Source organism: Odocoileus virginianus, chromosome 8 (genome assembly GCF_023699985.2).
Source record: "Odocoileus virginianus isolate 20LAN1187 ecotype Illinois chromosome 8, Ovbor_1.2, whole genome shotgun sequence".
NCBI lineage: Eukaryota > Metazoa > Chordata > Mammalia > Artiodactyla > Cervidae > Odocoileus > Odocoileus virginianus.
Window position 1 is genome coordinate 43052319 of NC_069681.1, and position 72089 is coordinate 43124407.

General features: G+C 37.0%; 1 long non-coding RNA gene across 1 annotated transcript; it reads left to right on the forward strand.

The window, feature by feature from the left end:
• Nucleotides 1–22281: 22281 nt before the first annotated feature.
• Nucleotides 22282–30834, forward strand: LOC139036243 (uncharacterized). Its single transcript, XR_011488949.1, has 3 exons — nt 22282–22528; nt 22826–23055; nt 28384–30834. It is a non-coding gene; the product is annotated as an uncharacterized lncRNA (long non-coding RNA).
• Nucleotides 30835–72089: the final 41255 nt, after the last annotated feature.

A 72089-nucleotide genomic window follows, 5' to 3' on the forward strand; every position in this document is an offset into this window, starting at 1 on the left:
TGTCATTTACATTCTAGTTCATGCCTAGAACTTTATGCAAAAACTTGAATCTTGATGTTTAACATATGTCTACAACTCCATATCTGCAATTCTAAGATTCGTTAGCTTGAAAAACTAGAAGATTTGCATAACACGTTTGGTGACAAAACTCATCTGATGTGATCTCATCTGGTGGCAGATTCAAGCTTGAATTTAAGTGAGGCCGTTTTATAACTTTCAGCCCTCTTGGTATCACAATTTTTATATTTTAGTGCAGAAATACTGGGGCTTCCGTGGTGGCTCAGATGGTAGAGAATCCACCTGCAATGCAGGAGACCCAGGTTTGATCCCTGGGTAGGGAAGATCCCCTAGAGAAGGGAAAGGCTGCCCTCTCCAGTATTCTTGCCTGGAGAGTTCCATGAGCAGGGGAGCCTGGCAGGCTACAGTCCATGGGGTCACAAAGAGTCAAGTAAGACCGAGTAGCTGAGCACAGAAGCTAAAAATAAATCATCTCTATAAGGGTGCTTAGGGCTTCCCTGGTAGCTCATATGGTAATCTGCCTGCAATGCAGGAGACCCAGGTTCGATCCCTGGGTTGGAAAGAGTCCCTGGAGAAGGTAATGGCAACCCACTCAATTTTTTCTTGCTTGGAGAATTCCATGGACAGAGGAGCCTGGTAGGCTACAGTCCGTGGGGTCACAAAAAGTTGGACATGGCTGAGCAGAAGTGCTAACACATCTGATTACAGGGTGCTGCTCTAGATCTTATTGGATTACATAGGATATGATACATATACGGTATTATCTTTATGCAATTAAAAGAAATTGAGAATTCTGAAACACATCTGTCCCAAGGTGTTAGAGAAGGGATTGTAGGGCTGGTATTCCTAAACTTCAAATTGACAGTAACTTCATTATGTGTTTTATTATTTGATAAAAAAAAAATGTTGGATCCTCTTCTGAGAGAAGAAGGTATTTACAAGGTACACTCTGCCCACGGAAGAAGTTGGGAGAACAAATCTTGCTGTCATAATCTGTTTAGATCCAAGAATGAAGGACAAGGTAGGGGACTCCAAAATAATGGATTTTCAGGGCAGGAAGGTCGATATTCTTACGAAAGAAAAAGTCACATAGACGTGTTAAACAGGTTACATTAATCAGCAGCTGTTTCACTGTAATAAATAAAGACATGTCAGAACTCAAATTGTTTTGCTCACGTTAACAAGAAACAGCTTGAACACTTAATGCCATTAATTCTAAATTACACATTTTCCACATTCTAGCTTTTATGAAATGGGCATGTATCTTACAATGAATGTCATCTCAGAATGGACCCTGATCAGGTAGAAGGGATGATGTATTATTGCTTGAGTGTACTCAACCTTGATTGTTGTTTCTGGCAGCATGATGGGAAAAAAGAAACCCTCAATGTCTCAATCATAACCTATCTCAGGGCTTTACTATGACAGTATCTTAGTCCACTCAGTCTGCTGTAACAAAAATACCATAGACTGTGTGGCTTATAAGCAACAGAAACTTATTTCTCAGAGTTCTGGAGGCTGCCAAGTCCATGATCAAGGCATGAGCAGATTTGGTGTCTGGTGAAGAATGCATTCCTGGCTCATAGATGGTCTCCCTTGCTGTGTCTAAACATGGTGGAAGAGGCAAGAGAGCTGAGGTCTGTTTTCTAACGGCACCAGTTTTATTCATGAGGGTGCCACCTTCATGACCTACTCACCTCCCAAAGTCCCCACTTTCAAATACCACTACATTTAAGGATTCAGTTCAGTTCAGTTCAGTCGCTCATTGTGTCCAACTCTTTGTGACCCCGTGAACTGCAGCACGCCAGGCCTCCCTGTCCATCACCAACTCCCAGAGTCCACCCAAACCATGTCCATTGAGTCGGTGATGCCATCCTACCATCTCATCCTCTGTTGTCCCCTTCTCCTCCTGCCCCCAATCCCTCCCAGCATCAGGGTCTTTTCAAATGAGTCAGCTCTTCGCATCAGGTGGCCAAAGTATTGGAGTTTCAGCTTCAGCTCAGTCCTTCCAATGAATATTCAGGACTGATTTCCTTTCTGGTTGGATCTTGTTGCAATCCAAGGGACTCTCAAGAGTCTTCTCCAACACCACAGTTCAAAAGCATCAATTCTTCGGGGCTCAATTCTTTTTTCATAATCCAACTCTCACATCCATACATAACTACTGGAAAAACCATAGCCTGACTACATGGACCTTTGTTGGCCAGATAATGCCTCTGCTTTTTAATACGCTATCTAGGTTGACCATTACTTTTCTTCCAAGGAACAAGCCTCTTTTAATTTCATGGCTGCAGTCACCATCTGCTGTGATTTTGGAGCCCAAGAAAATAAAGTCTATCACTGTTTCCACTGTTTCCCCATCGATTTGCTGTGAAATGATGGGGCCAGATGCCATGATGTTAGTTTTTTGAATGCTGAGTTTTAAGCCAGCTTTTTCACTCTCCTCCTTCACTTTCATCAAGAGGCTCTTTAGTTCCTCTTCACTTTCTGCTGTAAAGGCAGTATCATCTGCGAATCTGAGGTTATTGATATTTCTCCTTGCAATCTTGATTCCAGCTTGTGCTTCATCCAGCCTGGCATTGTGCATAATGTATTCTGCATATAAGTTAAATAAGCAGGGTGACAATATACAACCTTGACATAATCCTTTCTCAATTTGGTACCAGTCCGTTGTTCCATGTCCATTTCTAATGGTTGCTTCTTTACCTGCATACAGATTTCTCAGGAGGCAGGTAAGGTGGTCTGGTATTCCCATCTCTTTCAGAATTTTCCAGTTTGTTGTGATCTACACAGTCAAAGGCTTTGGCGTAATCAATAAAGCAGAAATAGATGTTTTTCTGGTTTTCTCTTGCTTTTTCGATGATCTAATGGATGTTGGTAATTTGATCTCTGGTTTGGTTCCTCTGCCTTTTCTAAATCCAGGTTTAACATCTGGAAGCTCATGGTTCATGTACTGTTGAAGCCTGGCTTGGAGAATTTTGAGCATTATGTTACTTGCTTGTGAGATGAGTGCAATTATTTGGCAGTTTGAGCCTTCTTTGGCATTACCTTTCTTTGGGATTGGAATGAAAACTGACCTTTTTCAGTCCTTTGGCCACTGCCAAGTATTCCAAATTTGCTGTCATATTGAGTGCAGCATTTTCACAGCATCATCTTTTAGGATTTGAAATAGCCCAACTGGAATTCCATCACCTGCACTAGCTTTGTGTGTAGTGATGCTTCTTAAGGTCCACTTGACTCCACATTCCAGGATGTCTGGCTCTAGGTGAGTGATCACACCATCGTGATTATCTTGGTCCTGAAGTTCTTGTTTGTATAGTTCTGTGTGTTTGTGCCACCTCTTCTTAATATCTTCTGCTTCCTTTAGGTCCATACCATTTCTGCCCTTTATTGTGCTCATCTCTGCATGAAATTTTCCCTTGGTATCTCTAATTTTCTTGAAGAGATCTCTAGACTTGCCCATTCTGTTGTTTTCCTCTATTTCTTTGCATTGATCGCTGAGGAATGCTTTCTTATCTGTCCTTGTTATTCTTTGGAACTCTGCATTCAAATGGGTATATCTTTCCTTTTCTCCTTTGCCTTTTGCTTCTCTTCTTTTCACAGCTATTTCTAAGGCCTCCTTAGACAACCGTTTTGCCTTTTTGCATTTCTTTTCCTTGGGGATAATCTTGATCCCTGCCTCCTGTACAATGTCACAAACCTCTGTCCATAGTTCTTCAGGCACTCTGTCTATCAGATCCAATCCCTTGAATCTATTTGTCACCTCCATTGTATAATCATAAGGGATTTGATGTAGGTCATATGTGAATAGTCTAGTGGTTTTCCCTACTTTCTTCAATTTCAGTCTGAATTTGGCAATAAGGAGTTCATGGTCTGAGGCACAGTCAGCTCCTGGTCTTGTTTTTGCTGACTGTATAGATCTTCTCTATCTTTGGCTGCAAAGAATATAATCAATCTGATTTCGGTGTTGACCATCTGGTGATGTCCATGTGTAGAGTCTTCTCTTGTGTTGTTGGAAGAGGGTGTTTGCTGTGACCAGTGTGTTCTCTTGGCAAAACTCTATTAGCCTTTACCCTGCTTCATCCTGTACTCCAAGGCCAAATTTGCCTGTTACTCCAGGTATTTCTTTAATAATTAGCAAAATAACTATACTGGTGTATTTATTCTTTTTACCATGTTATATAAATTACCACAAATTTCTCGAGGTAAAAGCATATAAACATTCAGTATTAGATGTAATAATGAAGTAATACTTTGATTAATTATTTTTAAATACAGTAACAAAGATCCATATATTGGTTATATTGAAATGCCCTGAAACAGTAAGTACTCAGACAGGTAGCATGCAATATACAACTTAAATCTCTGAAAATAATTTGAATCTATGTGAACTATGTGTTCTTTTGTTTGAATATATTGTATGAAGTGTTAAATAATGCATATTAGGAAAATGATCAGATCTTTGACAGATGCTGTTAAGAAGCACAGAAATATGGTAACAGAGAGTATAGTATAAGGTGAAAGTGAAACAGTTTTCATTGAGATCTACTCTTTCCCACTCTATTGTTTCCTCTATTTTATGGCAAAACAGAGGCCATCTATGACTCTTTGTGGGAAGTGATCCAAAAGAGTAAGTTCTGGTGAAGAAGTTATGGTTCCTTTACCAATTCTTCTTTATTCTATTTTTCTTTGTTATGAGTTCAAAAGAGACCGATATGAAAAAAATTATATGCATGTATAATAATTTGCATTTTTTTATGTGAACCATTTCTAAAGTCTCATTTGAATTTGTTACAATACTGCTTCTGCTTTATATTTTGTTGTTGTTTTTTTGCCCCAGGGCATGTGTGATCTTAGTGCCCTGATCAGGGATGGAACCCACGTGCCTGCATTGGAAGTCAAGGTGGACTGCCAGGGAAGTCCCAGCATATTATTTCAACAAATATAAAATAAAAATTCTAGTTATAAGAAAGCATTCAGGTTGATTCACATGGCTGTACAGCAGAAACTAACACAACATTTTGAAGAAATTACAATTAAAAAAACTCAGTTTACTTGGCTGATTTAAAAAAAAAAAAAAAAAAAGCTCTGTGAACCAGGGGCACATTTCAAAATTGACAATGTCTTTTATTTGATGAAATACTAACCTCCTTTGTAGAAAAAAGCTAAAAGGACTTGGAGATAGACAGATGACTGTACAAAAGGCAAAGATTCCAGTCTCAGATTATACTTCTACTCTGCTTTTTTTCTGAACTCAGGTTCATGTCTTACTTTCCCTCTAGCCTTTTCCTGGCACTCTACTGCTAATGCTAAAAAGGAGTATCCACTTCATTAATTTCCAGCATTTCCAGCTCATAAACCTTTGAGTACAGGTCAAAGACTGGACTTATGGCCACAAGCAACCTAAGTGCATGTTTTTCTCAATGATGGCATATGCCTCAAAAGGTTAGGCTTCATTTTTATGAATCTTAACCTAATGCAAAATAAACTTTGAATTTGTATTCCTTGAGTCTATGCAGCCTACTGGCGTTTTCTCTTAAATTCTCATTACTAAAGAAGAGTATGAGCCCATTTGTAAAGGTTTTTTAAAAAATTTATTTATTCTTTAATTGAAGGATAATTGCTTCACAGAATTTTGTTGTTTTCTGCCAAATATCAACATGAATCAGCCATAGGTATACACATGTCCTGTTTAAAGGTTTTTGATATGCAAAATTGTATACCTATGCAAACAAAAAGTACACATTGTAAGAAATGTTGTCAAATTTTCAGCTTTTAGCCAAAACACATTAAGTGACAAAATTCATTTTATATTTACTCTTGCTAGAATGTCACAGTGACTACTAGGACATTGGTTTTCAGATCCTTCTCATTTGCCTTTCATGGTCCAAATGAAATTGTATCCATTGAGGCCAGTTCACATGTGCTAATATGATTAAAAGAAACACAAATATTAATTCCAAAAGTGTTGGAAAGTAAAGTCTTTGTTGATATTTTCTGTGAGTATTTTTGATGTTGCTATAAAGCATATTATGTTAGTAAACCATGTGCAGTCTAGTGGCTGAGTGAATGAGCTAAGAACCAGACTCTCTGGGTATGAATGCCAACTCTACTACTGCTTAACTCATTTTAGCAAGGTGCTTTTCAAAGTTCCAGAGTATTCTTATATTCAAATTGGAGGATGATAAGATGATGTTACTATTTTATAGTGTTGTTGTAAGGATCAAGTTGAATTTGTACATGTAAGCCCCTTAGAGTGGTACCTGTTACATAATTAATAATCAGTGAATGTTTATTACTGCTACTAATTTTAAAAAATCTCTTTTATATCTTGCTCTCTCTCCTAGTGACAATTATTTCTCAAACTTCTTTCCCTTGGGTCTTTTAAGTCTTTAGCTTACTTCATTATGACACTTTCTTTCAGGTCACTTGTTTTCTTATTTTCTAAGTGTAGCTCTTTTCTTCCTTACATAAACCAGCTTAGCTTTTGTAGGGACAATTCTCTACCCATTATTGCAGATAGCCCAATAAAAGTCTAGAGCCCAGTAAAATTTGGAGCAGGTAAATAAAGTATCTTTCTAAGAAAGAGAAGTGACTGGTACAGGAGTATCTGGTGGGGAGGAAGGAGACTTGTATAGAAGACATAAAAAATATAGAAGACTATATTTTTTATTTTATAATGTGTGCATTTTGTGTGCATATTGTGTGTATATTCTTGTGGGCAATTTTAAAATTCTATTTGTAAAAGTTGTATAAATATATAAAATGGAACATGAAGTATTTTAGTCTCTCAGCCAGCAATGGAAAATATATGCTGACATTTATTTTTAACAATTAATGGAATAAATTTAATGGGTCAAGTCTGGACTGGAAAGCAGTCTTTGATTTCTCATTGAGCCTGCCAAAGCACTCTTTTTTCTTCTTGAGTGAAGTGGGGTAACACACTTGGAAATGACCTACAGGAACATTTTGAAGGTTCATTGTCCTAAAATTAATTTCTGTACTTTAAGAACATGACAACAATATTCATGTCTTTTGGTAATATATCATACCCAATATACAATGGTATGCTGGTAAATGCTTAACTCCTGCACCCCAACAGTCACCCTCCCCTCACCCAAAAAAGGAAGATTTTGGGAGAGATGTTAGTAGGATATCATTACAGGATATTTCCACCATAAACATTGTAAATAACCTCAAGAGCATAGATAATAGGAAAATCCATTAAAGTGATGAGTTTAAGTATTTACTGCCTTTGATTTTGATGTAATTTATTTAATTTTAAATTTATAATTTATTTATAATTTATTATTTAAATTTGAAAATGGCTATGTTTAGTGACTGACTTTCAAACTTCTTGAAAATTAAAGAATTGATGCTTATAAGCTTATAGGAGCAGGCTTTTAAGAATAGCTCTTCCATATGTATACATGCTAGTTGATGTTGCCCTTTATAACATAATAACATAGGTTAAAAATATTGGAACTTAACCTCCTGTCATATCCCTTCCTTCCTTCTTGCATTCTTTGCTTGTTTCTTTAGGTTTTTGCCAATTTGCTGCAGATGTCAAGGACTTAAATGGGCAGATATCAGTTTGGACAAATTATCAAGTTACTCATTTATGGTGTTGACATAGGGGCTGGAATAAGAAGGCTATTATTTCATTAGGATTTTATACTATATATTTTCATTATATGTCATGACATAGCATATCTGCCAGTGTATCTAGATCAAGTAGAAGACCTGTCTTTGTTTCTATAACAACCATGTTGAATGATATGGAAAGGATTAAGAAAGGTGAGTCACTGGAAAAGGGTCTCTAGGACTTTGCTGGTGGTCCAGTGGTTCAGAATGTACTTCCAATGAAGGGGTATGGGTTCAAATCCTGGTTGGAGAACTAAGATTCCACGTGTCTCAAAGCTTGGCCAAAAACTAAAACAACAAAAAGTTTCTAAAAGGTTTCTAGGTATGAGCAAGAACTGCAAAGGATAGATATAAGGAGGACAAGCTGACAGTTTCTGTATCTGATTGTGCTGCTAGCTGCTTCTTTAACTTCTTGGACCACTTTACAGAAATAAAACTGGAAATTTTAGATAATGAACTTCTGATTGTGGAGAATACTAACCTGTTTATAATCAAAGCAAATAGCCATATGTAAACAAAGGCAAACCAATGTGCTTTTACGTTAAAATAAAACTAATTTTAATTACTTCTAATGATTATTTGCTTGAACCGTTTTTTTTTCTCTCTCTCTTTTTTTTTTTTTTGGCGCTAACTGACAAACTACTGCTCTAAACCCAGTGGGTAACATGGCTTCAATTATATTTATACTTATCATTTCCATAATTTATAAACAGGGAGTAAGAATGTTGTAAGTCAACCAGTTAATTAATAGCTTTAGTTGTTTCTCTCCATACAGTTAAATTTGACAAAAATTCAATAGGAAAAAAAAAATCAGCATAGCTAGTTCATCTGTTTTGTTGAAATTATTACACAATTTATTTATTTTAGAATCAATTTGCTAATTCCTAACAGTTCTTGTTTACTTTTTGTTATGTAGTCCAGGCATAATAGGTACTTCTAAAGGGAAAAGAAAAATCCAAACTCTGTTTATCGCAAAAGCCTTTGTATAGAAACAGACACACAGACTTAGAGAACAATCTTTGGCTTCCGGAGAGGAATAACAGGGGAAGAGATTGTCAGGGAGTTTGGAATTGACATGTACATACCGCTGTATTTAAAATGGATAACCAATAGGGACCTACTGTATAGTACCGGGAGCTCTGCTCAATGCTATGTGGCTCTCTGGGTGGCAGGGGGTTTGGGGGACAAAGGCTACATTTATATGTATGGCAGAGACCCTTTGCTGTCCACCTGAATCTATCACAACATTGTTAATTGGCTATAATACAATATAAAATAAAAAATTAAAGAAAGGAATAAAAAATTAAATATCTGTAGACCTGAAATGATATTTTAAAATAATTGACATTTCCTGGGCTACTATGTAACCTATAGCATTATTAAAAATAACTTCTTTCAAAAAAAACCAACTAAAGTCTTTGTCATGAATGTGACTTTATAGATGCTTCTAAGATATGTGTGTGTGTTTGCACAAAATAATTATTCATGGATTCTTGTGAAAATTAATATTAACTTTGTTAAAGTCAGAAATTCTAAATTTAGTTCTTTGTTTAGTTGTAACTCAATCTATAGAGTTCAAATTAGAGGAGCTTAATGATGCTTTAAAGACATCTTTAATGATTGGTGCTATGTATAACTTAAAGACTAGTGTTTTAAATCAAATTTTCATTTGACATGGTCCAACATACTTTTAAAGTAATTTGATTTTTTGACTGACCAACATTCAAATGCTCAAGTAATACATTTACCTATTAAAAGTATTAAAATAGTTATTTGTAAGTTCCATTAAAGGTCTAGTACTTTTCAGTATTATTCCATTTATACTTCCAACTTAAATCATGAGTTGAAATCAATTATTCAGCAAGGCATATTAAATTGAACTCATAAAGCTGTTCCTCTGGCAGGGCAGATTCTCTGGAACATTACAAATTATTGAAACTAAAAGCCCAGATTTCTTGGTGTGTGCCTGCTAAGTCACTTCAGTCATGTACAACTATTTGTGACTCCATGGACTGCAGCCCGACAGTCTCCTCAGTCCATAGGACTCTCCAGGCAAGAATACTGGAGTGGGCTGCTATGCCCTCCTCCAGGGGATCTTTCTGACCCAGGGATCTAACCTGCTTCTCTTATGTCCCCTGCATTGGCAGGTGGGTTCTTTACCACTGAGCCAGTTGGGAAGGCCAGATGTATTAGTACAAAGATATTGTCTCCTGAGAAATCTATATGCGGGTCAAGAAGCGATAGTTAGACCCCTGTATGGAGCAACTGATTGGTTCAAGATTGAGAAAGGAGTATGTCGGGACTGTCTGCCGTCCCCCTGTTTGTTTAATCTGCATGTTGAGCACATCATCAGGAACGCCGGGCTGGATGAGTTACAAGCTTGAATCAAGACAGGCAGGAGAAACATCAACAACCTCAGATATGCAGATGATATTACTCTAATGGGCAGAAGGCAAAGAGGAACTAAAGAGCCTCTTGAGGGTGAAGGAGCTGGCTTGAAACTAAATATTAAAAAAACTAAGATCATGGCATCTGGCCCCGTTACTTCATGGCATATAGAAGGGGGGAAGGTGGAAGTAGTGACAGATTTCCTCTTCTTGGCTCTAAAATCACTGCAGACGGTAACTGCAGCCATGAAATCAGATGATTGCTTCTTGGCAGGAAAGGGATGATAAACCTAGACAGTGTGTTGAAAAGCAGAGATATTACTTTGCCAACAAAGGTCTGTATAGTCAAGGCTATGGTTTTCTCAGTGGTCAGATACAGTTGTGAGAGCTAGACTGTAAAGAAGGCAGAACACCAAAGAATTGATGCCTTCAAATTGTGGTGCTGGAAAAGACGCCTGAAAGTCCCTTGGACAGCAAGATCAAACCAGTCAATCTTAAGGGAAATCAACCCTGAATACTCGTTGGAAGGACTAATGCTGAAGCTCCAGTATTTTGGTCATCTGATGTGAACAGCTGACTCATTGGAAAAGTCCCTGGTGCTGGGAAAGAGAGAGGGCAGAAAGAGAAGAGGGTGTCAGGATGAGATGGCTGGATGGCATCACTGATGCAATGGACATGAACTTGGGCAAATGTCGGGAGATGATGAGGGACAGGGAGGCCTAACATGCTGCAGTCCATGGGGTCGCAAAGAGTTGGACAAAACTGGGTGACTGAACAGCAACAACATTAACATCACATGCTTGCTTCTGTTAGGCCTTTTTATACTGAATTTTAAAACCTCCCTGGGTTTAAAGAATCTTGTTTGTTAAATAAACAAGTTTGTCATGCCAAGCAGTTTGGGGTATATCTGCTTAGCTGGTTATGATTGCACAATGACCAGAAGAATTTGACAGAATATTCACTGGCCTCTTTTTTGTGACACTGCTGGGACAACATACATATGTTCTATTTATAATCTCTCATATTTTAAGCTCTAAACCTATTGCCCCAAAAGTTTATTTTCCAGGGCTACTCATGAAAACCTGAAATTCTCACCCATAATGCTATATTATTTGATTTGTCTTTGCATTTCTTTGGCTCTTAATATTTAAATGGGGTAGTCCAGTGGTTAAGAATCTGCCTGCCAATGCAGGGGACACGGGTTCCATCCTTGGTCTGGGAAGATCTCACATGGTTTGGGGCAACTAAGCCAGTGCACCACAACTACTCAGCCTCACGACTACTGAGCCCACATGCCCTAGAGCCTGGACTCCACAAATGACGTTCCCACAATGAGAAGCCCATGAACCACAACTAGAGATCAGTCCCTGTTGCTTCAACCAGAGAAAGCCCGTGCATACAACGAAGACCCGGCACAACCATAAATAAATAATATTTAAATGATCTCCTTTGCAAATTAAAAAGACCTTAAAAATTGGGGGGACCATGCACTCATTTCATATTCATTTAATCTCTTTGGGGCCATACAATTTTTCAAATATGGTAATGGTGTATGATTAAATTTTGAACATATCTCATGGCTTTAACTTGGAGAGGGAAATGGCAAGCCACTCCAGTAATCTTGCCTGGAGAATCCCATGGACAGAGGAGCCTGTCAGGCTACAGTCCATGGCGTTGCAAAGAGTCAGGCATGACTGAGCAACTATCACTCACTCATGGCTTTAACTAATTGGTCTGCCAAGATCTTTCGACTGTCAGAAAAGCATTCAAGGCTTCTTAGTTCAAACAAGATCAGAGTGGTGGTTCTATGACTTTACCACTAAAAGAATGGAACAGAGATATGGTGAAGAGAATGAACCAGGGCCGTCTGTTCAGTCCTCACCTTTTGGTTAACGTCTTCTTTATGAAGAAATTGGGCTTTTTGGGTGGCACTAGTGGTAAAGAACCCACCTACCAATGCAGGAGATGTAAGTGACACGGGTTCGATCCCTGGGTTGGAAAGATCCTTGGAGGAGGGTATGGCAATCCACTCCAGTATTATTGCTGGGAGAACCCCATGGACAGAGGAACCTGGCAGGCTACAGTCCATAGGGTTGCACAGAGTCAGACACGACTGAAGCAGCTTAGCACATGAAGAAATTATGCCTATGACATGAGAATATAAACGGCCCTTGTAAAAATTTAAAGTTCTCTAATTATAAACACTGTCAAGTTGAACTATAACCCCCCCTTAAACACTTGGCCTCCTGGAACCCTTTAGAAAAAAGAGAAATCAGCACCATTGATTTCTCACGAAAATATATGGAACATAAACACAGTGGGTATATAGATCAAAGATATTGTGGCAGTAGCTTTAGTAACAGTATAATATGCCTTTAGGACAGGCTCCAACACACCACCATGTACAGAGGGGAATGTGGGGTGTGAAAAAGAGGAGAGGCAAGTCAGGGAACAGTATAAATGTAGTATTATTTCAATCTCACCATCATATCTTTCTGTATTTTGATGGAAATGATTGGAAAATAGTATGTGTTTTGCTTTTGAGTGCCTGTACCCTGCCTGTTACTGGAAAATTCACTACATACATCATAAATCAAATGACCATCATAAAATCTCAAAATACACTCATAAATCTTAAAAATGTTCTTCTTGAGATGAGATGTGGTATGGATTAGTCAACTATTCACAATATGAGGCAAGGAGGCATTGGGTGCAGTAGTAAATCTGTTCAAAAAAGTCATGTCAGAAGCTACCAGTCCACTAGCTTTTTTTTCTTTTTTGCTTTATCTGGATGTCAAGCAGTTACACTTTGCTTTGTGGCTGTCCTTGCCTGCTACATGGGTTTCCTATTTATTGCTCAATGTCTTGAAAGTATTTTCCAACTATAAAGTGTGATTTTTCTCATGGGGACAGCTTGTATATTCTGAGACCGTGTTTATATGCATAAATTGAAGTAGAAAATGGAGAATTTTTAAGTCAAATGCTTTTGACCTTTGCTTGCAGCAAATCAGTCTTTGGATTTGAATGATCATGGTTCCAATTATGGGTCTTCCCTGTAGTTCAGCTGGTAAAGAATTTGCCTGCAATGCAGGAGATGCTGGTTCAATTCCCGGGTTGGGAAGATCCCCTGGAGAAGGGATAGGCTACCCACTCCAGTATTCTTGGGCTTCCCTGGTGGCTCAGATGGTAAAGAATCTGCCTGCAATGTAGGAGACCTGGGTTCGATCCTTGGGTTGGGAAGATCCCCTGGAGGAGGGCATGGAAACCCACTCCGGTATTCTTGCCTGGAGAATCCCCATGGATGAAGGAGCCTGGGAAATAGTTTCCCTTGGAATAAGCTTTAAAAGTACTCCTCAGTAACAATTAGCTTTGAAGGACATGCAACATTTTTTAAATCAGTCTTTTCACTTTATAGTTTTTTTTTTTTTGGTTGTTAATATCTGTGTTAACATCCACTCATCTGATAGATGGAGCACAGATGTAGGTATTATCTCAGGAAAGAGGATGTGGATCTAGACTAGAATATATGTTTCCTTGTACAAAGAAAGTGAAATGCTAAGTGAGCATGAGTCCATTACTCATGTCTAATTCAATCCACCAAGAGATCTCATTGAACATCTAACAGATGCAGGGCTTAAGACAAATGCAGGAACAAATAATAAATGCAGGAATGTGTGTGTGCGTGTGTAAATTGTTAGGTTTTACATTAATAAAAGGTGAAACTCTTAATATAAAAATTACTTTGATGTTACTTTGAAAAAATATTAATTCTCTTTCATTTGGCAAGCAAATTTTTTTGTGGGTAATCTCTCCTTTTCTTTTTTTCACTATACATTTTTCTAAGCCAGTCCCACTCCAAACTTGTATTGTCCACTTATTTAACAGTTCAATCAATGAATGTATTTATACTGATTTATATTGATGGGCTTCCCTGGTGGCTCAGTGGTAAAGAATCTGCCTGCAATGCAGGAAAATTGGATTCGATCCCTGAGTCAGGCAAATCCCCCGGAGAAGGAGCTGGCAACTCACTTGAGTATCCTTGCCTGGAAGAAAAAGGATACTGGAAGTATCCTTGCCATGGAAATCCCATGGACAGAGGAGCCTGGCAGGCTACAGTCTATGGGGTCACAAATGAGTCGGACAGGACTTAAGCCACTAAAACAACGACAACAACACATTTCTTGTAGGGAAAAGAGAAAACAAACAACAACAAAATTTATATTGACACTTATTCACAATGTAGATCACTGTTTCCCTGGTGATCTCCTGGGCTGTGTTCAATGTTTTATATAGCATTTCTAAGGATCACAAAATTATTTGAGAAATTTGGTAATGGTAAGAGATCTGCATTATCAAAGTGAAGAATTGAGCAAATGGTAAAAATAACTGTGACAATTACAGATAGAAAAAGAAAGGGAGAATTATATTTTCCCCTAATCCAGATTCCAGGCAAGAAGAATAGTCATTTATAGAACTCTCTGGAAAATTACTGTTGTACTTTAATTCATTCATATAGTATAAGCTTTGACCTCATTGATAGTTCATACTACATACCAATCAATTATGATCAAATTCAATAAGTACATATTTCAGTAAAAGTGACTCTTTGTGCTAAAAAGCCTTGTATACTGTAATTTTCAACTTTTTTTTTTTTTAAATCAGCTTTCCTTTTTGATTATCACTGAATCCAATTGTCTGCTGTGGCTTGAATTCAGGCAGTGCATGCTTAACTGTGTGGTTCTATTCAAGTGTGAAATTAATAACGCTGCTGGGTTTCTTGTGTGGCCTCTGACTCACTTCCCACAATTTGAGGAGATGTCAGAATTATGGCTTCTATTAACATTTCTTGGTAAGGGATTTGTGCACCAATCAGCTTTGTTCCCAGAGAGAATCAGCAGAAATACAGCAATAGTATTTGTTGTCCTTCATTTCAAAACTAGGATGACACATTGGTCTCACCTTGTCAAATCATTTCAAACCACCCACTGGTCAGAACATGTCCAACTTGATAGCCCTGCACATCTGTTGTGATTGTGGCTAAAGTGGTCAAGAGCTCGAAAAACAAAATAGAGTCCCTGAAAGATACCTCACTAGGATGAAAATCACAGCCTCAACTTCCAGAGAAAATGTTTTCTATTTCCCAAGAAGCACAAGCTAACGTTGTGCTTACTGTGACTCATTTACTTCACGGGGAATGTTCCCTCGTGGATTCAACCCTGAAGGTAGGTCCATACATCGATGGTAAATGCATTTGAACAAATCATAAATATCCTTTTGTGCCTCAAAAATATAGCCTTTTATTTAACTATCAGAGATTTTAATATGAGATATCTAAAGTCTGGTAAAGAGTTTACAATGATTGGGTAAACTGAAAACAAGAGTGAGGAATAACAAAATTTTTGTCCATAGGACTTGTTTTACTAAAAAAAAAAAAAAAAAAAAATCCTCTCATCTATGGTATCCTTTGAAGTAGCAAAAATACAGCTCAACCATCTACTGACCACAACTGTAGCAGGTTTATATTGTTGTTGTTTTTGTTTTAGCTTATGTTTCCCCAGTGAGAGTGATTTCAGTAGGTTTTACTCTTAAATCAGTTCAATACAGAGCTCTTCCTCCTATGACAGGGAAGCGTTTTGATTGAAGATCGCTTTCAACCTTGAAAGGGTCAGTTAAATTTTACCCCAGCCAATGGCTTTATTGTCAGTGTTGCCTTGAACTGTGTTTCAAATAATAGGGCTTCTGCTCTACTTTTAAATCTAGTACTTTTTAGTGTGTGTAGCTTTTGCTCCTCCTAAGAGTAAGGGTGCTGGAGGCATTTTTTAAAAGAGTAATATTATTCTTTTTTGACATGAGATAAATAAATACATAAATACAAAACAAACTTTAAACATGGTTAGTATTATTTTTACCCTATGAGAGAAGACTTTTCAGTTCTTTATGACAAAAATTTTGTTGGGAAAAAACTTGATGCTTCAATTTTTTAAGATTTTTTTTGATGTGAACATTTAAAAAAAATTTTAAGTCTTTATTGATTTTATTACAGTGTTGCTTCTGTATTATGTTTTTGGGTTTTTTTGCCCTAGAGGCATGTGGGATCTTAGTTCCCTGACAGGGATCGAACCCATACCCCCTGCCTTGGAAGGCAAAGTCTTAACCACTGAACTGCCAGGAAGTCCCTTCATTTTAATGTCTACACAGAGTTCAGTTGTCTCAGGGTACCCATGCTTTGTAATCAATAAAGGGGATATTTTATCTAAGATATGCATTTTAAACTAAATCTATTAATATACTCTCTGCTTTCTAAATGGGCATTTCATTGCATATGTTAATACTTCCAACAGTAGCATAAAATCCCACCTTCCCTCCTTCATCTTCCCAAATCTCTTGTGAATGCAATCCCCCGAAATTCCACCACTGAAGGCTTTATTTCTGCCTTTGATGTTTTCAATGCCACCATAATTTTCCAAATCTTTGTTGAAAAGAAGATTTCTCAGGGAAAGGTAATATTTTTAAAGTCATTAGTCATTCTTCCCTGTGTCAGAATTAAATTTGGTTCCATTCCTGAGATTTGATGTCATTTGAGGAAGGAAAACCATGTGTAGTGGGAAGTGGAAAAGACAGAGGATGTAACTTAGGGCACAGAAGATTAACATTTCATGAATAGTTTTAATTGCCTGAAGTCAGGAATCTTAAGGCTTTTGGCAGGATTGGCATATAACTTGAACGTTTATTTGGAAGAAAGCTTTCCTTGTGCCCAGGTTGCAGACTAGGTTTTGAATTTAGAGTTAGATCACATGCTGTTTCTTAAAAGTTGTGTTGCTGACATTAAAACAGAAACTTGAAATTATTAACCCCTTACGTTATTCCCCCCAGTTGTTGAATATTGGAAGACCCTATGAAGATTATGTCCTTCTTCATGTAGCTGACCTTAGGTGGAAAGGTCTTGGGGATCTGCCAAGTGCAGAAACAGAATAAATTGAAGGAAATCTCATGACATTTCTGATTGTCGGTGGTACTTGTGTATCTTCTCTTTGTCTCTTCTTCTCTCCAGATGATCTCATACATTTTCATTCCTTTAAATACTATGTTGTGCTGATAATTTCCAAATTAATATCTCAGCCAAGATGTGTCCTTTGATCTTCAAGCTCACGTATACAGACACGCCTGCTAATAAGCATTTCCACATGAACATAACTAAGCATGGACTCCTGATTCCTACTTCCACCCAACCGTGGTCAGCTCTTGTTTTCATGGCGAAGGGAAGAGCAAATCAGTTTACCCTAAGTTCACTCATTTCTTCTAAGGGTCAGTCCTGGTTCCTCACTTTCCTCACTCTCATCTCCACCAACTAATCCTTCAGCAAATGCTCTTCAATCAGAGCCCAACTTTTCCCTGTCATTACCATAATTGCCCCAAATGAGGCTGCCATCACCTTGCATCATAGATGCTTCTATTGCCTTTAACTAGCCTTCCCAATTCCACTCTGGTTTCCCTTAAAATCTAATCTTCACCTGGCAACCAGAAAACTGTCTTTTTTTTTTTTTTTAAGTTAAATTAGATCATAACCTTGGACATACTTGGAATAGGTGTGAAACTCTCTCATTGCACTTGGAATAAGATTTTTATCTTGGTTTTCAAGGCTCTGCTTTATCTGGCCACTGCATTTTTCTCTAACTTCATCTTCTGCCAACCCCCCCCTTGCTAACTCCACTGGCATCACTAGGTTTTATTTCCGGTTTCTTGGACATTCTTTTTTCCCTTTCTCAGGAAACTGGTACATGTTCACACTGTTGGAAATGTATTTCTTCCCACTTTTTGGATGGTCGTTCTTTTTTTTTTTTCTTCCACACTTTTTAGGTCTCAGAATAGAAGTCATTTATTTTCAGAAGTCCTGGCTGATTCTACCCTTTGTCCATACATTACTGTTTACCCAAGAACATGGTTTATTTCCTTCATTATGCTTTCTACTAGGCAACAACTACAGGAGGTCAGAGAAGATGCTCGTGTTATTCATTGCTGTCACCCAGCGCTTGCCATTCAGCCTGGCACTTAACTAATATTTGCGTATTGAATGAAGTGAATTCTCACTTTGTCTTGATTCTCCAGTTGCAATAACCATCCTACAGTCTGTCTGCTTGCTTCTTTTTCATTTTTTGGAGCCTCTGCTGCTTCTCATTTGTTTTCGTATTTCTTTCTAAATACCTTCTTTTTTGTTTGTTTCTGTGCATTATTTTGAACTCAATCCATGTGTGTTCATCTGATCAATTCATTTAAATGTATTTGTGAATCCTTTAAATAAAAGATGATCTGTTGCACATGGGAGGATGTAACTATGAGATAAACAAAAGCCTACTCTTATTGGCACATTTTTAGATAGAGACATAAAGCAGAGATAAAGAAAGGAAAAGTACATAAACACCTACTACATTAGAGTAAGGTAAAAACTACAGGGACTTCTAAATGCCTCACCATGCTGTTTGTTGCTGACATACTACATAATCTAAATCCTAAATTTTCTGGCTTCTAGAACTCAGCTTCATGCTTTTTTTAATGCTCTGGAGGTTGTCATAATTCTAGAATGGAATATAATAGTCTTTTTTTTTTTTACTCACATGCATCTTTATATTTCTATAAACTTCACCAAGCATTTCAGCTCTTGGGCCAATGGGCTGTTACTTCAATGACAAAAGATTTAGAGGAGCTTGTTTTGTAATTTCAATGGCACAGATAGTGGAAAAATCAACTGATTACAATATATTATTAAATATGCTGTGACCAGATTCACCACTTCAGAATGCTGATATATCCTTGACAGTTATCCATATCAGTAGCAACAGTAGAATTTTCCATTACATTATTATACCCACTGTCTTGTAAACAAAATTTTACTAAGGTTTTAGAATCTGCAAGTGAAGTAGCTGCTTAAAGTATAGAAAAAGTTAAATGAAACTTTAAGAAATGCTTGGAAACAGTTAAACCAAAACTATTTCCTTTAACAGTTAATAAAATTCTTTTTCTTTTTCCTTCTTCATAAGGAGAACATTCAGTAATATAAAAATTCATCATTACTTCACATTGTCTCTTTTATTATTCCGATATTAATCTGCAAGGGAACCAGCCAGAAAGTGCTCATGCTGATCAAACCTTGCATCCAAATTCAACAGGCCAGTGGTTATTAAAAACTAGTGGAAGCTTAATTGCATAGCAACCTCACCCCAGCAAAAACCAAACACACAAACAAAAACAAGGCAGAAAAAAACCACAGAATTAAATTATAAGTATTTGAATCCTGTGGTATCAAAATAATAAGAAAAGATGACTGCTTTCTTTAAATCTATCCAGGTAAAAACAAAACTTTCCTAATCACTAACAAGAAATTAATGTCTAGTATCTTGTATCTAATCAGTTTAACATTGTTGTTTATTTAGTCAGCCATCAAACCTATATAAAAACATAGAAAAGTTTCCAAAGTTGCATAAAAATGGTGACTTCAATTATCATAGTAGTTTATTGGCTCAAATATATTGCTATTTCAATTTTCAATTCACATGTTTGCCAGAACTAGCAACCACTGGCCAACATGATTGGAACTCACAGGAGAGGGTAGTGACTTAGAGAGGTGTGAAAAAGAAATTTCTAATTTATAAAGACAAAATATTATCAACAAAAATCTCACTGAATAAACCTAGGTCCCTGCCTCCAAAGAATGTATGTTCTTGTAAATGAGTGACTGGAATCATTCTTTCATTGTTGCTGTTTAGTTGCTAGGTTGTGTCAGACTCTTTTGCACCCGATGGACTGTGGCCTGCCAGGCTCCTCTGTCCATGGGATTTCCCAGGCAAGACTACTGGAGTGGGTTTCCATTTTCTTATCCAGGGGATCTTCCTGACCCAGGGATTGAACCTGAGTCTTCTGCCTTGGCAGGCAGATTCTTTACCGCTGAGCCAGCAGGGAAGAACTTTTTCAGTCATAGACTCTTTAAAAAAAAGAAATAGCATAGGCAGCCATAAATATAGTCACATCTCTGTTTTGACATTTTTTCCTTTCTGCTTTATGTTTTTGTTGTACAAGAGGATGTTAATTAATTAGGTGGTATTGAAAGAAACAAAAATTTCATTTGAGAATAACTACAAAAGTGATGAAGCTGAAGCTCTAATACTTTGGCTACCTCATGGCGAAGAGCCAACTCATTGGAAAAGACTCTGATGCTGGGAAAGATTGAAGGCAGGAGAAGGGGACAATAGAGGATGTGATGGTTGAATTGTATCACTGACTCAATGGACATGAGTTTGAGCAAACTTCTGGAGATGGTGAAGAATAGGGAAGTGTGCATATGGCAGTCCAACGGTCGTAAGGAGTCAGACATGATGACTTAGCAACTAATCAACAGCAACAAAGCAATCTATCCTTTTTGTTTCCTAAAGGTCAATGTGATTCTAACCAAATATAATCCAGTCCTTATCCAAGAGTACGCCCATCATTTTTATAGAATTACTTGAAATACAATTCATTGCTCTGTTGAATGCAATAACATTTTGTTAAAACTACACTATCAGTATAAAAAGGTGTTCGGAACAAGAGAACTTGAAAGAGAACTTATTTCTTTCAAAATTTCATCATTTTGAAATTAATGCAGCCTAATGCAATTAGATTATTGTCTTAAAATGATTATTGAGATAATTAATCAATTTAATGAAGAAAACTGAGAAATTTCACAAACAATCAGCTACTGTGCTGAGACTTGAAGCCACAAAGTTATAGCGAATGATTTGAGTAATAGTGTTTTATTTTATAAAATAGGTGTCAATATCATCAATTTGAGTTATAGCATTTTATGTAAAACAGGTGTTAATATCATTATTACTTCACTTTCTGGATACTTTATAAGCTTGTCCTAATAGAGTTTAGTTTTGTGGAGGGCACAGCAAAACAAGTAGTATTCTTTGTTACAATACAACTAATCTTTGCAACAGCTGTGCATTTACCCTCCTCAGCTGCTCCAGTTAGAACAATCAGCCTTTTCACAGCCTGACACCTGTCTCTTATTATATTTGAGAACAATTGTTAATTTCCTTAAATTTCCCACCCCTCTTAGTGCCCTTGTGTCGCTTTATTTCTCAGATGCACATTTACATGGTCTATTATATTAATTCTCTCATTTAATCTTGAGAACTTAAAAATTATTAGGAAGTTAATTGTGCAGGGATCAGAGGTTTTTCTCACTTACAGCATAACTCTGTTAAATGACACAGTTTGTTCCAGCTTCTTGCTGACATTGCAAGGGATTGTCTAGAACGAAGAGTTCAATTACTTTCACAGTGCTAATCATATATCATTATGTACAGGCATGAATCCTTAATTCCCAAGCTAGCACCCAGAGCAGTGTGGGGGCGATAAAAGACACAGCCCAAATTCGTCTGTCCACCGCAGCAAGCAAGGCATAACTGAAGAATAAAGTAATTGTGTCTCCTTGGCTATGCTCTTTATTCATTTGAATATTTGATGCCCACAGTGAATCATGTTCCATTAATTTTTATTCATCCACACAAGATTTTTGTCAGAATTGATTTAAGATGCATCGGTCAAGGCCAAAGATATATTTACACTTTTTTTGGAGAACTTTTTCCTGCACAATTCAGGAAACACTTGCTTTCTGGTCCTTTGTAACTTTTTCAAGATACAAATAAAAAGGCAGGAAATAACTGACTTTGGAGTCTCACAGGTAAAGAATTCCTCAGTGTTAAAAAAAAAAAAGGCCTGATTGTTCCTTCTTGCCACACATCTTAGACCCAGAGGTTAATGTGTAACCCGGACCATTCCCTTGTTCAGCTATCCCAAGGTCAATGAAGAAATGGAATCCGAGAGAATATTTTGTTTGTTTCAGAGGCAGGAAAATGGCTTATGAAATCTCAGAGCAGGGTGTAACCTCATTAAGTTAAATGTAAAAATAACTCTCCAATCACAAGTTATGAAACAGGAAATCAACGCCCGTGTTGTATAACAAAGGCACTCTTACATTTTTGGCATTAAAAAAAAAAAAAAGCTTCTGTCACCATTTTCTTTTCTCTCCTTGCCCCTTTCCTGCAATCCTCGCTGTGTGCCTGGGCAGGAAACGTGGCCGCCTCTGCTCACGTGTCCGCTGTCCTTTTGTTCTATCATCTGCCCAGCCAGTGGTGGGAGGAGGCTGATGAATTCCCCCTGTTAGTTGGATGAGAAACTTCCATATCTGGGAGAGTTATAATCAGATTGCCTTTTGGAAGAGAAACATGGACAGTGAGCGCAGTCCTTGCTGTTAAAACCTTTTTTTTCTTGCTAGGCTGCTCAGGATCCTACTGCCTATTTTTTTCACCTGATGTTTTGTAGACTATACGTAACTGTAAGAACTTGAGAGATGTTCTGATTGCAAGCACATCATTTTATTTACAGAAAATAACTCCAAAAGGAGTTTTCTATTGTAACCACTTCAATCAAGTAGCAAGGTTGGCAAGCTGTAATTTTGAAATTGTTCCATTGTTTTTATTTGCTTGATTTTCCCCTTTCTTTCTCCTTTCATTCCTTCTTTCCTTTTGGTGAAACAGCCACTCTTGTGCTCTATTGTATTTTATGTATCTAGCTCTTACACCTGGACTTTAGTCAATATTCAGCTAATATTTCTTCTGTGTCTCTTTAATAAATCACCTGTAAATATAGCTCAATATTATGTTACCTATATTTAAAATGTATTCGATTTTTCATAAGTTGAACCTAAGATGTCTGAATGCTTTTCTGTTTTCCAGTCTTTTCCATAGCATAATGTCGAAACTAAACATGTACTCGGCTTCATGTTGGAGAAGGCAATGGCAACCCACTCCAGTATTCTTGCCTGGAGAATTCCACGGACAGAGGAGCCTGGTGGGCTACAGTCCATGGGGTCACAGAGTTGGACAAGACTGAGTGACTCACACACACACGCTGCTTGGTGCAACTGGGACCTGGTATTTTTTTGCATACACAAGCATTTCTGCAGGTACAGCAGATTCTTTGTGGTGTTAATTGGCAATCTGTTGCCTTTATCTGTTATATAATCTACTGTGGTGACTGAGAGACACCGCTTACCGAAGTATCACTGTGTTACTTTGTAAATATTTAGTAACCCGAGAGTTCCTCCCAGTTATGATAATCAGAGTACAGGACCCAATCAGGTTGAATGCAGTGAAATGGGGAACAGCCTGTGACTGGCGAGTTGGCAACTATAATTAATCATTAATTGACTTGTATATTCTGGGGATGGGTGACAATTGTGATACTTCTTAACCTTGGCTACAATTTAAATGGCCTAGAGATCTTTTAAATAACAGATACCACTGTCAGACTAATGAAATCTGAGGTGGGACCTGGGTAACTATTTTAAAAAGCATCCTAAGTGATTCTGTTTCAAGTGAAGCTGAGAATCCTTGTGTCTGAATCACTTAATAACATCAAAGAAAATGCAAAACTGCTTGGGATCACTTTGACCGGGCCATCAACTATTGATCCTACATGCATCTAATCCTCTTATTACTGTTTATTTGCTTTCACCCTTTCCTATTTATGAACATATATAAGTTTGGTTGGATTTATAATTCCACCAAATCAATATTTGCTTTGTGTATATTAGCTAGGGTCTGGCTAACCTCTTGACATCAGTCTCCATTTCAGAACATATTTCAAATTAGCTTTCTTAAATATTTCATGATCTCATTTGAAAAATTGTCATTCTGAAGTTTACTTTGAAAAATTTATCTGCTTTTTAATGTATTTTTTAAGTCACTGAATTCCATGGTTTTACTCTTTGAACTAATGCTTTCTCATTTTTCCAAAAGTCACTGCCTTAAAGACTCAGACATCTGATTAATGCTAATACAATAGACTTTTAAAGTAAATATTATGTTCAAGTTTATAATTTTATGGACTAATATTAATGGCATTCATGTATATTATTGGGTCTGTTGCAATTTCATTTCTTCCTTATTTTTAAATAAAATCATGTCATATATAAAAATGTCATATTTTATTAACTTTGAAATTTTTTGTGTAAATATAGTCATAAACCCGAACATACACTCTTAATTCACATATCTTGTTTATTAAGAAAATAGTCACATTATATATAAACATTTTTATTTTTCTTTCCTAATCCTCAGAAATGCTTTTATTTTTCTTTGTGGGGCAATCTCCCATCCTTTTTGCTTTCTAGATTCTGTTGTTTTTTTTTTTTTCATCCTTTGTAATTTATGAATGGCCAGTGGTTGGCACATGTACCATATATTGATTAATTCTTGCTGCAGGAAAAAATTACCCAGAAGTTCCATGGCTTAAAACAACAATGGTTTGTAACTGTTCTTGTCTCTGTGAAGGTTGGCAGTAAGTCCAGCTGATGTAGGTTGGGTTCAGCTTTGTGACTTTGGTTCTCTGTGCAGTTTTATGGGATGCTGGAGAGCTCTGTTCAGACTGTGAGGACAGGGATGGTTTCCTGTCATGTATCTCTCATCTTTCTGATGTGACCACAGTGCCACTTGAGGTATGTTTGCATGAAAATGATACAAAGCAAGTGGACACAGGAGGACATGATGGTCTTGACTCAGAAGTCTACTCTGTCCTTCCTCAGGTCATGCTAAAGTATGATACAGAGAGAGGGTTGGAATTGGGGCAATAAGTCAATCTATGATATGGTAATGCTCTTCATTCTTGTGCTCTTGGGTGATGTCATTTACCTGTTAAATCCCTCTTTAGTATAGAACTAAGGTTGGTCTCAGAATTGTTTTCAAGTCAGTGTTTTATGAAATGATGCAAAATTGATTCCCTGTTAGAGTAGAGACCATTTTCTCTTCCCTATCTAGTGTTTACTTTCATGTTGATTATTTTCTTTATATTATTAGAACATTAAAATTTGGTCTAGATTGAGTGACTATTATAAAACATTAGTTACTCAATATATTTTTATTTAACCAATGGTTAATTTTTGCCTCTATTAGGACAAGACCACAGGGAGGGATGATGCTTCTTTTAAGGTGATGTGTCGCCATTGACTTTTGTTCCCAGTGGAATGTGAGAAGAGATCCTTGTTTTTTCCAGAATAAATCTTTTAATTTTGAGAATTTTCAGTGCTTTTACCCTTGCCATATAGTCATGGAAGCAAACATTGAACTGGAGGTGTGACCCTGGCCATTACGTAGAAAATGGATCCCCTAAAGCATCGCCAGAGTCATCACCAATTTGCTTAAATGAGGAATAAAACTTTTTTTAAGCCACTGAGATTTGAGGACTTTCTGTTATCCCAGAACTTAACCTACCATGGATAAACTGTTTTCCCAACACTGAAACTGAAGGTAAAGATAGATGTACTCACTGTAGCCAGTTCACAGTTTTAGACGAACAAGTATAATCATAGAGATCTAGGAAAGGAAGCGCTCAGCAGACAAATGTGAGCAATTTTCAATATTTCTTAGTTCTTTTTCTTATCCCTGGTCACAATTCAAATGGATGGCCTTTGGAAGAGTTCTCATGCTGATCACTGAAGTTAAGTGAAATTGCTCAGTCGTGTCTGACTCTTTGCGACCCTAGGGACTGTAGCCTACCAGGCTCCTCCGTCCATGGGATTTTCATGCTGATCACTACCTCTAGCCAAATAGCAGAAAAAATAGACTAAGAAAAAGAGAGACTTAAAAACCCCAAGCAAAGTGGGCATCCTTAGCAAATGTTGCTTTTCGACTATCACTCACACCTGACTGCACTGACATTCGAATATGGAGGTATTGATTGGGATAGTATCTTTGAAGAAGTCATCTATTCAGTCTTTGTTTTACATCAGGCAAATCTTGGACTGAAATTTAAGATGCGGCTCTTACAACTCTGCATCAATTTATCTCTTGCCTGCCTACAAAATTGATTTTTGACACTTATTTTGACATCTTGGAAAGTACAAACTTGAGACTTCAATGTATTAATACTTGTGGGCAGAGACAGAGAGTAATTTTTTGGGGGGGAGAGCATTTAGCAGAGAAGCATCCTTCAGTCGTGTCTGACTCTTTGCAACCCTATGGACTATAGCCTGCCAGGCTCCTCCATCCATGGGATTCTCTAGGCAAGAGTGGGTTGCCATTTCCTTCCCCAGGGGATCTTCCTGATCCAGGGATTGAACCCATGTCTCTTTTGTTTCCTGCATTGGTAGGTGGGTTCTTCACCACTAGTGCCACCCAGGAAGCCCACAGAGAAGTGTCCTAATTCATTCAAAATATTTAGGAACATTCTTAATTAAGAATGTCCAGGAACATTATGTGATTCATAGCGACCCCACTGGTCCCTTGAGAAAGAATTTAAAATGTATACAATTGGGATTCAGATATATAAAAATAGATTTATAGACTGACAGACCTGGGGATAAGGTTTCCTAATGGAAAGTCACTTGTGAATGAGAAAGGAATCTTGTAGGCTAGACCAGAATGAACAGGTATGGATGGATGTTAAGGATGGTGGAAGTTCCAGGTATAGAATGAAGCTGTGCTGTAATACTCTCAAACCCAGAAGTTTATCAGTGCTTAGGGGCTTTGAGAAGGGCTTCCCTGGTAGCTCAGCTGATAAAGAATCCACCTTCAGTGCAGGAAACCCCAGTTCAATTCCTGGGTCAGGAAGATCTGCTGGCGAAGGGATAGGCTACCCACTCCAGGATTCTTGGGCTTCCCTGGTGAGTCAGCCTGTAAAGAATCTGCCTGCAATGCGGGAGACCTGGGTTCAGTCTCTGGGTTGGGAAGAACCCCTGGAGAAGAGAACGGCTACCCCCTCCAGTATTCTAGCTTGGACAATACCATGGACAGAGGGGCTGGGCAGGCTACAGTCCATGGGGTAGCAAAGAGTCGGAGACGATGGACTGACTTTCACTTTTGCTTTATGGGCTTTGAGAAGAGACAGGCTGAGCTAAAAACAAAAGCCTGGGGAACTGGAGGCATGTTTTTCCTGTGACTAACCACCACCAGCACCCCTCAGAGACCTGAAGGTAAGATGTGGGAATCACTTATTTCCTAAAACAGAAAAAATGTCCAGAACTGTGATGATCAGTAGCAGCATTAATATGGAACAAGGAACTATCCCAGTTTATGGACAGCAGGAACTGAGAACTCTCAAAGTGCAGAGCAACTGGTGGAAACTCTGATCGTATCTGAGACATATGCCTCATGTCAGGACTCCCCATAGGAAAAAGACTGTGCCTAGGAGTCATAAAAATCGTTTAAGATTGGGGTGCGTAGAATATAGCTGAAACTATCTCTGGAAGATGCTTAAAGCTGCAATATATATCTCAATCTTACATGATATACATCTTCAGTTTCAGTCCAAGACTAGCTTGATTATAAAAGGTTGAATAGACAACTTCTTTAAACATAACTTCCCAATCAATACTTACATATTCAAACCTCAGTGCCAAATTTTTAGTGAAATATACGTATGTACACAAAGCAGACTAAAGGTGAATGTAGAGCTCAAAGAACTTCCACAAAACGAACACATGGGTAATACCATAACCCAGGTCAAGAAATAGAATATGACCAGCATCACAGAGTCTCCTTATTCACCCTTCCAGTCAGTATATATTCAAGACTGACATAGCTTAGTGTGGCTTGACCCTGAACTTTATATACCTGAAATCACACAGTAGACATTTTTTGAATTCAGCTTCTTTGACTCAACATATTATGTCTGAGATTTATTCCTGTTGCATGTAATTTTAATGTGTTACTTTTTTCTTGGCCTGTAGTAATCCACAGAATGAATGTGATGCAGTGTGTTTCTTCATTCTTCTGATGATGGATTTTTATCTTCCAGCTTGACTTTACTAGGAATAGTGCTAATGTGAACATTCTAGCATAAGTGTTTTGATGAGCATTTGTACACATCTCTGTTCTTTGTATAACTAGGAATAAAATTACAGGGTCATATGAGGTTTTTGTAGGTTATTGTACTGAACAGTTTTATGTAGGTTATATGTAGGTTATTGTACTGAACAGTTTTCCAAACTGGTTGTATCAATTTACATTTCCATTGGTAGTATATAAAAGTTACACTTGTTCCAAGTCATTGCTAACAAAATACCATCTTTTATTTTTTTATTTTAGCCACTTCTGTGTAATTGTAATAGACTCTCATTGTGGTTTCAAATTGCATTTCTCTGATGACTAATGTTGTTGACTAGCACTTTTTCATACATTATTAGAAATTTTGATATATTTTTAAATTAAATGTCTTTATCTGATGGCTTTTTCCTTTTTTTTTGGTTATTGTTTAGTCACTAAGTTGTGTTCAACTCTTTGTGACTCCCTGCCAGGCTCCTCTCCAGGCAAGAATATGGAAGTGGGTTGCCATTTCCTTCTTCAGGGAATCTTCCCGATCCAAGGATGGAACCCGAGTCTTCCGCATTGGCAAGTGGATTCTTTACCACATTAGTTTGTCTTTTTCTCATTGATATGTCTTTGATAATTATTTCTTATGTTAGAACATACTCTGACTTATTTCAATATTTTAAAGTTTGTTGTCTTTCATTATGGCCCAAATTATGATCAATTTTGGTGAATAGCTCATAAGTATTTGGAACATGTTAATTCTATTACTCTATCAGTCCTTTGTGGGAGCACTGTAGCATGAATACCTCAATTCTGCTCTTGGTTTAGATTTTCTAGATTTGATTTCTGTCTAAGCTGGATTTTCGGAGCATGGAGATTAGTATAAATATGGCATAGGATTAGCCAGATAGTTAATATTTATAAAATTACTTTCAGAAATAAGAACAACATTAAGAAACTCTCCATATAACCATGAAATGTGAAATATTTTAAATTTTTTGTTTTTCCTCACTTTTTATGGTAAAATTTTACAGTGCCTTATACAGCACTGTGTGTGTATTCCAGCATGTTGATGCTATGTGCCTATCATTTTTAGTAGAAATAAAATGTACTTTGTTGTAATAGAGTGAGCTCATTAAGACCATAAGTGCAAAAGAACAATTATTTTTGCAGTTTTCTTAATGTTGTTTTGCTAACTTTCTTATTTAGACACTTTGAACTTGGACAATTTCTGCCAAGGGTAACCTCTTCTCCAGCTTTGATACTTTGTCTTCATTATCCTCAGTTTTCTGCCTAGTAACAAAGTTTATTCGTTAAGTTAAGCTAATAGCCATGAATTGTGGTTCATTAATTGAAACTTCAGATTCACTGGTTTTAATAAAAAAGCCCACAGTCACTTCTTAAATCACTTTCAGATGTAGTCAATCTCCTCTAATTGTTTCTGTCGTTGTTGCTTCTTTTTCTATCTTTGTGTGAAAATAATTACTAGAGATTGACTCATTAAAGATAACTAAATGGTTCATTTTGGACAATGAGCAATCTAGAAAACATAAAATCCTGATACTCTTTTCAGGTGATATCACTTCAACATGATCTTCTGATAACTAGGATGAAAAAAACTGAAAAAGATTTTTATAATCTTTTTTTCAGTTTTTAAGATTAAATGGTAAAAAAATGTTCAAGTTAGCTACTTAATTTTATGAAGACCTTAATGTGGCAAATTTTAATTCACTTTCTTGGTGTTATCACAACGTGTTTTGTCTCGATAGCATTACAGTTTTGAACTATTTTTCATCTCTTTTTCCTAAAATAATTTCAGTAAAAATTCAAAATATGGAAGAAAAACATTTTGCATTTAACACAAATTTAATATACAAGTATATGTATACACACATACATAATTTATATATGTATGTGTGTATATATATATAATATATACATGTATAACACATACATACAAACATACACACACATTGCAAACAGAAATAATATTCTGTTGAATCTGCAATGGCAGAAAATATAAGTTTCAATTGTCCAATATCTTATCACCTCTTGGGAAAAAGTGATCTTCATTATGTGGTCAGCTTTCAAAGTTGAGTGAAAGTTTACTTGCTAGTTACAGTGTTTGAACTCCTGTAACAGTAAATTAAGTTCTACAAAGCGCCCATGTATTCACTGGAGTTAACAAAAACTGCATAATTCTGTACTCCTTGGGGAGCAGCAGGAAGCAGCCCCTGGGAGCAGAAATCACAGCTGGGAGCAATTAAGACTGATTAGCTCCTGGCTGAGGAAATCAAAATGGAAAGAAACTTCTCTTAGGGGGAATAAGGAGCGGCATTCCCAAGCATTTCCGAGCTAAGCACAATTCTCAGAGGAACTGAGGACTGAGGGAAAAATGTGAGTTTCAAATATTTGGAGGTTTTCTTAGCTTATTTAATGTCTGCTTAACCACTATGGGTTGACTCTATTGGACACTTAAAGGAAAAGTTCAAGTAAATTGAACAACTGTTTATACATTTCCCCACTTTTTCCACATAGCCCAAGGTTTTCTTAATATGTTCATTTACCCTTACAGATAGACTATAGATGATTTTCATAACTATTTACTATTTATTTTATACAGATGGGGATAGTTGTGGTTTCAGAGAAATGGGTATAGCACATAAATGTCAGTTCTCTTGAAAAAAAATACCCATTACTGTGTATGAGATTGGTCTGAATTATCTTTTAGAAACTGTAAAATAGTGTGCAGTCAAAATTTTATGCAGAAATTTTTTATATAATATGTGAAACTGCCATCCTGGATAAAAAATTGGTTTCTAAACATCTAGATAAGGATGTGCTTAATAAAGCAAAAGACATTAAATAAAATGATAATAGAATGCATAGTATATACTGGTTTCTTTTACATTATATTTGAATTACAGATATCCATTAGAAACATATTTCTTTTGAATAGGCTGAATTGGGTGGCTAACAATTTATAAATATAAATTAAATAGAAAGTTGTTTCTTTAGATTTTTAAAAACAATCCATCAGAGATTCACTTATTCTCAAATCTACTTGTGAGTTAGTACTAACCATGTTTTATGTGGATACCTTTGCTACTGTATTGAAACTTCTTCAGAAGAAAAATCATCCTAGTATGATCATACTAGGGTGTTTATAAATAATTGTTATTCTGTTTTTCCTCTCTTAACAGATAGAATGGGTTATTTTCATATGTAATCATCTATGTAACATAATATTCATCTGGATCCAGATTTTTGAAATAATCTTTAAAAAAAAGTTTCCTCTTGCCTGCCCCCCACTTTTGGGTGTGTTGAAAATATCACATGAGAGGAACAAACTGAAGGCTGATATTTGAAAATATGTTCCAAACAATCACTTTGAAGGACTATAATTATTAACTACAAAAGAAAAGACTTGGTGGACTGATAAATTACTGAATCAAACCTGTCTTGAATTTCATTTCTAGATATACCACTGTGTTACCTCAGTTAGTTTCCTTTATCTTACAACTTTAACCACTTTAGCTCCTCTGTCCATGGAGCTCTCCAGGCAATAATACTAGAGTGGGTAGACATTCCCTTCTCCAGGGGATCTTCCCAACCTAGAGAATTGAACCTGGGTCTTCTGCATTGTGGGCAGATTCTTTACTGGCTGAGCCACCTGTCCTTTAGAGAAGGACTATGCTGATTCTGGATACCAGGTGACTGGATAATCTTAATATTACACTTTTAGAAAAAGCTCTATAAAAATATCTGGAAAGGGACTTCCCTGGTGGTCCAGAGGTTAAGACTTCACCTTCTAATACTAGGGGTGCCAGTTGAATCCCTGGTTGGGGAGTTAAGATCCCACATGCCTTATGACCAAAAAACCAAAATGCAAAACAGAAGCAATACTGTAACAAATTCAGTAAAGACTTTAAAAATGGCCCACATTAAAAAATACGTTTAAAAATATGTTGAGAACCATACATGTTATTTCTAGTTTGGGAGAATTATTGACTAAATTGTAAGAAGTCATGGTTCAAAGTTCAGCAGTTGCTGACCAGAGATTATATGAAAGGGGGTGGTTATACCCTCAGTTGATTTTCTATTTCCCAAACCAGTAGTTCTTAACTTTTTATGTTTTAAGTCCCATTAACTCTTCTATAAAAGAACCGAACTTTCAACATGGTACATGTGTACTCAGTCGTGTCTGAGTCTTCACAACTCCGAGGACTGTAGCCTGCCAGGCTCTTCTGCCCATGGGGTTCCCCAGGCAAGAATACTGGAATGCGTTGCGATTTCCTCCTCCAGGGCATCTTCCAAGCCCATGTATACAACTAGTGTCTGCCTTGTCTCCTGCATTGCAAGCAGATTCTTTACCACTGTGCCACCTGGGAAACCCCAAGTTTCAACATAAGAAACACAAAAGCTCATTTCCAAAGTGGAAATGTATGTATTTGCCTACATCATAATGACATTCACAGTAAGATCTACCAATAACTCACTGCATTAATATTTTTGCATTGGAGATTTCATATCTGATAATACTGTATCTTTGGGGAAGGACAAATTACATTACTGTCATCACTAGTTTAATAGAGCTGCTACCTAGGCTGACAAAATATAGTTATTAAGTCCAGTACACTGGGAGTGAAGTGGTGTGGAGTCTACCAAGAACTTCAGAAGCCAATAGAAAGAAAGCCCAGGAAATGAGTTAAGCACATGCCTCAATTTCCAAGTTTATCCTATACGATCCATAATGGACCAGGTCAGCAATATAGTTCTACTTGCAACTGGATGTGGGAGTTAAGTTAGAAAGACTTTTTGGAACATTTAGGAAAGTATTTCTTGTCACCAGTAGTCTTCAAACTGGGACACATATAATCTGTGAGTGTAAGAAAACTTTCCAAGTGGTAAGAAAGCCAAAATATTTAAAGGGCCACTTTTCAGATCTTCCACTTTCCTGTGAACTCTTTGCTAAAAATGAGTCTGTGACTGCTTTCACACTAACACTTCTTCCATTTCATTAAAGAGAGTATCCCTCCTCACTCCAAATCTCACTACAAAGATTTAAACCCCTTTGTCTACTTCTGTGAAAGCTTTAAGGGCAAACAAAGCACAAAAATCTCTGAAAAATCAGAGATTTAACCATACAGTGTGGCATTAGAAAGCAGGGTGTTTTGCCCTGTATGGGATTTTCATGGGGTCTTCTGAATTTAAGCATTTGGTAGAGTTGTACTATGGGATTAATGACCATATATATTCAAAGGTTTCTTGTCTTTTCATCTTCTGTCTTCTTACAAAAAATACAGCAGGGCAGTCTCATGAAGCACATCTAAACAAATATCAGTACAAAATAGTGAACAATAAAAATGATTTTCCTACATGTGTAAAAATAAACCATTCTTTCCCACTATACTCAATATTTATCCTTGGGAAGTTTCTAAACAAATTACCTTCAAATATCAAAGCAAAGATAGATTATTCACATTGACTTAAATTCTAACTGAAATATTTTCAAGTGCTACCAATTTTTCATGATTCATTGACTAAAAATCTAAGGCTAGGGTTTTGTTATGATTTCTTTGACATTCATAGCAAGTTATATTATAAAATATTTATTCCAATTATAGTAGCTCAGGGATGGATTCATTTTAACAGTATATGACTCTCCATTTCATTGAGTACATTAAAAAAGTTTAGTCATGATATATACAGCTAATTGAATTGTTTCTGATTTTGATACTTGATTCTTGTTGAATTATTCTTCAAAGTTGAATCTTTGGACATAAACGTTTTCAAAGAATACATATAAGTTTAATTTAGCTATTAGAATATATTCATTTATATCATATCTCATTACAAATTAAAAAGAAACTGTATATTTTTCTACTCATTTTCTAAAATTATAAATATCAGTAAAATAAATACATTTTGACCTCTACCAGTTTAATTTTAATGAGACAAACTTTAGTCATCTATATTACAAAGTAATTTTATTTCTTGTAGAAAGGAAGTTAGATTTTGCCATTCAGGCTATTTTGCAAACATTTTTTCACAAATAGAATAATCAAAATATACCAGTTCAACATTTGGATGGAAATATGCTTAAAGTATATTTTAGAAAAATTGGTATTATGAAAAAGTTGTCAAGAATATTGTATTGGAAAATGTATATTGAAATTAACTCTATCCTTACTTTTTCCAACCCTTTCTGAGTATTCCAGGTGTCTTGAGGGGGTCACCAAGACCACCCATGGGTTTGGTGATTTAGTAGAAAGACTTGTAGAACTTAGTATATAAGTAAAAAGAGGTGCCCCTAACTGAAACAGTTATGGTCATAATTAAGAGTCACTTGTTAAGTTGTGGTAAAGTTTTCCTGATGTACTTCTTATACACTCAGAAATTAAATTCTAATGTCTGAGCAACAAATCCTTTTGTAGATTGAGTGGTTTCAAATTTTCTGCTTTCAAAGCAGTTAAAGGTCAAAATATTTGAGTTGGTAGCTTATATGTCATTTAAATCATTTTTGATGATATGTCACATCTAAGAGCCCTTCCATTCTTTGGTCATTCACTTATTCAAACATTTATTCAATAAATATTAATTAACACCCTATATGCTTCATTTATAACTGTGCCTTGGGTGGAAATGTTAGATAGGACACCACACCTACCCCAATGAGTCTGAAGTCTATTAGAAAAACTGACAGTTAGAGCATAGTAAGCGATTTGATGGTAGCATGGATGAGAAATCTGAGTTCATGAAGTGGGTTCATCCAAATCAGAATGGTGTTCTGGAGATGTTGGTAGAAAATATGGGAAGTTCAGGTTAGGATCTGGCTTTTAAAAGATATATATTTTACCAGCAATCTCAATCTCTAAAGGTTAAAACTTCACACAAAATGACCTTTAACTGGCGAATGGATAAGCAAACTGTGGTTCATCCTCACAGTGGAATATTACTGAGCATCAAACAGGAACAGACACTGATCCATACAACAACATGAATGGGTCTCAAATAGACTATCCTTAGTGAAAGAACCCAGATTCAAAGGTATGCTTCCCTTTATATGGTATTCTGGAAAAGGCAAAATTATGGGGACAGAAAACAGACTGGTAGTTTTCAGGGGCTTGGGATAGGATGGGGTGACTGCAAAAGACATGGGGGGATTTCTGGAAGTGATAGAATTGTTCTGTATCTCAGTGGTAGTGATGTCTTAGAACTGTCCACTAAAAAGGGTGACAATTGCTGAATGTAAATATATGCAGAGTACGTCATGTGAAATGCTGGCCTGGATGAATCACAAGCTGGAATCAAGATTGCCGGGAGAAATATCAACAACCTTGGATATGTAGACGCTACCAGCCTAATGGCAGAAAGTGAAGAGGAACCAAAGAATCTCTTGATAAGGGTGAAAGAGAAGAGTGAAAAAGCTGACTTAAAACCCAACATTCAAAAAACAAAAATCATCCCATCACTTCATGGCAAATAGACAGGGAAAAAAATGGAAGCAGTAGCAGATTTTATTTTCTTGGGCTCCAAAATCACTATGGACAGCGACTGCAGCTGTGAAATAAAAAGACGCTGGCTCCTTGGAAGGAAATATGTGACCAACCTAGATAGAGTATTCAAAAGCTGAGACATCACTTGGCTGACAAAGGTCTGTCTAGTCAAAGCTATGGTTTTTCCAGTGGTCATGTACAGATGTGAGAGTTGGACCACAAAGAAGGCTAAGTGCCAAAGAATTGATGCTTTTGAACTGTGGTGTTGGAGAGGACTCTTGATAGTCCCTTGGACAGCAAGGAGATCATACCAGTCAATCCTAAAGAAAATCAACCCTGGATAGTCATTGGAAAGATTGCTGCTGAAGCTGAAGCTCCAATACCTTTGCCACCTGATGCAAAGAGCCAATTCACTGGAAAAAGACCCTGATGCTTCGAAAGATTGAAGGTAAAAGGAGAAGGGGGTGGCAGAAGATGAGAAAGGTTAGATAGCATCACCAACTCAATGGACAAGAGTTTGAGTAAACTCCAGGAGGTGGTGAAGTACAGGGAAGCCTGATGTGCTGCAGTCCATGCGGTTGTGAAGAATCAAGACACGACTTAGCAACTGAACATCAACAACAACAACAACAAAATTAAACCTTAATTTTTAAAAAAGCAAGTAAGAATTCATGTGAACTTAGCTGTGTTCTCAGAGGTGCAGCCATGCACATGCACATACAGGTCTGCTCACAAAGTTGTGGGTCACTCATTCCTTGCTCTTCCTATTTCCCTGTGGAGGGGTCCCCAGTGGTGCCTCTTGACTGAAGTGCTACTGGATTTGGGGTAGGATTTGTTTGTTGCTTGGGAATGCAGTGTGTTTTGTAGGATGTTCAGGAACTCTGGCACTAACTTGCTGAATGCCAGGAGCACCTACATACATTTCCTAAAGTCCTTGGTAATATATCTGCACCCCTGCTGCAATCCACATGCTGGACATGTCTTTCTGAATTCTCTATAAAAAAGAAGTAGTTCTTAATCCATCAGTGAAGAGGAAAGAACTGGCGTGTTTGCCTCACTCTTTCTTTCTTGTGGAAGGGAACTGCCTACCTGAAGAGAAAAGTATGCTCTAGTCTATTTTCTTCCATGAGTAATAAAGTTGATTTGCCTTCTGCCACACCCTGGGATTGAGACATGTGAAAAGAAATTTCACATGGGTGATAGCAAGCCATCTGCCAGCACACCTGCCTCATATCTTTGCACTAGCTGTTAGTTCTGAGAACTGGCATTTTAGTCTCCATCAGTCTGATTTCTATACCTGTCTTACCAGAGTTAGGGAAGAAAGGAGAAGAATGCTATCTATAGACTCTCACCCCCGCCCCCAACCTCAAGTTTATGTAATGTTCATTAGTAGAAGTACCAAGGGCTTACTATGTAACTTCCGCTTCTTATTGTTATTGTTCAGTTGCTAAGTCATGTCTGACTCTTTGCAAACTCATGGCCTATGGCACACCAGGCTTCCCTGTCCTTCACTATCTCCTGGAGTTTGTTCAAGCTCATGTCCATTGGGTCTGTGATGTCATCCAACCATCTCATCCTCTGTCACCCCCTTCTCCTCTTGCCCTCAATCTTTCCCAGCATCAGTGACTTTTCCAGTGATTTGGCTTTTCGCATCAGGTGGTCAAAGTTCCACTCTTTAGTACCTACTATAATATTAACCCAGATCTTGGAACTCAAAGTAATACTAAACCATTGAACTTTCTGGATTTAGTTCAATAGGCGTGTACGAAAAACTAGTGCTATTTGCATCTCACAGTCGTTTCTAAGTTCTTCTTCCACCTTTGAATGTTTCAGATTAAGGTTCTACAGAGGCAGTGTCTGCCATGGTAACCCAATGTCAAGGTGTCAGATTGTGACATTAACTGATCTACATTAACTTCTGCACTGCAATTTCTGCTCTGCACGCAGTATAGATGAAACCTCCAGTGTTAGGTGGAGACAAGCTTTCCCTTTGAAGCACAGAACCACTTTTTTTTTTTGAAAGCAAGAAAGTCTCTATTTTGTGGGGTAATGGAAGTGTCATAACATGGAACATTATCAGATCTTTTTGTCAGTGACTTCAAAAGCTAGAGGCACTACCACATACCTCCTGAAGTTGAAAATTCTTGTTTTAAAATAGTATCGATGGCATTCTGAGGTGATAGAGGTGTACTAGCTTCTGAAAAAAATTAAACAGGCAGTTTATTCCTCCTGCTTTATCATAGCATCCTTCCAGCACTCTGTTAGCTTCCTTGTTTTCTCTGATAGACCCTTACTCTTTGTAATTTGTTGACTTAATCTAATAAATTATATGGTTGAAGTACCATTAAGTATTATTTAAATTTTCCACATTATTCTAAGAGGTATGTCACCCCTTTCCACTCATTAATATATATATATATATTTAATTGGAATTTCAGTGGTTTGGCTAAAGTCTTACTGGCTGGGCTTCAGGCACTAGAGTAGGGTTTGTGAGAATGACGTGGAGTTCTCAGTCCCTCTGGTAGCACTGCCTAAGTTACACCTGGCCGTGCAAATAACAACTGCTGGAACAAAGTTTCTGAACTTCTTATTGTCTTTCAACTTGCATATTTATCAAGTGTGAGAATACATTGTGTCATCCAATTAGGGCTGCTATACATCATTTTCTTTTAGAGGAACATTTAACTCAACAAACATTTATTGAGCACCTATCATGGGAATAATAATGATGAAACACATATAGTGTGGATTTCTCTGGTGGCTCAGCTGGTAAGGAATCTGCCTGCAATGCAGAAGACCCAGCCTCGATCTCTGGGTCGGGAAGATCCCCTGGAGAAGGGAACAGCAACCCACTCCAGTATTCTTGCCTGGAGAATCCCATGGACAGAGGAGCCTGGCGGGCTACAGTCCATGGGGTGCCAAAGAGTCGGACACGACTGAGGACTAAGCACAGACACACACATATATTAGAACTCTGTGCCAGGCCTTCTTCTACGTATTTCTCTGTATTGATTCATTTGCATCCTCCCAGTGGGCTTCCCCGGTGGCTCAGGGGTAAAGCAGAAGATGCAGGTTTGATCTCTGGGTCAGGAAGATCCCCTGCAAAAGGAAACGGCAGCCCCTCTAAGTATTCTTGCCTGGGAAATCCCACAGAGAGAGGAGCCCGGCAGGCGGTAGTCCATGGGGTTGCAAAAAGAGTGGGACGCGTCTTAGACACTATACAACAAAAGAACAATCCTCAGAGCAATGCTGTGAGGTAATTCCTATTAAAAACATCTCCATTCAGTTGATGAGGAAACATGCTCAGAGGGGTTAATTATGTAACCTACCCAAGGTCACCCAGCTGGTGAGTGTTGATTTGAGTCTGAACTCTCACCTTAGGCTCAGATCTCCGCCGTAGAGGTTAATGTTGGTGAAAGCTAAAAAAGACTCCATTTCAAAGACAATTTTCTGTCTGCATATAACAAAAACAACAAACATATGATCTAAATTTCTCCAGAATGGCTCTAATTATGAGGTTATTGTTTTCTAGGGGGTATTGTTTAGTTCACATTTATAGTTCTTTTTTTTCCTCAAAGTTAATTATTCTTTCCTTAACCTCCTCTAACAAGTAATGTTGGTTTTGCATGTAGGTAGAAGCACAGTTTACAGAAATAGAATGTGTAGGTTTATCAAAGGACAGTACAATGCTTCTGAGTTTTACTTTGTAAATGACTAAAAATCTCCTATTTGGTAGTGGTCTCTTTTCTCTTGGAAAGGAAGCTTTACAAACTAATTAAAAACCTGCATTGAGACTATATATGCTATTCAAACTGATTAAAAATCACAAGCAAAATTTGATAACTGTAACTGTATTTGTAAAATAGTTAACTTTCTCATTAAAATTTGCTTGTAAACAGTCTATCGGAGTCTATCATGTACTATATGTTCTCTTAACTTACAGTCTTTGATGTGCATGTACACTTTGTAGAATAACTTTTATAAATACATCAAAACTCACCAGGCCTAAACCAAAACCCAACCATAGCCACATATACTATTTACTGCAATGGATACCAATGTGCAAATAGAATTCACTTTTAGATCTTATGTTTGCTTGTTATTAGGTTTTGAAAAATGTGTAAATGGTGTACCAGGGGAAACAATTTAGGTACATGAATTTATCAGACTATCTTTCTTCAAAAATCTATTTACATCAGTCCTATCTCCTGTAGGTATAGAAAGATTATAGCTATTCTTTCAGTAATTCATTCTAAATTGACAAATAACTTAGAAATTAAAGGAGGGAAAAATCATCTTTTAACTCTATAAATAAACACAGAAAAAATTAGGGAGCAAATGCATTATTCCAATATTTTATGTTTCTTTTGTTGACTTGAATATATGCCTTCCATTTTGGTTATAAAACATGGCTTCTTAGGTTAAGCATTCTCCTCAAAGTGGTTGGTTTGTTGGTGATACATGGCTCCCTTCCTGGGGGGGCGGGGGGCTGTGACACTGTATTCTGGGAGGAGAGGGAGGGTGGCCCACACTCATCCATCATTCACTTTTTAGTCAGGCTTATGATGAAGAAGGTAAACTTTCTAATAACTTTATAAATAATTAACCTCAGTCAACTTTGGTAATTAGATTGAGCAAATCATTTAATTTTCTGATATAATGTCCCTAACCAAAAAAAAAAAAAAAAAAAATCAAAAGGCAGTGAAAGAATAAATTGGTATCTCTCAGAATCTTGAAGAATATTTCAGTAGTTTTAAAAATGAAAAAGATAGTATCAGTAGTGGAAATGCTCTTAACTAGAACTTTGGACACCTGAGTCTAAGTCCTTATCTTCCCACTAACAAGCTGAATAGCTTTGTATAAACCACTTAAAGTCTTGGGGCTTGGTCACCTAATTTATCAAGTTAAAGGCTGAAATAGGAAAATAATGAACCATGTCTTTTTAATCTCTTCTCCATCCTTCATTCTGATTTTACAAAGATACCTGTTCTCTTCTAGAGAGGTTAACAATGTCATGTCTAGGGGGGCCTGGATATGGAAAAATGGGGCTAGGAGAACTCTCCAAGTGAAACTGGTTCAATGAGCACCCAGTACTTTTTTTCAGTCCTATTGTTCTATGAAAACCCAGTAAAATGCTTTCTCCTTACCCCTCACAGTGCCACACGCACATATAACAGACTATTCCATCTCATCAGAGTCCATGCTCTTAGAATTTAACATCTCAACATTAAAAAGATGTCAGACACAGTGGATCAATTCCCCCTTGAGCAGTGCTTTTTAGAAAATTCTGTCGCTGCTCAAAATCAATTATCTTAACCATTTATTACAAATCTAAATTTACATGATATAGATTTCTTTCAGACATATGTCCATTTTCCTTTCCTGGTTTTAAAGGAATTATTATTTTCTATAATTTTATATTTGTAAAATTTGTTTTCTAATGCACATCATGCAGTTCCGATTGGAGTTGCCCTGAAGGAGACCCCGAGATGAAGATTTAAGTGAAAGTAATTTATTAGGAAATGTACCCAGGAAAAACACATAGAGTGGGGACCTGAAACAGGGAAGGGGTGGGTGGGGAGGAGAAGGGCTAAATCAAAGCAAGCTTGTGATATCAACTTAAATCCTACCAAGAGCAGTGTGGCTGAATCCAGCAAGGTGCGTCCGGAGAGAGGGTGTGTCAGTCTCAGATTCGTCCCAGGCAAGGATGAGGAAAATGAAGTATTTCTACACCACACCCGCTGTCACTGATTGGCCGCCGTTGAGTAGGGCTGGGGCATGTACTTTTCAGGGCACTTCCATCTTTTTCTGGGTACAGGCAGAGGGGTTTGGCAATCAGGCAGAGCAGGTGTTAGCTTAGGGAGTGATAATGAAAGAAACCAGCAGAGGGATGTGGGGTATATGAGTTCAGTGCTGGCAAGGTCTGTTGGGGACCCTTCGTAATTGCCCCAGGAGCAACCATAAATCTGATGAAATATGATCTAATGAAGTAGTTTCTGATAGAGAACAGAGGGGTAGATCCTGCTAACCTGTTTTACAGAAAAGGTTTTGTATAAGGGAGAGTCCTGCAGGAAACAGATGGCACATCCTGCTGTGCAATTTGAGGAATTTAATAAAGGAACTCCTTACAGAGGTGAGGGCGGAACGCAGGGAAACCCGGAGGCTCGGTGCGGGATGGAAATGTCGGGAGAGCAGCTGGGTCCCGCGGCAGGTGGGGGAAGGCCGGTCCAGGGAAGGAACCCTCTGTCGGGGTCACTGTCCTCTTTCCCGTCCTGCTGGTGGTCCCTGCCTGTGAGCCCAGCCAAAAGTCGGAGGGCTGCGCAGGCGCTGCTTTGGTTCAGGTTGCAACTCCCAGACCAGAGTGGATGGAGACGAGGGCAGGGGGGCACCAAGGGACGAATTTGCTCAGGGTGAAAGGAAATCGTCAAATTAACTTGAAACAAGTTAAAACTCGAAGTCCACACCCAGGCATTCCTATGATTTTTTTTTTTTTTAATTCCTGGAAGATATTCTAAAAAATTTCTTCAGGATCTTTAGGATACAGATCTATTCATCAAACTTGAGCTTCTTTCCTGCCCCTCACCAGACTGCCCTGCTCACCTTTCTAGAATTACTGAAAGACAAATAACCCAGTCTTAGGGAATTCCTTCATACCAGGTGGATGAGGCCTTTATCCGGTGCCTTAAGACTTGGACTTTGACTTTGTTTTATCTTTTAACATTTGAGTTTCTGTGGTTTTCTTTTCAGGGGGAAAAAAAAAACCTTCTATGGTCACATATATTTATTTCTTCCTTTTTTTTCTCAAAATGAAAATCGCTTTATTGGGACTTCTTCGGTGGTCCAGTGGCTAAGACTCCTTGCTCCCAATGCGCAGGGCTTGGGTTCAATCCCTGGTCAGGGAACTAGATCCCACATGCTGCAACTGAGGGTTCACCTGCTGCAACTAAAAGATCCTGTGTGCTGCAACTAAGACCCAGTGCAGTCAAATAAATAAATATCTTTAAAAATTGCTTTATTTCCTCTGTGTGTGTGTTAGTTGCTCAGTCGTGTCCAACTCTTTGCGACCCCATGGACTGTAGCCTGTCAGGCTCCTCTGTGCCTGGAATTGTCTGTAATTATATGATATATGCTTATTTATAAATAATATAGACAACATTAATTTTTAAACAGTTTAACACGAATTTACCTTTGGTTCACAAACCAGGGGATAGTAATTGTTAACACATTGCTGTCTATTCACCCAATATTCTTCATTATACACAAACACACTTGCAAACAAGTGTGAGATAAATACTTACTGTCAAATGGGATTATTTATAAAATTATTTGGATTCCTTCCTCTAATAGCCACAGAAATTCTTTCATATTTAGGTAGATAGATCTTTATCATTTTATAATCATATATATATATTTTATTTTATGAAAACCAATTAACTTATAATATATAATAAATTCCACAATATGAAGCACATATTTTCTGACTTTTTTGACATTCTTTACTATTATAATCAATGTAACTGTGATCTACTTGTACATATATGTTTTTGTTTTTATCCCTGATTTTCTTAGGCTAACTTTCTAGATTTAAATCTTTTTATTAAATTTCTCTAATAAAGAAATTCTTCCATTTTCCACAACAGTTATTCTTTTTGGAATGCCAGGTCTAGATGATATTTTCAGTTTGGCCCATATTTTATCAACTGAGCTGTTCATTAATACAATAAGAATGCTTCCACAACCAGATCTGAAAGAGACACGTGCACCCCAATGTTCATCGCAGCACTATTTATAATAGCCAGGACATGGAAGCAACCCAGATGCCCATCAGCAGAAGAATGGATGAGGAACCTGTGGTACATATACACCATGGAATATTACTCAGCCATTAAAAAGAATTCATTTGAATCAGTTCTAATGAGATGGATGAAACTGGAGCCTATTATACAGAGTGAAGTAAGCCAGAAAGATAAAGACCATTACAGTATACTAACACATATATATGGACTTTAGAAAGATGGTAACGATAACCCTATATGCAAAACAGAAAAAGAGACTCAGATGTATAGAACAGACTTGTGGACTCTGGGAGAAGGCGAGGGTGGGATGTTTCAAGAGAACAGCATTGAAACATGTATATTATCTAGGGTGAAACAGATAACCAGCCCAGGTTGGGTACATGAGACAAGTGCTCGGGCCTGGTGCACTGGAAAGACCCAGAGGGATCGGGTGGAGAGGGAGGTGGGAGGGGGGACTGGGATGGGGAATACATGTAAATCCATGGCTAATTCATTTCAATGTATAACAAAAAGTACTGTAATGATGTAAAGTAATTAGCCTCCAACTAATAAAAATAAATGGAAAAAAAAAAAAAAAGAATGCTTCCACTATATATTTATTGCTCTATTCTGGGTACAAATATATAAAAACTTATTGAGACTACTGTATGTAAAAATAGGACATGCATTATGATTCTACAGTATAGAGGTTTTTCCTATGATCCAACTTCAGAATTATAGAGGGCCTTAAAAACAGATTGAGTTGGAGAATGGATGGTTAAAAAAAAGAGAAATCTCCGTGTACAGGTGCTTATTCTCTCCTTCTGTATCTGTATATTAGTCTGATTAAAGCCCCAGTCTTTCTTAGTTTCCCATTTCTTGTAAAAGTCATTATTTGTTCCATTGAAGCATAATGTTGGTAATTCTCTGGTCCAATTCCTAATTTCTTTAGGAAAGTGGCTAATTAACTGGACCAGTCTGGATTTGAATGCTCACTCCTGATCTCTCTCAATCTATGAGTGGTGAGTAGGACCTGGCACCATTTATAAACACGGTCACTAGAAGCCCGATTGCTATCACCATGTGAATTGTGGTACACAGTGTGGTAGACTGTCTTGAGACAAAAGTGGCTGGGCAGACAAGGCAAAAGTTAAAAGTATTAATTGGAGACTTCAATGACCAGCTTCTAATAATGGATCAAACAGCCAGGCAGAAGATCAACAGGAAACAGAAGACTTGAACATCACTCTGCACCAACTAGACCTCACAGGTACCCTTGGAACATTCCACCCAACAACTGTAGAATACACGTTCCTCCCAAGTATACATGGAACGCTGTTGAAGATATGCCACATGCTAGTCCATAAACCAATCTTTGATACATTTAAAATAATTGAAGTCATATAAAATATTTTCTTTGACTACAATGGAATGAGATTAGAAATAAATCAACAAGGAAGAAACTTGGAAATTCACAACTACTTAGAAATTAAGCAACATACTCCAAAATACCCAGTGGGTCATAGAAAAAAATCACAAGGAAAATTATAAATTACTTTGAAATGAAGATATATATATATATACACACACACACACACAAAACATATGGCATGTTGCTAAAACAGAGCTTAAAGGGACATTTACAGCTGTGGATGCCTATATTTACTATCAACCAAATGGAAGCATATTACTTGTGCCTGGGAGGATATACATCTTCCCAAGTTCTTGATAAGACGTATAAACTTGTGGGAATATGAAAAAAGTTACCAAATATGATACATTAAAGGCAAGAAGTATAGGTCACTTGAGGCAAAATTTTCAGTAAATGCATTTCTGGTGAGTTAAAATGGGTTAAGATGCACACTATTGAAAAACACAGCTGATATTATGACTTAGCTGGATAAGCTTTTTGATTATTTTTATTAACCAAATTTTACAATGATATGTAATATTAACCTGATAAACAGAGGATGAGCTCCCACTATATAGAAATAAATCTTGAGTTTAAATGTATTCACTTTTATTGCTAACAAAGAGGACAAATAATAATTTTGTTCTCTGTGGGCCACAATGTCACTTCAGTTTTGTAGTTTTCCAATTGTATTATAACAACAAGTTCTTCCTGTTTCATTTGTTTGTTAAAAGGAATATCATATATATACATTTAAAATGTTTATTGTGTGTCGGAAACTGTGTTAAGCACTTTAATACAAATTTGTTCAGGTCTTTGTCTCATTATCTCTCTTGAGACATTTATTATCATCACTTCAGAGATTAAGAAACTGAGGCTGTGAGAAATTAAATAATTCACCAAAGTCATGGCCTGTATATGGGGAGGTGGATTTAGAAAGGTCTGACACAAGCCTGAGCTTCTACTTTTTCTATTACTGCAGGCTGTCAGCACTCTGCCAACCTCCATTTCTGCATTTTGCTGGGAGAATCCTATCTCAAGTCCTTCTAGTGTGTACTTTCCTTTCAAATTATCTCAATGGGAGCACATAAGAAAAACCTTTGAATTGCTCTTTTTATTACTTCAATTGTTAGAGAAATTTTATGTTCTACCTCTCATCTTAGCAAAATGATCATTGAAAGATCAATCTTATTGAATTTGAGAAATAAAAGTAATGACAGTTCTTCAAATATATTATTTCATCTATTTATATGTGCCTGTTCAAACCGCAACAAGATTTAAGACATTTAATTCAAATTACTGAAGGCTTTAAACTAGTTCAAGCAATTTTGCATACATTGTCTTATTTTCAATTTGACTTTATTTTCTTGGACCTCAGTTTAGTCTCAACAAAGCAACCATCCACACTTATAATAAACCTTATTAATTTCCATTTTTAGAGCATACAAATTCTTTATTATCACTATAGTAGTCAAAATTTAGCTTTGTAATTTGACTTATAAATATATAGATACAAAAACCAAAACACATTTGTTTGTTTTATATATTTTTAGACAATTGATGTTCCGCCAAAAAGTGCTACAATTGTTTATGTGCTATTGATTGACTGATGATAATATCAGTACATACTATTTTATAAATTCCAGGACTTTTACTGGTTCATGGTGACTGGTTCACTTTGAATGTATGATGAAATTTCCTGGCCTACATGAGCTAGTACAAAAAAACCTTTAAGTTAAAAGGGAGATTCAATTGAGGAATATAATAGCACTGATTTAAGAGCAAACATATCCCTCTTCAGTCTTTAATATCCAATAGCAAGTAAGAAACTATTAGACCTTGCAACCTTTCCACTCTCCCTTCTCTGTCTCCTTTGGCCCAAGATAAATTTCAATTACACAAACTATATCCTGTTGCTAATCACCTACTCTAGTCAGTATTCTTTAAATAGTCATTTAGAGCTGGGATGAAATCTCTATCATTTCTGAAACTAAGAGAAAATTTGGAGCAACCCATTAACAGAACAGGAAATTCCCTAATATCCTCAGGATATGTATAGAAACCCATCCCGGTTAAATACAAGAGGGACTAATATCTCCCGGGGATATTTATTAAATAAACTTGCCTAAATATGTCTGACAAATGCATTATCTTTCCAAAAATGTCTAATTACCAAGATCCATTTATCTAATTAAGTGACCTGCAAATGCCCTAATTTTTCTTTTGAAACTCCTCTGTGATAATGAGTTTCCTGATAATGAAACCTGCTTGCTAAAATGGGTACCAAGATAATCAACTCATTTGTGCATCTTTTGTATTTCCTTTATTAGATAAAAGCATTCAGAGGAAAAGAAAAACATCGTTTCATTCTGTAAGAATAAAGTAACTTTTCCTAAACAATTGTTCAAGGAAAATGAAAAATGTTATTTAATTCCTTGTTATTTGTGACAGGGTCCAATAAGACGAAGGAAATAGATATTAAACAACATGAATTATATTTGTAGAAGAGAAAATTTCAACTTTTTTCTTTAAAATTGTAAAAACAATAACATGCCATTATTCCACATAGTTAAACAATACTTATCTTATAAAAGAGAGAAGGCGAGCTCAAAATACCCTTTGATGTTGGGGTCTTTTCAATTTAATCTGTCATTAGTTTCTTCTTCTCAGTGCAAAATCACTTTCCTTCCATCCAGACTGATATATAGGCTGATATATACCTATTTTTTTCCATTCTTCTTTTTTTTCTTTGGTGCTATGTGCTCGTGGCTTGTCTCTCTGTTTAGAATACTCTTCCCTAAGTGTTCTAGAGAATGAGAAAAGCAAAGATTTTGAAATTTGGAACTAGTGGGTTTGAATCCAAGCTCCACCTCTTGCTAACTGTGCAACAGTAAGCAAGGACCAAAATGTGAAGTGTAAGACAATAGGGCCAAATGGAGTCACTTTTGCTAAGCCCATGCCACCAAACCAAGACTTAACTTTATAATTTCTGATCTTCCAGAAATGGAATCTTAAGCCCGTCAAGCAGGAATCACCTTAGTGGCACTAGTTAAGTCATCTGCTTGATAGAACCCTGCCATCTCCTAAAGGGAGGTAAACTTGCAAAAATCAACCCACTTTTCCCACCAAATATAGCGTCCTTGTTCCAGCTCCCTCTGCCTATAAAGTCTTTTACTTTGTATAACTCCTTAGAGTTCATTTCTTTTTCTACATTGGATACTGTCTGATTCATGAATCACTAAAGAAAGACAATAAGATCATTAAATTGTTATCAGTTGAATTTTTTTTTTTTTAACAGAAGGAAACTTTAAAATTCAACTTCTGTCATTTGTAACGTATTATCCATCTCACAGGACTGATTTCAAAATTAAGTGACAAAAAAGATGTGGAGTAGAAATTTCTCCATAAAACCTACCCTTCCATAGGATTTTTGTAGAATCACAGCCACAGTGATCTCTCCTTTAGAGATGCTTCACTAAGCCTGCCTCCTTTTGGCCCTTCTCACAGGCTTTGCGTAGTTAGTCAGCTTTTAAGGTTCACTGAAAAACAGCTTCTGGACACTTGCTAACAGTCATACTCAGTGTCACATGGTGGTGAATACAGGAAAATAGCCACAAGAATCTTGTGATCTGTGTTGAATGAGGGTCTAGTAATTTGGACGCTGCAGAGCTGAAAAACCCAACTACATCTTACCCCAAATTGAGGCAGTTATAAAGGGTAGCTCTGAGGAGGTAGCTTCAGCAGGAAATAGGACTGTGACCTCAGGATTTTCTCCTGTTATATATTTCTGTCTGTTAGCAACAAAGATCAGATTATAAAGATTGCCTTCTTTCTAAAGCCCATCCTTTCAAATTCTAAAGGAAGCCACAATTAAGCTGAGAGAAAAGGGAGACTGGAAGGGTAAGAGGCCAGTAAGTAAAAGTCTTCAGACTGAAAACTAGAAATCTTTCTAATGGTGACTAGTGCCAGAAATTTACTATAATCAAAGAGGCCATAAGGCTGACCTAGAAAGCCTGTGATTACTTCAGCTCTACGGAGGCTCTCAGAACCCCACCAGGAACCAGGCGGCAGAAGTGTGGCTCCTAGGAAGGGCAGCTTCCCTTTCTTTCCCACTTCGATGTGGCCATAGAGAATTAAAAGTCAGACGAAATTTCTGGAACTAGAATTAGGGGTACAGGAACCAGGGGGTGTCAGATGGAACTGACTTAGAGCCCCTGTCTGGGCAGGAGTCCTCCCAGTTTCTGTCTAGCACGAGCTAATTTCTGTGAACTGGAGATAATGGTACAGTTCCTCTTCTTCCTTGGAGGAAAGTTGTTCTTAAATCATTAAAAAAAAAAATTCCCTTTCTCTTGTTCTTATGATATGATCAAGTGTTGAGTTTGTAAGCATCTGTGTGTATATAGTGCTGGGGAACATGTTACTTTTATTTGATTTCATGGTTACCAAAGTTACTTTTGTTTTACTTCAGAGTTTCTTCATACTTTTCTTTTATTTAATTGTTTCCTGACCAAGAGAAGCATCATATGGAGATTATGGAGAAAGCTGTCTCTCAGAGAACCTGAACTTTGATATGGGTTCAGGAACTGGCTGGAATTTTCGTGGTTGTTTTCTTTGGGCAAAATGTGAATGTATTATTTTAAGAAAAGAAAGGTGAATATCTGTTATTTTGGTGATCAAGAAGGCAGGTTGTGGCAAAAACTACTGGTTGCTCCCTGATATGCATTCTTCCCACTTTATTTTTTCATTTATTTATTTGTTATTAATATTATTACTTTTGCAATGGATATTCAATTATTACATTTTCCAGCCTTCTTTGAAGCTAGTAGAGGTGTTATACGCAGGTGGTTCAGCAGTGAAGATTCTGCCTGCTAAGGCAGGAGATGCGGGTTCAACCTCTGGGTCGGGAAGATCCCCTGGAGAAGGAAATGGCAATCCATCCCAGTATTCTTGCCTGGAGAATTCCATGGACAGAGGAGCCTTGAGGGTTACAGTCCGTAAGGTTGCAAAGAGTTGGACATGACTGAGTGACTGAGCATACACACACACACAGAGGAAAGAACTCTCCTATTTTTGGTTTGTGTCTTCTTGTTGGTTAGAATGTGAACACGATGGGAGTGAATTTTCTTAAGTCTTGTGGATGAGGAATATACTCTTAATTTGACGAAGTCAAAAAACAACAATAACAAAAAACAAAGCTGGATTCCCAACAATACTGGAGTTGAACTTTATCCCTGGATTGCCATGAGAGAAAAAGAGGGTGAAGGAGGGGGAGGGGAGAAGGAAAGAGAGATTGAGGAAAGGGAGAGATAGAACAGGAGATGCAGGAGAGGGAGGGAATGGGAGGGAGGAAAGAAATCTATCTTGTGACATTCTGCCATATTTGATATATAAAATCAAGGATTGAGTTAGTTCACTAGGGCATTGATTCTCAAGAGGAGATGGTGTTGGCTTCTAGGATATTTGACAGATATATTTGACAAGATCTGGAGACATTTTTGGTTGACTGGGGACTAGGGACTTCTGTCATCCAGTGGGTAGAGGCTGGCGATGCTAGTAAAAACCCACAATGCAAAGGACTGTTCCCACAACAGCCATGCCAGCCCAAATGTCAGAACTGCCAAGGTTCAGAAACCTTGACTTAGAGAAAGTGTCGATAATAGTAAGAAGAAGACCTAGATTGAAATAAAGTATTATTTTGCTTAGGACATGAAGCAATGAAAGAAAGTTCCAGAAAGAGCTGGAAAATTAAGCAAGTTCAAATTGCTAACATTCTCATAAGCTACTGAAGAAGTTTAGACTTTATAGTGAGGGCAAATAGAAACTGGGACTGAAAAGGGACTTAACATAATAGGATTTGCATCTTAATGAAATGAATTTGGCTGCAGCATGCGGAATGACCTGGAATGAACAGGTCTGGAGGCCGTTTTGCCCAAGCTTAAAACATAGTACCTCTGGCAAGCATAGTGCAGTAAGAAAGGAGAAGAGCAGGCAGGCAGATTTAGGAGACTTTTGGAGATAGAAGCAAAGTTATTTGGTGATGCTTTAACATGTTGGTGAAGGAGAGAGAGTTCTAGTTTGGACAGGAGGCATACAGGTAAACCTACTGAGAAAAAAAAAATCACTTCTTTGCCTTGTATATTTTCTCCAGGATTTTGGAGATAGCAGGGGTAAAGCAAGAGGCCTAACAATGAAATCATTGAAGTCATCACCAGATTCTTATAGGTATTTAAGATTGGGGAAGAAGGCATTGTCTCCCACATGTAGTGGAACAAGCATATGGATGTCCTCTCTGAGGAACAGTCAGGAACTAGGGTCCTGATAAATAAGCGCTGGTTAGCCTTTTCACTGAAGGTGACCATTTTCTATCCTAGCAAGTACATTCTGTCATGTTGAGGGATAGTGTCAGACTGGAATATTTAACTAGGGTTATGTGAACTTCTCCCCCATTCTCGAAATTAAAACTGAAATCAGAAGTACTACCAGTGTTTCAGGCTGTTTGCATCTAAGTTGTTATGATTAAACATATCTTATCAATGGTAGGTAACTTTCTTAAGGTCTCCAAGTGCCTCCATATCATAACAGAAACAAAGTCAAGTTTGAAGATTGTCTTTAAAAATAATTTATTATAAAATTAAAAAGAGTATATATATTTATATATATAAAATACTTGGATCAGTTGACTCAAGAAATCAAACATATCACTCTTAGTTCCAGGATACATATTAAGAAGCTGTACATGCTAAATGCAGTAGGTACATGTAAAAAATGTTCTCCTTGCTTAAAGTCTATAATAAAATTTTGAGTCTTATTAGGATCACCCAGAATGAATAGCCCAGAAAATTTTGAAAACTCAGCAGTGGCCAAAGAACTAGAAAAGGTCAGTTTTCATTCCAATCCCAAAGAAAGGCAATGCCAAAGAATATTCAAACTACCGCACAATTGCAGTCATCTCACACGCTAGCAAAGTAATGCTCAAAATTCTCCAAACCACCATTCAAGCTGGATTTAGATGAGGCAGATGAACCAGAGATCAAATTGCCAAAATCCGCTGGATTTTCAAAAAAGCAAGAGAGTTCCAGAAAAATATCTACTTTTGCTTTATTGACTATGCCAAAGCCTTTGACTGTGTGGATCACAACAAACTGGAAAATTCTTTAAGAGATGGAAATACCAGACCATCTGACCTGCCTCCTGAGAAATCTGTATGCAGGTAAAGAAGCAACCATTAGAAACAGACATGGAACAACAGACTGGTTCCAAATCGGGCAAGGAGTACGTCAAGGCTGTATATTGTCACCCTGCTTATTTAACTTGTATGCAGAGTAAATACACCATGTGAAATGCCAGGCTGGATGAAGCATAAGCTGGAATCAAGATTGCTGGGAGAAATATTAATAACCTGAGATATGTAGATGACACCACCCTTATGGTAGAAAGTGGAGAAGAACTAAAGAGCCTCTTGGTGAAAGTGAAAGAGGAGAGTGAAAAAGTTGGCTTAAAACTCGACATTCAGAAAACTAAGATCATGGATTCTGGTCCCATCACTTCATAGATGGGGAAACATGGAAACAATGAACAACTGTTTTTGGGGGGCTCCAAAATCACTGCACATGGTGACTGCAACCATGAAATTTAAAGACACTTGCTCCTTGGAAGGAAAACTATGACCAACTTAGACAGCATATTAAAAAGCAGAGGCATTACTTTGCAGACAATGGTCTAGTCAAAGCTATGGTCTTTCCAGTAGTCATGTATGTATGTGAGAGTTGGACTATAAAGAAAGCTGAGCACCGAAGAATTGATGCTTTTGAACTGTGGTGTTGGAGAAGACTCTGAGAGTCCCTTGGACTGCAGGGAGATCAAACCAGTCAATCTTAAAGAAAATTGGTCCTGAATATTCACCGGAAGGACTGATGCTGAAGCTGAAACTCCAGTACTTTGGCCACCTGATGCAAAGAACCGACTCATTGGAAAAAACCTGGGCAAGGTTGAAGGCAGGAGGAAAAGGAGAAGACAGAGGATAAGATGGTTGGATGGCATCACCAATGCAATGGACATGAGTTTGAGTAGGCTCTGGGAATTGGTGATGGACAGAGAAGCCTGGTGTGCTGCAGTCCATGGGGTTGCAAAGGGTCGCACACGACTGAGCTACTGAACTGAACTGAATTTACTATTTATAAGATTGTGAAAGAAAAATTAGATAAGATAGGATTTTTAAAACTCACTAAATAACTTTTATTTTATTAAATAAAAACTTAAGTCATTAAAATTGTTCAAATGATTTGATATTAACTCTGAGAAATCTTAACCTAAGAATTGTGATTTTGAAGTCTAACTAGTAAGATTATGCTATTCCAATGTGAATTTAATATTACACAATTAATTCACAAACAGTTTATCTCAGAACATATAACAATTTTTTGTGTTGTTTATTTGGCATATTTATGCTTCCAGTTTTCTAAGAAAACACACACAATCAAAAAATTCTAGAACAGGTTATTATTAAAAATGCATTATATATACTTTAATATTTCAAGAGCTTAAAAATATTTTTTCTTTGGCTAATATTTTGAATTAAATTTTCACAGATACAGTGCTTATAGAAAAATGAAATCTTAGACCTGTACATATGAATATTTTATAAACATTTAATATATGCTATGGAGATTACATTTTCATCACAAATTTGTTCTTCAATATAATCTCTTATTCAACAGATTTTTATCCAATAACACACTGGAATTCACAGAGATTCTATTTGGTAGAAATGAAAATGCAAAAACTTATTTGCTCCCTCTGCTGGAGAGATGTGTTTCAGTCACTCAGTCATGTCTGACTGCGACCCCATGGACTGTAGCCCACCAGGCTCCTCTGTCCATGGAATTTTCCACGCAAGAGTACCGGTGTGGGAGAGATGGGTGTTAATTAAAAGAGACAATGTGGTTTTGAACTCTGGAAAGCAATGTATGTGTGTTTTATTTCTCAAACCCAAGAGCTATCTCAGTAAGCAAATATAATGGCATGTAGAGAGGTATAAATAAAGCTCATTAAGTAAGGTACATTCTATTTTAAAGACTAAAACTACAAAAAAATGCACTTCTGGAAAATGTTAACTTGAGAATGAAGATTTAAATGTTTGTTTCTAAATCTTCCTTTAGTATTTATTATACAGACTCACTTCCTAGAATTACCAGTCTACTTATAAAGGTGGAATGACTGTTCAGTATTCCTTTACAGATGATGTGGACTCTTGAGTATCATATTTGTATAACATCAATACCCAAAGAAATAAAAGAAGAAATCCTGCATAACTTTTAGCACTAGAATATTTTTATTTTTCTCTTTTCCCCCTTCCTCAAGGAGTCTTTGACTACATGTTCTGGTGCAATTATTGTGCAAGTATAGCAGCAAGTCTGACAGTATATCAGCTTATAGATATAATAACTAATATTTAACATGCACTGTGCCCCAACCGAGTGCTAACACTTCTACTAAACTCTTTATGTAAATTGTCTTATTTAGTAATTTCTCAGGTATGTGAGAGTTGATATCAAAACTAGATTTGACTTTCTATAGAGGTTGGCAAAACTGATTGTGAGGAAGAAGGGGACTCATTCTGATTTGGTGAACTGCTTATCAGGGGATTCCTTCACCTTCTGTACTCCTCAAATTCTGAGAACTAGATTTATAACCTCCCAGGCAGGAAATCAGAGGATTTCTTTCTTGGGAAACAAGCCTAAGACAAGACAGAGGCTGACATTTGAGGTTCCCTCAATGGAAAACTCAGTTCTCTGTCTTTTTACCCCATTTTGAGGTTCCCCCCTACCCCTACATACCTGACAAACATGAATTCAGGTAGCAATCATCAGGTTTCCAAGGAAAACTTTGAGTATGTAAAATACTGATACCAAAATAAATGAACCCAAACAAACAAATACAAAAACTATCCCCATTTTACAGGTCATGAAACTGAGGTCTAATAAATAAGGAACTTGTCTAAGTTCAAATACCTAATAATTTGCCAAGGCAGAATTTTAAACCAGACTGTCTGCAGACTGGAGCTGACATGTGTAACTATTTTAAGAAGGTCTGAATGATGTCTAGGGTGAAATGTCACTTACACATTGTATGACTATTTTTTAAATCAATAAATACTTAGATATGTTGCTACAAAGCTGCCATTTCTTCCTGCCAGGCATTATGTTAATGTAAATGGCCATAAACTATAAGCTTGTGGGAGACTCCTTGTTCTTTCAGACAGAAGTAGTGAAGATAACCTGCCCAGGCTGTCTGAGACATGCATGGTACAATGGAGTTCTTGGTTTAGAAGTCTGCATTTGTGTCCTGATCCTCTGGGTCAAAAGGTCAGCATTTGCTCAGGTTTTCTCCTCATTAAAATGGATATGCTCTTGCAGGGAAGTCATAATGATAAAGTTGAAAAGATCTGCATGATGCACTGGGCCTTACAACATGGGATAATATGCTCTATAAATACTCAGTAAAAAAAAATCAGCCCAAAAGCCGACTTGATATGTAGCTGTACTCTTGTGTATCACATATGGTAATGGAATAGAAAATTACCTGGAAAAAGTCTTTTACACTGTTAGGAGAATCAATTCAATGCCCTAAAGCTGAAGAATTTTGCATTAGAATGTTGACACCTTATTTAATGGTTTGAATACTGACTTCTCACCAATTCAAAGGAAATGTTGTAATGTATCTGCTGCTTTTTTGATGATAGTCAAACTGTAATGCAGGGCCATTGAATCCATTGCTACTTGAACGAGTCAATATTTTGAAATTTCTTAGCTGATGATTGCTGACTTAATCAATTGATTTGGCCAATTATGTATCTGATTCTCATAGGCCTGCTATAGTGAATAAAAACAATGGTATGGAAATTTTAATTGTGACCATGTAACACACAGCTTAAGATATAGAAACTATGGTAGTTAAATTAATTAATTAGCAAAGCATAAACCTTTTGAGGTCTATACTTTTAAAGTCATCTGGGTAACAAAAAATGGTCCACTGAATTTTGTACTCCCTAGATATCCTTGAAAACATAAAACCAACTCCTCAACCAGAACATAGTAATTCTATTTCTAATACCAAGAAAATCTCCAACACAGTGTGATAACATTGCACAGAAAAATCTCTTTAGGAGAAACTGCACTAGCAGTAATAAGACTCCTTCAAACGGCCCAATGGGCATCAGATATATATGTCACATCAATTCAGGAAACTTGAGCTAAAAAACAAGATAAAAACAGTTTTTGCCACATTATTGCAGAAAGGGCTGTGTGAAAGAACACAGGAGGCACGCTCAGGGCCATTGAGAAAAATATGTGTAGAGAGTATTTCAGAAGTCCCATTACAGAGGCTGCTGTCAGAGGCAAAACAGTCTGTATGCTATTAATACAATTTTAGTTTGATTTTACAACCAGCATAGCTTGAGAAAACATAAGTGTATTTAAACATGTTATATTGCACATGAGAAAATGAGGTCCAATGATGTTGTAACTTTTTCAATAATATCATTTTATTGGTAAAAAAAAGTTGTAAATATTATTTTACAAGAGAAACTCCTTGACTATAGTACCATAGTTGAAAAAAGTCTAGGGTTACAGATATGAGATCAATTCAAAGAGTCTAATTTGTGAAGAATGAAGGAGTCAGGAGTTTATTAAATAAAGTATGGTACATCCATACAATGGAATTCTATGCAGCTGTTAAAAATAATGTGGCAGATATGTTAAAAAACACTATAGATATGTCAAAGTGAAATTCTAAAATATTTATATAAGAAATTCTAAAATATTTATGGAAGAAAAGCTATGACAAACCTAGACAGCATATTAAAAAGCAAAGACATTACTTTGCAGACAAAGGTCCATCTAGTCAAAGCTATGGTTTTTCCAGTTGTCAGGTATGGATGTGAGAGTTGGGCCATAAAGAAAGCTAAGTACCAAAGAACTGATGCTTTTGAACTGTGGTGTTGGAGAAGATTCTTGAGAGTCCCTTGGACAGCAAGGAGATCCAACCAGTCAATCCTAAAGGAAATCAGTCCTGAATATTCATTGGAAGGAATGATGCTGAAGCTGAAGCTCCAATACTTTGGCCACCTGATGCAAAGAACTGACTCATTGGAAAAGACCCTGATGCTGGCAAAGATCAAAGGCAGGAGGAGAAGGGGACGACTGAGGATTGATGGTTGGATGGCATCACCGACTCAATGACATGAGTTTGAGCAAGCTCTGGGAGTTGGTGATGGACAGGGAGGCCTGGTGTGCTGTAGTCCATTGGGTTACAAAGAGTTGGACACAACTGAGTGACTGAACTGAAGACACAGGAAGGCAGGCAAAAGAAGAGAAAAAATAAATAGAAAATTAAAAAATAAAGCAAAATGGAAGAATAAATCCTAATTTATCAGTAATTTCACTAAATATAAATGGTCTCTTAAATACACATTAAAAAAACACAGTCTCACAGAGTAAATAAAAAATTATCCAGAACTATATTCTGTCTATAAGAAATTCATTTCAAACATAATGAGACAAGTAAATTGAAAGTAAGACAATGGGAAAAATATACATCATAAAAACATTAAATAGAAGAAAGTAGGAGTAGCAATATTAATATCAAATAAAACAGATTTAAGAGCAATGAAAATTACCAGAGACAGAAAGGAACTTCGCATAAGGATAAAAGGATAATCCACCAAGAAACCCTAATAATGATAAATGTGTATGCACTGAACAACAAACCTCATATCCTAAATCCTGTTCAATTTTTAGCAATGTTTTTGTTCAACTAATAACAACTATGTAGAATATCTTACTGATGAAAGATTCTATATATTTGTAATAACAATTTTATATTTTCTTTGGCCTTTCATAGTTTTGAATATTGACATTTTCCCACTACAGGACAACTTTACCAACACTTCCTTCTCTGGTATAGTCACCAGTTAGGCAGATAGACACTTCCAGGTTTAAATTAGCGCTTACATGTGTATAGTATATTTTGAGAAGCTATATGAGAGAAACAGACTGCTCCATAACACCTTTGTTCAGTGTATTTACCAATAATGCTATGTAACAAAATACCCTAATGCTTGATAACATAAAATAGCAATCAATTATTTGCAAAGATCTGTGGGTTGATTTAGGCTGACTCAGGTGAGCATTTTTTTTTCCTTTCATGCTGAGACAGCCTGAGTAATTTTGCTTCTAAACACTGATCTGTAGGTTGTCTGCAGATGCTCTGCTCACAAACCTTTCAGTCCTCTTGAAACTATTGGCTAGTTAGAGCATGTTTTTCACATGGAATTGACAGAGATACAACAGAGGAGAAAAGACATGAGATATCTTAGTCTAGTCTTGGAACTGGCACACTTTCCCTTCTGCTCATATGGCGTAAGGTAAAGCCAGTTACAGGGCTTCCCTGCAGGCTCCGCAGTGAAGAATCCACCTGCAACAATGGAGACGAAGGAGGTGTGGGTTCAATCCCTGGATGAGGAAGATCCTCTGGAGGAGGGCATGGCAACCCATTCTAGTATTCTTGCCTAGAGAAGCTCATGGACAGAGGAGTCTGGCTAGCTACAGTCCATAGTGTCAGAAAGAGTCAGACATGATTGAAGCGACTAAGCGTAGCACAGAGCAAGTTACATGGTCAAACTCAAATGTAAGGGTGAATATACAACACTTTTAGAAGAACTGTAAACTCCCTAGGCAAAGGAGGTTGATACAGGGAAGGAAGAAGTACTGGGTCCAATGGTGAAATTTAGCAGCTGTGTTTTCAATCCTGCTTACAAAACAACACACACACACACACACACACACCTGGCTGATGTCTTGCCACTGAGTTTGCATGGATTTGTGATTAACTTGTTTTTAAAAGAAAATAAAATACATCTCATTTCAAATATATTTTGTTTGTAATTTAAAATCATGAAAGACAATAACTTTAAACTCCCATACTTTTGCTACCTACTTGAGAGAAATAGAAATAATTAGGAGTGCAGTAGTAAGGGGTTATCTAATGGTAAAATAAATTTTATACTGTATGCCTGTCATTTCTCTTGTCCACTTGGTCACTGCATGTGTGTAATTCTTCACCACTTTTCTTTCTTTTTTGAGGCTGTCATAAAATCATGGCATGATTAAGCTAGAGGAATCCAGAGAGTTTAAAATTGATCTAGTCCAAAAATATCCAATATGTGTTCCTCAAAACTCTTGGGTTATAAAGTAGGAGGGTAGATATTTGAGGACCCCACCCCTAATTAATAAGAGGAGATCTATTTTAGCTGTTTTGTCTCCTGACCTCTCATGTAATGTTTCATGACATAAAATGGTTGGAGCATCTTTGATCTTACTAAATTCACCCCTTTTTATTAACAGATGAGGAAAATCAGGCCCTGAGACTTGAAGTGGTTTATTTCTACAAGATTGTTGTTATTTGGTCACTAAGTCATGTCCAACTCTTTTGTGACTGCATGAGCTGAGGCCGCCAGGCTCCTCGGTCCATGGGATTTCCCAAGCAAGAATCCTGGAGGGAGTTGCCCTGCATCCTCCTCTAGGGGATCTTCCTGACCCTGGAATCAAACTTGCATCTCCTGAATTGGCAGGCGGATTCTTTACCACTGAGCCACTAGGGAAGCCTGTTTCAACAAGGTACTGTGGCTTAAAACACTGAAAAAAAAGAAAGAAAAAAAAATAGATTAGATTTGGGTTTCCTGACTTCAGTACTTGAATAGTCTTCCTTTGTAAGACTTTGCCACAGACTTAGTGGCTTAAAGCAACACACATTATCTCAAAGTGTCTGCGGGTCAGAGGTTCAGGAATGACTTAGCTGGATCCTCTGCAAGGCTACAATCAAAATGCTGTCTAAGACTGCATTCTCATCTGAAGGCTTAACTGGAGAAAGGTCTGCTTGCAGGATCCCTCCGATTATGGCAAAACTCATTTCTTTATGGCAGTAAGATTCGGGTCAGTTGCTTCTTCAAGGCCAGCAGCATACAGAGGGAGATTTAAGCAAGACAGATGCTACCCTCTTATGTAATCACATATATTCCATCACCTTTCCTACATTCCATTGGTTAGAGGCAAAAAAAGTTTCTGTCTGCAATCAGGGAAGAGGATTACACAAAGGCATGAAGACCTGAAGATAGGAGCTTGGAAGTCACCTTAAAATCAGTCACAGTACAATAACTGTTTCAGCTGTCAAAATATTAGTGGGTGAGAAGGACACTGTAGTGGTTTAAAATCTGTCTATAAAGTTCAGAAAGGTGTTCTCATCTTTTGCTCCACTCCCCTGACTCTGGACTTAGTAATTTATTTCTAATAAACTAGTTCACATGAGTGAGCCATTTCAGAACAGGATTCTTGAGCCCTAGTCAAGCTGTCAGATTTCTCCATGTCCTGGCCAATATATCGTCCTGAGAGGAGTGAAGACAGACCACTCAGCTGAGACACTCCCAAATTCCTGACCCACCAAAACTGTAAGATCCATAATTTTTTTTCTCTTAAATTACTAAGTTTTGGGGTAATTTGTTACTCAGTAATAGAAAATTAATATAGACACAAAGTGCTTTATTGTCTGGTTTCACATCTATCAGGGAATCCCCTACTGTCATATGACAGGAAACTCTTTCTGGTAGATTTTTTTTTTATATTTATGAAAATACTTTAAAAATCTTCTGCTTATTTTCCCCTGTAAAGGGACACCAAGCCAAGACAGAAATGTCCACTTTTGTTAGCATCCAAGAATTCTTTGTAGAAAAAAAAATGAAATGTTCATGCTACAACCTAAGCCATTGATTGAAGGGGTAATTTACCCTGAAAAAGACTGTGTTTTAGTCAACACTCATGTCTCAGAGCCGATGTAAACCTCTCCCACTCCATATTCTAGAGTGTGTCCTTCAGCTAGATGAGCACATTCTCTGCAGAGAAATGTTCCAAAGATCAAGCAAGAAAGATGAGGACATTTGTTCTTGGCTGTTCCAGGTGAGTGAAGTCTCAGCGTGGATGCAAATGAATGTGCTCAGAGGCTTTCTTCAGAGAAGAAAATCAGAGTATCAGATCTTCATAGGGAATTATAACCTTCACAAACTTTAAAGAAGTGAGGTGCTATTGTGAAAGAACCTGTAGATTTTCCCTCCCTCCAGCTGTGAGTTAGTTAGTTGCTCAGTCATGTCTGACTCTTTGCGACCCTGTGGAACGTGGCCCACCAGGCTTCTCTGTTCATGGAATTCTCCAGGCGAGAATACTGGAGTGGGTAGCTATTCCCTTCTTCAGGAGATCTTCTGGACCCAGGGACTGGACCTGGGTCTTCTGCACTGCAGACAGATTCTTTACCATCTGGGCTACCAAGGCGGCCCTCTAGCTGTGAGCACAGGAGCACAGTCACAGAGAAGTTCATCAAATTGGATTGATTTTCTCCATGGGATCGAAATAATCTAGTCTAAGTGAAAAATAGACTTAAAAAAAAATTAGATCCGAATCTAAAAGGGCAGAATCTGTGATGATCAAAATAACTGGCTTTACAATTGGACGTTAGTGCTATGTAGCAATTATTCTTTACTACTCTGATCCTTCTTGTTCTCACTTTTATCTGCCATGCATTACACTTTTGTAATTAGGAGCTGATTAAGCCATGGTAGAATATTTTTACTTTTGTCACTTCAAAAATTATTCTCCAATGCTTTTTCCCCCTATGCATATGTTTCACAAATAGCCTGATTACTTCTCCTTTGGTACTGGTGTTCCAGTGATCAAACTGAAGTCAACTAATGTGTACTCCATGGTGGAAGAAGCAAAATTCCTATTGGTTTAATTTAATCCATATTAAATTGTGATATTTGTGCCTTTAAAGGGTAAATTTAACAAGGCCTGGATTTAATTTATCAAGTATACTGAAGTAGGTAAATAACAGCATGGAGCCCAATGCATCAGAGTTGGAAGTGTAATGAGATCAGTAGGCAAGCCCTCCATAAAATTACTTGGGGCATAGGAGAATCCAGACATAGTAATTATACTTAGCAAGAAGAAGCAGTTCTAGAGAGTGTGAAGCAATTAGTCAGATTTACAATCTCAGAGGAAAGAAGGGAAAATTACTTAAGTTAAACTCAGAAGCATCTTAAATCATCATTACACTGTATTGATCTCAGTTGAAAGTGACTGGCTAGAAATGCTTGGTTTCTCTTTTCCATTAAGTATTTCCATAGTGTTTGACTAACACCAAGAATATACAGTCCGACATTTGAACTATAGTAAATTATAAGCACATAGGCTTTCACAATGTGTGCATGTCTTTTGGAAGAAGAGTCTCAGAACATTTAGGAGAGTCGATGTTGATCTATGAGCTAGCTGTATTTTTTAACATTCCTGCCAATACCCCAAAGTAAAGGGTGGGCAAGTACATTTAAAGAAAATGAAGAAGCACACATGGTAGTGGTTTTAAGTGAGAAATAAGCTGCACTATTTTAACTGATTTTGTATCAAAACATGCCATTGTCCATTTACTTATTGAATGGTCCTAAATATTTCTGACCCAGCTTATTTTTTAGAAAGACTTAAGAGATTTTGAAATATGCATTGCTATTTTGAAATACCTACTGCATAGTCAGTAGAACAGCTGAGAAATATCTTCCACTGATTTGTATAAATACCCTTTGAAAATGTCAAACTGTTCATACAGGAGATATCTACCCATCCAATTAAAATTGGGGGCTGGGGAGAGAAATATAAAATTACCCTGCTTGCCAGTAAAATCTATCCTTGAACTTGTCCTAGCACTGTTTGGAAAATTAAGTATTCACACATACTATCTACATATTTTTAGCAACGGGGCTAAAAATTAGAGGTGGTGTCACTTTCACAAAGAGAGGAACAGGCCAGTTATTATTTCTACCAATTTCCAATTAAGCATGTCTTGAAGAGAAAAAAAAAAAAGAAACAAGATGGTTTAATAGTATCAGTAGGCAGATGCAGAGCGTGTGTGTATGTGTGTGTGTGTATGATGTGTGTGCTGGTATGTGTTTGCTCACATGCACTTATGTTCTTTATGATCTTAGCGATCAGAATTGATTGAACATATACACATACACAGAATGACCAAAACCACAGACTAAACTGAATTTCATTTTCTGAAACAGAGTAAAACCCTATGGTCTATGCCCTCCATGTCCTCAGCCTGCCTGTCTGTGGAAAAACTTTAGCCAAAGAATAAGTTTCATCAGAGAACTGAGAAAATGCAGGAACAAAGGAAAACAGTCCACCAAGACTAGTAATTGTTTAGTCACTAAGCATAGTTAAGAACTTTTAGTTCTTCCTCAAGGGCTATATATAATATTCTGAGCCATAACCTATGAGCTGTCTTATATATACTGAAATTCCCACCAAGTGGAAGAAGTTAACTATATGATGACCAGACTGTAGCCTTTACATCAGCTTCCACACTTCTGAGAACTGGCCTCAAAGAAATGGGAACAAATCAACTCTGGAACTGAAGATTAACTGTGTTTATAATAATTAAGATGATGCTGATCAGACCAGTGCACGATCAATTTCAAGATGACAGTCAGCTGACTGTGCATGTAGCCTCCTCCCTCCATCTATAAAAGCTCTTTGCCCAGTGGTTGAAGAGTGGTTCAGCCTTTGGACAAGAGTCCTCCTCTCCCCTCCATTTTGCCGGCATCCAAAATAAAGCAAATTTTTGACCAACCTGCTTCTTCATTGGCTTTTGAGTGGCAGGTAGCCAGATCCTACTTTTCGTTACATTTCTAGACTTAAACATCTAAATCCTTTTGTAAAGAAAAGAGGTAACTAGTCTTAGGCCAGTTAAGAGGTCTTAACTGTAGCAGAGACTGTGATAATAGCTTTTTGCACATTAGTTATTTAATTCTGAGCAACTAATAAATTATAATACAGCTTCTTATTTACAAGGACAATCAATTCTTCTAATACTGAGGCTTTTGGAAAACGACAATGTGAAATAAAGGGAAGTATTTATTGGTCCTATCGTGGATCAGTCAAAGAACTACTTGCTTTAATCCTATGAATTAAGTGTAAGAAGAATGATTTTTAAATAGCCACAGCTCCTATAGAATCTCTCTCTCTCCCTTTATCAGTTCTCATAAAGGGATGATTATCTGGGAAGGAAAACTTGAGTTTAAAAAAATCCAAGATTTGATTATTTGTATTGCTAAAGGTGGGCACCAGGGTTTATATATTTTTGTTTGTTTGTTTGTTTGTATTCATGCTTGGAAAACACTTTAATGTGTCCTTATTTATGTAAATAGAAGGTATCAGAAAAATATAAGAAATATGCAAAGCCACCTTTTTTTTAAAAAACACATATTGATGCAAAAATCCTTAAAGTTAACTAATAGCATACAGGAGCACATGAAAAAACAATGCACAAAGTGAGTCTCTTTTCAGAAATCTAAGGATGGTTCAGTTTTAGGCAGCCTTGACCATTTTAATAGACCAAATGTCAATCCAAAAGATCATTGTCTGTGGATGCTGAGCTAACTTTATATGAAAGCCAATACCCATTCTTCATGGTATGCTGGACACATTGCATTTGCTCTTCCAGATCATCCTTCACTCTGCTCTGTGCCCCAAGAGGCTGGCCTGTATGGATTCCATCAAAGGACTGTTTCAAGCTCTGAGGTCTCGCTGGGTTCAGAAAGAGAGAGTGAGGTCACAGTACTAAGGTCCTGTTTCCTTCTCCGAAGCATGGTTTCCAGCTAATTTTGTGCCTCAGAAAAAAAGTCACTGCTACCCTGAAGTTGGCTTTTCTATTTAACTTTCTCCCTCTAGTTCTGGACAGTGTTTCAGTTCCTTGTCCTTTCTATCCTTGGTATCATTTCAGTTTTCTAAATAGCCTTTGAGGTTCCTTGATACTCCAGCCTTACCTTAAAAATGCTCCCTTTGTTAAACTAAAAATAATCGGATTTTAGTTGTGTCTGACTCGGTGACCCCATGGACTGTAGCCCACCAGGCTCCTCTGTTCATAGAATTCTCCAGACAAGAATACTGGAGTGGTTAGCCATCTCCCTTCTCCAGGGGATCTTCCCAATCCAGGGACTGAACCCCTCTCTCCTGTGGCTCCTGCATTGCAGGTGGATTCTTTATGTCTGAGGGATTCCCTGATAGCTCAGTTGGTAAGAATTTGCCTGCAATGCAGCAGACCCCAGTTCAAGTCGTGGGTTGGGAAGATCTTCTGAAGAAGGGAAAGGCTACCCAGTCCAGTATTCTGGCCTGGAGAAATCCACGGACGATACAGTCCATGGGATCGCAACAAGTTGGACACAACTAAGCCACTTTCACTTTCTTTCCTGTCTGAGCCACCAGGGGAGTCCTTAATTTCAGAATGCCTTCTGTTTTCCTTCTGTGACTTTGATTGCTTCATATGAGAAACTTCATTAAGAAGATCTAACATTGTGGTATATCAATATAGTATATAGACAAAGAATGTCTCTAGTCTTTTGTTGGAGGTTCCTGGCACAGAGCTGTAAAAACCTTTGGAATGACAGGAGTGTGTCATGCTAATGAGGTAACTCAGGTGGGTCTATAGGTAGCTTCAGGATGGGATCTGGTCATCCCAAGAAGACCAAGCACATGATTAAAGTGTTGGGGACTTTGAGGTATGACCTCTAGGAAGCAGAGAGGGGCTGGAGATTGAGTTCAGTCACATGGTCATCATGATTTAGTCATTCATGCCTAAGTTATGAAACCCTGATTAGAAGCTCAGTGAAGCTTCCTGGTTGGAAAGTCCATTAATGTGCCTGGAGGGTGACATGCCCTAACTCCATGTGGAGATGGCATGGGGACCCTGCATTCCTTTCCAGAACTTCACCCTAGAAGCATTCTTTTTAACAAAACTGCAATCTTAATTATAGAACTCTCCTAAGTTTTATTGAGTCATTCCAGTGAATCATCAAAGCTGAGGGGGTTATAGGAACAATCCAATATTTAGTTGAAAGTCCAGGTTGCCTGGCAACCCCCTCCAAAAATGCAGCTGGTGTCTGATGCAAGCGCAGTCCTGAGGAGAGTTAAGGCCTTAAACTTGTGGGGTCTGACACTAAGTCCTGCCTGTTAGGGTCAGAATTGTATTGCCATACATCCAGTTGAGAAGTGAAACAGAACAAACATACCAAATCAGGAGGCAGCATCACGTTTAATGGTAAAACTTTAAAAATATGTCTACTAAAATCAGGAATACAATTATCATATTGCTATTTTCATTTTTAGTAGTACAGTTTATTAAGGTTATGAATTTTCACAGAGTAGAAAATTGATTTTGCTGAATCTAATAAGTTCTAAATGTTTCATACTTGCTTTTATAAAATATTCTTTCTCTTTTCCAGTACATTCTCTGGTTTTTACCAGAATCTGTGTATCCCAAAGTGTAATTCCCAGGACCCTGCCCCCCACACCTCAATATGCTCTTTTCTTATTTGTAGCCTTCTGTGTTTCTTCTTGGTCAACAATAGTTTACCTAAGGGTTTGCTCTTGTTGTTTTACAGTTTATGTATTGGACTAATGTATAAAGAATCTGCTTGCCAATGCAGGAGATGCAGGAGACACGAGTTTGATTCCTGGGTCAGAAAAATCCCCTGGAGGAGGAAATAGCAACCCAATCCAGTATTCTTGCCTGGAAAATCCCATGGACAGAGGAGTCTGATGGGCTACAGTCCATAGTTGGACATGACTTAGCAACTGAGCATGCATAATGACATCTGTTATTATAGTATCACACAGTATGTTTTCATTGCCTTAAATATCCTTTGTGCTCTGCTTATTCATCCTTCCATCTAACCACAATCCTGGTAACTACTGGTCTTTGTTGACTGTACAGTATTTTTTGCTTTTGTTTTATTTAGTTTCTTTTTGTTTGCTTGTTTTTGGTAAGGGTTAAATGAATGATGAAATGTTTATAAAATTCAAACCACTGAGCCAGGTATATAGCAAACGCTCAGGAGATTTTAGCTTCTTTCCTTTTCTTAATTTCCTAAGTGAACTCTGAGATCTGGCTTTTAATTATAGACATTTGAAGACCACTCTTTCTTAGAATTCTCACTTGGATAGCAAGAAGATCAAACTAGTCAATCCTGATGAAATCAGTCCTGAATATTCATCAGAAGGAAAGATGCTGAAGCTAAAACTCCAATACTTTGGCCACCTAATGTGAAGAACTGACTCATTGGAAAAGACTCTGATGCTGGGAAAGATGAAGCAGGAGGAGAAGGGGACAACAGAGGATGAGGTGGTTGGATGTCATCACTGACTTGATGGATATAAGTCTGAGCTAGCTCTGGGAGTTGGTGATGGACAGGGAAGCATAGAGTGCTGCAGTCCATGGGGTTGCAAAGAATTGGACACGACTGAGTGAACGGAACTGAACTGAAAGATTACTCTTTTTTAAAATTTTCTTTTATATAAGGGCTAAATTATGGAAAATTATTTTTATTATATTTAGCCTATATGTATTAGTTGTTCAGTTGTGTCCAACTCTTTGACTCCACAGACAGAGGTCCATGGGATTCTCCAGGCAAGAATACCAGAGCGGGTTGCCATGCCCTTCTCCTGGGGATCTTCCTGACCCAGGAATTGAACCTGTTTCTCCTGTGTCTCCTGCATTTCAGGTGGATTCTTTATCCGCTGAGCCACAATTTACTTGATTGTAAATCAAGTTTATTTCTGAATAGCTATTAGTGCTACTAAAAAACAAAATTCAACTGAGTGAATTTGAAGATGTAATTAACTGTATTAAAAGCTATATGAATCAGACAGCATTGCATCTAACAACTGGTGAGCCCTCAACGGTTATATAAAGTGAAAGGTTTTTATACAAAGGAGGGTGGGGCAAGGAAGTCAATAACAAATAAATATAAAATATTATTTGGGGCAAAAAATCTTTTCGAAGAAGAAAGGGCAAGGGTTTTATCATGCAGATTGCTTCTTCTTCCTCTTGGGGGAGATAGAGAGGGCTAATGTGACAGATTCTCATTAGCTCTGATCAGAAAATTCTAGGTAGGTTAATTAAGATTATATTTCTGGTGAAGGTCAAAACTGCAATCAGATATGGTATTAAATCTAGTCTTGGCATCATGGGCTTTGGCACAAGTGACACTACTTTAGGTCTGTGGTTTTTCTCCTTAACAGTGTTATTCTTCAGTATGAGAAGTTTATTTACAGAATTTCTACACTTAGAGGATGAATACATTGTTATAAATTCACTGTTAAATATAATGCTTCGCATATTTTAAAGCGTAGGCTTTTTTTCTTTTTGGTCACCATCAAGTCTTTGTTTTTGCTATTAGTGAAATGGTCTGGATTATCATACCTAAAACTGTATAGCTAAGCCCTAAACACTGCTGGTAAGGCAAACAGTGGTGAGTACTTTTTAAGAATTTGATGTGCTGATAGCCACAGTTGGTCCTTGACAAAAGGCAACATTTTTTCGGTTTCTTGGTTCCTTTCGTATTTTATTCTTTTTGGTAGCAAACCTTACCTTCTTTTCAAACAGGTTTATTTTGCTTTATTCTTATTTTCATTGTGATTAAATATGTTTTTTTCTTAAGCATAAATTCACTAGGTGATGCATACAAGGAAATACTCATTTTATTCCTATGCAAATCTTTTTGGCAAAATAGAGTTCTTTCTGGTTTTGGGGCCGTGTAGGCCAAGTATTATATTGTTCTTTCTTCTAGAGTGAAAACAGATGTGCATATTTTCTATAGTAAATTTTCATTGCGTTCACTGAAATCAACTACTGTACATTTCTGTTTAGTACTTTGGAATTTTAAAAGTGCTTTCATGCTTTATCTTCTTAATGATTGTATAAGATAGATAGGGTAGGTAGTGTCGTGGCTACTGTATAAAGACATTGCAAATTAAAGATTTTAAATGATATATCTAGACACTAGTAGTTAGAAGATAGGTTGAAAACCAAATCTTTGGCCTTTTGGCTCAATGATTTTTCTGCTATTTTACCATGCCTCTGTATTTATAACTTAACTAAGTGACTGCTTATGTCAGAGAAGTTGGAGATATGTAGTTACTTATATTAATTCTGACTTGTCAACTCATAGGGTCATTTGGTCTTTTCTGTCAGTAATTGTAGAGAATTGTTAGAATTGAGCTTATAATTTTAGCTTTTGTTATCATAGTAATTGATGACTATTAACTCATAGTTGGGTTCACTTGCTTAGAATTATTTATCTGGTTAGTGGACTTGTCCTGGGCCATGTGGGCAGAATCAGGCAATGCAGATGCCTGGAATTGAATGCATCAGAATTTTGTAATTAGTGCTTGTCTAAACAAAAATAATGAAGCACTCAAAGTTAAAGTGTTAGCCCTACTGGTAAGTCAGAAGTTAGAAGAAATATTTCTTTAAAACAAAAGTGTGTGGATCTAAGTCAAGTCTTGTCAAACTTTCATAGTACATATATTGACCAGAAAAGAATTGTTTTTCATTGAATAGCATGTGCTTGTTCCTTTAGGTGACCAGCTCTTTCAAGCCCATTAAATGGACAAAGTCTGTGTTACTGTCCCATTTAACAGATGAGAATATTGAGACTTGGGTGTGATCAATTGCTAGTAATAACAGAACTCAAAATTGAATAAAGTGTTCTCAAACCAAAGTTTATGCTTTCTTGATTCTCCCAATATCCTCCTCTCACAAACAAATGTCTACGATTTCTGTAATCTCGAAATGTTTTATTTTCAAATCTTAAGCCTAATAGAAACTCATTTCTTAAGTAAATTAGACAGCATTTTTATCTGAGTAACCAGAAGAATTTGTTTAAAGGGAGATGAATTGTAGAATTAAAATACATTCATGAAACCATTCTGATAATGTCACACTAAATAATTGCAGATAATTTAAACCCCATGCTTAACATAAGTTTGATTTGGAGGTAAAGAATTCCTTTGATACACTATAGTAATTTTCCCTGGAGAATAAAATATTATTTTTCATAGAAGAGGAAATTCAGCAGGGTTAGTGAAAATTTACCAGCATAAAAATTTAGAGGGCATTGACCTATGTAGCTACATGTGAAGTAGATTTAGTATGTGAAGCATTTGTGTGTTCCATTTAAAAATTTTAATTACCATGGCACATGATAAAAAGACTTATACTATAATTTAAACATACCTAGATTTATTTTCCTAGAAAAAATCTTTATGATTAATTGCATGTAACACCCCTAAGAGATCTTCAGTACTTTGCTTCAGTGTACAGTTTCTGTTAAAAAAAAAAAAAGTATAATAACTCATTAAGAATTCATTCTGAATATTGTTTTGCATTTTAAATACTGTTTGGTAAATTCTAGTTCTGACAGTAGTGAAATTATTTAGTTTGGAGTGGGCTTTTGGTCATTCTGAAGGACTGTAATAAATCAGTTCGATGAAAAACAACTTGAGTATATGTCAATGAATTAGCTCTAGGACATTCAAAAGGAGCTAAGCCTTTGTTTTACCTCAAAAAAGAATGTTTAATTCATTAGAGCAGGTAGAAAAAAGCATGCATATACTTTTACTTGGTATTTTACTTGAAGATTAATCTTTTGTTCACCACTGGATCTGTACAACAACAAATTTATTTGAAAGGAATTAACTGTCACGCAGTATGTGGGTCTTAGTTTTCCTAAAGTGAATAGGAAATGTCTGGGACCTAAACAATATTTCAGTTTGAGGGTAATGTGTTTTCTGGTTTCTACTCTGTCAGATTCTCACCCTGATCTCCAGGGAGGCAAGAAAAGATTGCCTATATGACATATTTTGCCTAAAGCAAGTCCTGGAACTAGGATTCATATTACTCATTTGACTGAGTGTTGATTTCCATAGATTTGCCAAGGCTCAGAATACAATGTATTTTCTCAAAAAAACATAATACCTTTCTTTTACAAATGAAGGTATACTTTGTAGAAAATAATGAGAGAAAGTGAAGAAATGATGTTTGGCTTTGAAACATTTTTTACACATTACACTGGGTAGAATCAGACTTTTAAATCGCTTTGATTTTTCTTAACTAATTTATTTTTGGTGATATTGAAAAATCCAGGACACTGAACACTCTTTTCTGGACAGATGGAAAGAAAAAGACATCATTATCATCAACAACAAAACAAAACCACATATAGAGAAAAATTACTTAGAAATCATGAGGTCTTATCTCTTTTCAATATCTGATAACAATAGTAAAATATAAACTTAGTTTAATACGGTAAATGAAATATGACATATTCCATCCTGGATGTTAGTTTCCACTGATAAATATTTCTTAAAATGCTAACCTATCTTGCAGAGATGCAAAATCAATGGACTCGGTTTATAAAGATGAATGATGGTATTATAGTCCTCAAAGATTAATGGATCATAATCATATTTTGCTATATGGGGAAGCTTTTTAAAATAGAAAATATCCCATAATTGCATTCCAGACATGGTAAGTTTATGAACATGCAATTTTTATTGTAATTCTTCACATCCAGGGATAAAATAATAGAAAAGTTCTATGAGGTCACAGAAAATCTTCTACTCTAGAATTAGATAAAAAAGATAAAATAAGTACAAAAACCATATGATTTATCTGTGGTAAGGACAGGAATTACTTTTACCTCATTTATTCTCCAAGGCCTAATCACTATTTTGAAATTTTTCTGTAATGATTGTTGCAACTATAATTGGTCTTTTATACTGAGAAAAGTCTTGTCATAATCTCTCCAACAACCTCCCAAACCAATTCCTTGACCCGAATTCCCCATAAATGTTAACATCATTACCAATGACCAACCTTGACATACTGGAATGCTGTTTATATCAATTCTCATATTTCATCCTCTATATTCTATAAAATGCCAGTTTATGAATATTCTACCTCCATAACACCTTCTTAATCCACCTTATTTTCCCCAAATTCATTGCCTTACCCTTGTGGATCAGGATAACTTAATTCATATATTTTTCTAGTAGGAAAGAAATGTCTTCCATCTTTTAGAATTTAAATATTTCACTACCACCATCTCCAAACACCCAAATATCAACTCATTCAGAGTTTCAAGATTAAACCCTTCTTACTGTAGAGCAAGGATAAATAGCTATTTGCAGAATTCATTGTCATGACCATCAGAGTAGATTAAGAAAGAACAAGTAGAGAGAGACGATTTCTGCATAGCACTTAGAAGAGAGGAAAAAGGGCGCTTGAAAAAGCAAGAAGGAATCCAAAACACTGAGATTAGAGGATGAAAGAGGAGCGAGGAGAGGGCTCTCTAGAAGAAGAGACCAACATTTACCCTCTGGGCAGGCTTGGAACTGAACCCTCTGTGCGGGGCATTGCTGACACGCTCAGAGTTCAGGTACAAGATCTGACTCCCATACTGTGCCTCTCCTTGCCTCATTCAGGTTTATGCTATTATTTTTACTAGGTGAGGTTTTCCCTTCATCTAGTGCCTCATTCTGTAGTATCACATTCCTATTGGGTAGCATCAT